Source organism: Gastrolobium bilobum, unplaced genomic scaffold (genome assembly GCF_033153095.1).
Source record: "Gastrolobium bilobum isolate Gb01-03AN ecotype WA unplaced genomic scaffold, APGP_CSIRO_Gbil_v1 utg43050, whole genome shotgun sequence".
Taxonomy (NCBI): Eukaryota; Viridiplantae; Streptophyta; class Magnoliopsida; order Fabales; family Fabaceae; genus Gastrolobium; species Gastrolobium bilobum.
In genome coordinates, this window is record NW_026895216.1 from 1,649 (window position 1) to 73,089 (window position 71,441).

At 35.7% G+C, this 71,441-nt stretch overlaps 6 protein-coding genes across 6 annotated transcripts; 2 read left to right on the forward strand and 4 right to left on the reverse strand.

The window, feature by feature from the left end:
* The first annotated feature begins 8,743 nt into the window (after window positions 1–8,743).
* Window positions 8,744–24,252, forward strand: LOC133300438 (nucleobase-ascorbate transporter 3). The gene is made up of 14 exons (XM_061499985.1): window positions 8,744–8,984; window positions 9,407–9,504; window positions 9,603–9,779; window positions 18,979–19,079; window positions 19,238–19,313; window positions 19,417–19,476; window positions 19,561–19,745; window positions 19,839–19,935; window positions 20,151–20,237; window positions 20,359–20,417; window positions 22,863–22,954; window positions 23,042–23,119; window positions 23,209–23,369; window positions 23,881–24,252. Exons 1-14 carry the CDS (start codon window positions 8,828–8,830, stop codon window positions 24,097–24,099), a joined length of 1,647 nt encoding a protein of 548 aa, XP_061355969.1. The 5' UTR covers window positions 8,744–8,827; the 3' UTR covers window positions 24,100–24,252.
* Window positions 24,253–27,810: 3,558 nt separating this feature from the next.
* Window positions 27,811–30,904, reverse strand: LOC133300419 (probable disease resistance protein At4g33300). The gene is made up of 5 exons (XM_061499965.1): window positions 30,140–30,904; window positions 29,619–30,013; window positions 29,137–29,492; window positions 28,834–29,045; window positions 27,811–28,737 (listed from the first exon to the last, which is right to left on the reverse strand). Exons 1-5 carry the CDS (start codon window positions 30,825–30,827, stop codon window positions 27,911–27,913), a joined length of 2,478 nt encoding a protein of 825 aa, XP_061355949.1. The 5' UTR covers window positions 30,828–30,904; the 3' UTR covers window positions 27,811–27,910.
* A 4,175-nt stretch (window positions 30,905–35,079) lies between these two features.
* Window positions 35,080–38,732, reverse strand: LOC133300414 (probable disease resistance protein At4g33300). Its single transcript, XM_061499952.1, has 5 exons — window positions 38,005–38,732; window positions 37,236–37,630; window positions 36,747–37,102; window positions 36,423–36,628; window positions 35,080–36,332 (listed from the first exon to the last, which is right to left on the reverse strand). Exons 1-5 carry the CDS (start codon window positions 38,693–38,695, stop codon window positions 35,506–35,508), a joined length of 2,475 nt encoding a protein of 824 aa, XP_061355936.1. The 5' UTR covers window positions 38,696–38,732; the 3' UTR covers window positions 35,080–35,505.
* Window positions 38,733–43,089: 4,357 nt separating this feature from the next.
* LOC133300429 (protein OSB1, mitochondrial-like) lies at window positions 43,090–46,403 on the reverse strand. Its single transcript, XM_061499976.1, has 4 exons — window positions 45,996–46,403; window positions 45,766–45,904; window positions 44,454–44,529; window positions 43,090–43,812 (listed from the first exon to the last, which is right to left on the reverse strand). The coding sequence occupies exons 1-4, from the start codon at window positions 46,325–46,327 to the stop codon at window positions 43,544–43,546; spliced, it is 816 nt and encodes a 271-aa protein (XP_061355960.1). The 5' UTR covers window positions 46,328–46,403; the 3' UTR covers window positions 43,090–43,543.
* Window positions 46,404–47,709: 1,306 nt separating this feature from the next.
* Window positions 47,710–53,406, forward strand: LOC133300381 (mitogen-activated protein kinase kinase kinase 5-like). Its single transcript, XM_061499912.1, has 12 exons — window positions 47,710–47,921; window positions 49,000–49,133; window positions 49,222–49,762; window positions 49,863–49,950; window positions 50,997–51,059; window positions 51,178–51,341; window positions 51,598–51,673; window positions 51,817–51,876; window positions 51,957–52,082; window positions 52,533–52,748; window positions 52,933–53,033; window positions 53,160–53,406. Exons 1-12 carry the CDS (start codon window positions 47,722–47,724, stop codon window positions 53,173–53,175), a joined length of 1,785 nt encoding a protein of 594 aa, XP_061355896.1. The 5' UTR covers window positions 47,710–47,721; the 3' UTR covers window positions 53,176–53,406.
* A 14,447-nt stretch (window positions 53,407–67,853) lies between these two features.
* On the reverse strand, window positions 67,854–68,519 carry LOC133300452 (transcription factor MYB73-like). The gene has a single exon (XM_061500006.1). It carries the CDS (start codon window positions 68,517–68,519, stop codon window positions 67,854–67,856), a length of 666 nt encoding a protein of 221 aa, XP_061355990.1.
* Between the last annotated feature and the right edge of the window lie 2,922 nt (window positions 68,520–71,441).

A 71,441-nucleotide genomic window follows, 5' to 3' on the forward strand; every position in this document is an offset into this window, starting at 1 on the left:
GTCGACTTAGATTTGCTCAGCTCTTCTACCTTGACGGAAAGAGATGAGTTAGAAGCATTAGACAAATCGAGGCTCTGATTAAGATCCTGAAAGGTTTGGAGCAATGAGATCGTTTTCAAAGAATCTTCTTCCATTCGCGCTAACATGGCCCTCACAGTGGTGGTCAAGCCCGAACTCCCAATGAGCCCGGAAGGAGGCTTGAGCACGGCCCTAAGGCGGTCCGAAACCCCCGTTCTCCATAATTCCCCAGGCTCGAGGCTGACCAAAGTCCCTGGGAGAGCAGAGGGGGGAACTGAGAGCGGCGACGAAACAGGATTTCGCGCATCAACCATGGTCACCCCGGCGTCGATCGAGCTACCGCCGAGTATGGAATCTATCCGCCTTTTCTTCGGAACTCCGGACTCAAGAGCGGCTGACTCTTTTGATTTTCCCTTTCCGGTTTTCTTAGGCAAAAACTTTTTGTATTCGGCAGAGGTCATGCTGACTGCAAAGGAATGAAGAAAAGTCAAAATGCAGATTATCAATTTGAAAGGCAAGATGAACTATAACAAAAGATAAAAAATAAAATGAGCTACATACCGAGCTCAAAAATGGCATCCTCCCCAAACTTATCTACAATCCGACTTAAGTCAAAAACGCCGAACTGGTCGGTATATTCAATAAGAACTCGGACCGCTAGACGTTCCGAGCTGGAAAGGGCAGTTAAAGGAGTGTCGTAGTCCTTTGGACGCCTTTGATAATGTCTCGGCGTCCAGTATAGTTCAAACCGAGATAAAATGCTGCCATCGTCGAGCCACTCCTCGGCAAACCAGGGAAGAGACTCAGAACGGGATACCACCTTAAAATATGCATCCTTGAAACCCTTACCCATGAATTTGGATGGAGTTGTGAGGGTGCAACCCTAAGACGCCGAAGAACTGACATTTGAAAGTCAGTAAAAGGAAGCCAGATACCTAGTTTGGTAACAAGATCTCGGTAAAAGTAGAAGAAATGAGGCTCATCTAGTATAGGACCTGAACATACAGGAAAGTCGCCAGGCTGAAGAAGATCAACCCCGTTGGGATTTCCCACAGGGAGTTGGGCCACCTCGGAAGGAGACATTGTGGACCGTCTTTGGAGAACTTCAAGAAGGACCCAATCTTGAGCGTCTGAACCGTCCATGACGATATTCCTGGAATATGAAGGACAAAGATCAGTACACATGTCAACCGATTCCGACCTGGGACTACCAGCCTCGGAACGAGACGAAGACGAACTCCAAGAGAGAGGAACAGAGCTATCCGAACTACTGACAAGGTCTATAAATGAAACCCGACTTGATGCAGAGTCTTTTAAGGAGGAAGGGGTGACCGACTTAGGAATTCTAATCTCAGACGAAGAGAGGCTGGATGAGCTAGCGCTCAAGTCAAGAGGAGGAATCCGATCCAGAACGGACCTCGTACCAGAAGCCACCCCAGAAGATGGCAGAATAATGGACAGCGGAACTGGTTCAGGAAGGGAGTTCAGTCTAGGAGCTGAGGGATTCATTGGGGAAGGATTGCTCATGCCAAAGTCAAGCCGTGATTGATGACCCCCTCTAGTTCGGCTTGTTCCCCTCCTACCTCGGCCTCCGCGAGAACCACGAAGGCCCCCACGAGGACCACAGAGAAGCTGTTGAAGCTTCTCCTCCTCGGTGTATTCTCTACCGAAGAACCAGTACTGGACAGAGCGAGGCAAATGGCTCACCGCCTCCTCCTCCCCCACGCCACCTGGCTGGGATGCTGGACCAGAGGAAGAACTAGGGGCACTCATTATGAACCCTCAACACTTTAAAGAGGAAAATACAAACCCAATCCAAAAACGGAGCAACGGGAAAAAGCGAAATAAACAGAAAGGTACCTGAACTTGGGAGCAAAGATGGTGAGAACTAGACTCAATGAACAGAAACCTTCACTGGATGCAAGGGGAGCTCCACGAGAATTTGCCATATGAATAACTGTAAAGTCTGGAACCCGTTGGGAAAATGGTATTTAAGGGGACGACGAGTGACTTGGGCGCGAAGGCGAAGGGTTTTCTCTTCAAACGGTTACGTGAGGAAGGGGGCAAAATTGGGAATTCACCCTGGGAGCATTAAAAGCACCCCATCATAACCTGAGCAAAATTGAAGCAGTACGCACTGCACAAAGCACGAACTACCAATGGGCGCGAAACACGTGGACTGCCATAACCGTCACAGCAGACACGATGTGAAGGGTCAAATGCGAAGGGTCAGGATTAGGTCCAGCCCCAAGTTCCGGGGTCAGGTATCGCCCGGGTGTCACCTTCCGATACGATGACTCGACCAGCGAGACGAAAGACGAGAGCAAAGAATGTGGGCAATATCCGACATAGTCAACTTCGACTTCAAGTGCAAACGTCAGGGAAGTATAGCGAGCGAAATCTTGACGACTTGAACAAACTAAAAGTGTCGACTCCAAAGTCTCAGAGATTCAAATTTGAAGAGTAAACTCAGATTAACCGAGCCTAAGACGACAACCTGTAACCTCGGCATCACGGATCCCGGAATACCGAGCTTGGGGGGCAACTGTTATGGATATGAATATCATATCCCAACTACCTAGTAGAATATCCAGAAGGATATTGAATCAGTTACATCTCAACAACCTCAAACAACTAAGAGGATATGAGATAAGGATCACACCCCAACAGAAAGGGGGAATCCTGCTACAATTGGGGGATTTCAGAGGCACAATCCTAGGAAGGTAATCCTATAAATAAGAGCCTAAGAACCCCAGGTAAAGATCCAAAACTCATTTATTACTTCTGCCCACACTGTGCACACACCCACCCCTTGACTATAAGCCTATTGCTTGTGCGCAGTGATTGGGACCTCGGCTATAAGCCTAGTATACACTTGATATACACTATCTCTGAGCGCATACCTTACGATATAGCAATACGGTCTATCCAGGACTGAACAAGCAGCAATACAAAACAGGTTACCATAATCAGAATCAGAAAAATTCTTTTATTTATTTAATACTTATTCTAATCTTACTTATGAAAATATCAACAAATAAAAATAGATTAAAAAATAATTAATGCTTTCTAATCTTTATAAAATTACAAATAACTTAAAATAATTATATTGCAATAGAATGGAATAATAATGATCTCGAGAAGCTTTAACAGGGGGATCCTGGATTCTATAAAGATTCTTTACGAGGCACGTGGTCGATGCCTTCATGGTAATGACCTACATCTGAGTCACATTGGGTGTGGTTCTTTCGAGACTTGGTTACGGACTTGCCAAAATCAAGGTATAACGCGGTGCTGCAAAGATTTTGTGGGGTTTTGCTTAATGTGAATTTTCATTTCATATTAGAAATCAGTAATAAACAAAAGAGTTTGAGGAGGTTGCGGTACGCATTGGTCGGTTAAGGTCGGTGACAATGGCATTGGCATTACTAATGTGAGAAAATCAAGTACTCTTAAAAACAAAAATAAAAATTGGGCACGTTATTAATAATAATCCCTAGTCCCCACGGATCACATGGCTTCCACATGCTGGCGCGAGATTTTAAATCTTACAGTGATGTCTGAGTCTGCACCTTACAGTGGCATATCACCACTCCCCATTTCCTCTTCAGTCCTCCTCGTGGCCTTCAAATTACCATTAACACCAATGGATGATATTTTAATAAAATAATCAATAATGATTTTATTTCATCAAACAGTTAGTACCAAAAAATTCTTTTGGTTGATTTTGTAAAGAATAAATTATCTCATATTAAAATTTGGTGATATGAAATTTTTATATTTATCTCTTTTCTATGTATATTAAATATGTGGGGTTCAATTATAATTAATAAAGAAAGAGAAACATGTCATTTTAAAAGATGTAAAGTTGTATCATTTTAAGTGAGAGAAAGAGATAGATAAAGGGAGAGAGAGACTAGACCAAAAAAAAGTGTGGGTTCCACCTCTTTATAAGAGTGAAATGACATAAATTATGTCATGTAAAAGAATAAATATTTTTTCCATAAAGAAAATGATAAATACAAAAATTTGGAAGTAGATCCTCTCAAGTTAAATAAAACATGACATGATTATGTAAACGAATTATAACCATATAAAAATAGATCAACGATGATAAGGAGAAAAAAGAAAAAATATTAAAATAGATAATTATAAAATCATTATTATTGATTTACCTTTATATAATTATAATTTTCTGATAAATCAATTTTTCAAAAATTTTATCACGAAAAAATCCACTTCATATTGGAGAGATGTCTTTTAAGGGAAAAAGAAGTATCATTTTGAATAACACAAACTTGTATCTTAGGTGTCTTACACAAATCATACTTTGTGTAAATATGAAAAGTTACTTTTTTTCTCTCCTCAGTTACATCGCTGACGTGTAAAGTGAATTTTTTTTTTCTTCAGATTTACACAAAGTACGACCGGTCATACTTTGTGTAATTCACTAAAAAAACACAACTTATATCTTTTTAAATGACATACACTAAACCCGTCTTCCAAAGTAAAAACTGGATATAATCTTCAAACTCTTTTTTTTTTTTTGAAAATAATATAATTTTCAAACTCTGTTCCAATGTAAAAAGAGTGTTACTAAACATCCACCAGCTATAAAGCCTCCAATTTTATCTGACTTCGCTTCATCAATCCAATTTTATCTCTTACATAATAATTAATTATATTCCTTTACCTTAGTTGAAGATTCAATCTCATTAATTATTCAGCATCCTTCTAAAACGTGGTTGTACGCTAATTAAAACTATTCTTAATTAATTAGCCATTACTTTCGTGTGTAAATTTAATTAATTAGAAACAAATTATATTAGATATGTGAATTATCCTTTAGAGGGCGTTTGGTACAGGAGAAACTTTTATTTGTCCGGGAATCTCGATTTTCAAAAATATGATTTTTACATTCAGTTTACGATAATATCTGAAAATTTAAAATTTAAAAAAATTCAGTTTTCCAGAAATCCGAAAAAAATCCGTGTACCAAACGGTTCAAGAAGTCAACTATTATAGATAGATACCCTTTAAGGGACATTGACCATATTGCCACGTCTGAATTTTTTTTTGCCAAAATGACACGTCACAATCTCGCTGGTCTAACAAGCGAAAATGGATTGGACACGTGTCAGGGTCTGAATGGTCAACTATTCTCGCTGGACTGCCCAGCTAGAATGACAGAATGCTGACACGTGGCAAAAGTACAGACATGCAGAAAATGCCTGTACTTTTGCCACGTGTCAGTATTCTGTCATTCTAGCTGGGCAGCTCAGCAAAAATGGTTGACTATTCAGACGCTGACACGTGTCCAGTCCATTCCCGCTTGTCAGACTAGCAGGATTGTGACGTGGCATTTTGATAAATTTTTCTCAGACGTAACAACCAGGTAAATTTTTGTCTAAAAAGTGACGATATGCTCATTGTCCCTACGCTTCAATCTCGCTATAATTCTTCTTATCAGTTAAGTGGTGATCAAACAACTAAAAACATTAAACCAAAAGTGATCAAACAAATAAACATATCTAAGGTCCATCATGGCCATGGAAAAATTGAATTTAAAGCATATTAGAAGAGAAATAAAACTGGATGAAACTCCAACTAAGGTTAGTTGTGTTCCTTCCAGTTCAAGGGAATGCTTGACCAAACACGTTTTCAGGGGATAATTATAAAATGTGCAAAATAATCAAAAAAACTTAGCTGAATCATGAACTGAACTGAACTACACTTAAAATAATCGATTTTTAAAAAACCATTTCATGAACTGAACCAGTTTAAGAACCAAACTGTTTTCGAACCGAACCAAATTGATTTTTATAACTTTATTTTTAAAATTTTAAAATTTTTCTTTTAAAAATAGGAACGACCCGAACCGGTTCCGAATCGAACCGAACCACTTCCGAACCGAATCGTTTAAATCAATTCGGTTCGATTTTTTAAAAAAATCGATTCAAGTCGGCCCATGCACATCCCTAGATAATTCTCAACCAATTTTTTTTTTTTTGATAATAATTCTCAACCAATTTATATTAACTTCACTTAGACCCAAAACAAAAAAAAAAAGGGTTTTTCTTCTAACGTTTCATGTCTGTGAGCAAAATTTTGTTGTGCTTAACATCGTTTATAAATACTTTACTTGTTTTGGAGGGAAGCAAAATAGGGAGATAATTAATAGGGAAACAAATTTCCTTTACATGTAATAAATAGTTTTATGAGTGAGATAAATATTAATTAAATTGATATTTGAATTAATTTATATATTATTTTTAATTATTAAATATGAATTTAAATATGTCCTCTATAATAAGAGAATTCAAGTTATTAAGATTTTTTTTTGGGTACAAAACTTATTAAGAGTTTCAACTCTATTTCTTTTTTTGTTTCGAGTGAGATTCAAAGACCTAGCAAATGGAGAAAAAATATACTAAAATCCAATTAAAATAAATTGAGTAAGATTTGATTCAATCCAAGATAAACTAGATTAGAAAAAAAATGATGCAACTTCAATATTATAAAAAGGTAACTGAATTATATCATTTGGATTATTAATTCGGGCCTTTAGAGTGGGACACATAATGCATAATATAACTGTATGTAAAGTATCTCTTTATTGATAAGCTCAAACTCTACCATTTCTTTTTTATTTTCCTTTTCTTTTTGTGGGGTTGAGATCATTGATGGTACTGGGGAAACATGAAGATAAGAGAAACGCTTAAAAGTGATACATGTGCTGTATGATGAAACGTTAGTCTGTGGGTGAGAATGTGAACGAGGTACATCAGATAGTGCTTTAATTGATTAGTGTTTTGTTTTATTTACCAAAATATACTTTTTAAAACTTCGGTGTTGAAATCTTTTGAAAAAGTTTGTGGCCAGCTTGTTTGATTTCATCATGTTGTGTTAATTACTTGGCGTAATTTGTTTGATTAGAGAATTGTATGATTGATTTGACAAGTTGATTTGGACCGAAGTGTATTTACCTAATTAAGGTAAATTTAGAATGAATTAATTTTCTTAACATAAACTCAATTTTATTTAAGCAATAGTCTAGCATCATTTTATTTTTAAAAAAATTATTACGAGAAAAAAGATATATAAACTTCTCTCAAGACTCACTCGTAGTTTGCTCTTATGGCGATACTAAATGCTAATGTTTTAATATTCATTTCTGTTTTTATATATTAGTAAGAGTTAAGTGCTCTGTTTAACATATATCCACAACTAAACTAAATTTAATCTCACATGAATTTAACATAACATGGGATCCTGCCGGGGAGTATTTAATATTTATTATTAAATACTTCAAGTTACCATTAAAAAATAATAATTTTTGAATATAAATCTGCTAATGTTTATTTATCTTTTATAATAATTTTCATTTTAAAACTTCTAATCAGTACACTAGAGTGTTCGCCAACAAATTCCTTTACATGAAACAAAATTTGAACGTTATACTAATTCAAAAAAATCAAGATATGTAATCCAAAAAATAAAATAAAAAAAAATCAAGATATTATAATAAGGAATAAGCTATTCTCAGTGTTTTTCTCACCCTTATATTATTTATTAATAACTACAATTACATCTTTTATCCGTTATTGACTAGGTAATTTATTTAATTTTAAAGTTAAAGTTATCATTTTTAATTTATCTCATATTGTAGGAGATAAAGTTATTTTCTATATAAGTTTTTTTCCCTCTCATTTTTTTTATATGATTCAACATATTTTTATGTGTATCTTATCAACCTTTTAAAAGAGAGAGATAATTTTATCTCATAAATATCAAACCCTCACATGGAGTTACAAAATAAAATAAAGTATAAAAATGATTATCACAATAAAATTATAAATAAATATAAAATTAAAACTATAATTTATTTATATTTTTTTTGAAGAATAATAAATTAAGATAAGTAATGATTTAAAATTCAAATTTCAAACTTATTGGTGTAACTCAATTAGCAACACAAATTAAATAGATAAGAAATAAATTTGGATTTAATTTTCATTAAATATATATTTAAGGAGAGAAAAAGAAATTTAAATGTGACTAAATTCTAACTTAAGATTAATCATATAACCGGTGTCCGTATAAAAAAAATAATTCAAAGTTTCAAAATAAAAAATAAATGAGAATGTATAAATACAAACATTAATGGCAAATATATGAGTCAGTAATATAAAAAGATAAGAGTAATTATAACACATGACGTTGTGGTGATGGCATGTTGGGTTGAATCATGAATGTTGGAGCGAAGAACGAAGAAATGAAGAATAATTGAGACTTAGAATGGCATAGTGGTTATTTAAGAGAAGTAGAATGTTAAATTGAATTGGCAAAGACGGTAGATTGTAATGTCAGATGTGTGTGAAGTTAGAGTTTTGAGTACTTCGAGGACTCTGAATAATGAAGATCCACGCGTTCAACCCATATTCTGCTAGCATGTACTTAATCATTAACTCAATCGAATGGACGAAACGCAAAGGAAAATGCTACTCCCATAACACGACAACCATAAAACGCAACCTGAAAACTCGTTTTACGTTATTTTCTCCCACCCCTTTCCTTGTACTTTTCTGGAAAACCACACAACCTATTCTTATAAGAATTTTTTGAAAGAAGGAAAGGACTTTACTCAACGTTGACTAATTTATTTTAATTTGCTTTCTTTTATTTCTAAGTAGCCATTCCTTTCATTCAAGCCTTGTTGCTTTTACTTTATCAGCTTTTCAGTACTCACAAACAAACTCTCTCTTTGGGAAATAAACAAAAAAATAAAATAAAAAAATAGTGGAAGAAAATGGGTGAGACACATAACCACCAGGCACCACCGTCAGCACCGGCACCTCCGCCAGGGCCACCACCGCCTAATCTTGGACTTTCAAGAGGACCCACTTTTCCTCCGGCTGAACAACTCCTTCAGCTTCATTATTGCATCCACTCTAATCCTTCATGGCGTTAGTCTCTCTCTCTGAATGTGTCACTGTGTCTGATTCTGGTCTTTTAGTTTCATTTTTTTAATTGATTTTTAATGCCAAAATCTGGAAAAAGTTATGCTTGATGTTAAAAGCAGTTAGGAATATTAATTATGTCAAGGCTTCAAACTTTAAAGGGTTGTAATTTTATTTTATTTTATTTTATACTTCAATGGTTTATTTGCAGATTGCTTTTTGTTGTTACCTTTATTCCAGTAGGATTCTCTTAAAAAAAAGTTGTTTTGTTTTTTTGTTCTTGTCATTTGTATGAATCTTTTATGTGATTCGGTATATGCATAAATTATATCTTAAAACCCTTTTCTAAGTATTTAATTCTCGGATTCAAGCTTATGATGGTTCCTCTTAACGCTTCACCCTTTTGATTACATCAAAAAATTTGGCAGCGGAATTACTTCTACTGGGTTTTCAGCACTACATTGTGATGCTTGGAACAACTGTTTTGATAGCAACCACCTTGGTGCCTGCAATGGGTGGGAACCATGTAAGTGCGGTTAATAATATAATCTATATGCTAAGATTGAGAAACAGAAGCTTGGTTTTACTCATATTGTACTAAGTGTGTTGCTATTCTCGATTCAGGGCGACAAAGCCCGTGTGATACAGTCATTGTTGTTTATGTCTGGTGTGAACACACTGCTTCAGACTTGGTTTGGTTCAAGGCTTCCAGCTGTGATGGGTGGATCACTTGCTTTCATTCTTCCAGTGATGTCCATCATAAATGATTACACGGACAGGACATTCCCTTCTGAGCACGAGGTTTGCCTATTGCAAACAGCTTGTAATTTTTAATGATATACATTTTTTTAACCTTATTATTATTGCAAGAATTTAATTGCTGTTGGAAGTAATGTTTGCTGAGTTCAAACGTACTAAGTTGCTCAAGATGATCTTCTATTTCTCTATCTATCTATCTTTCCGAACTGTTTGTGTTTGTAGAGCCACTGATGTATCCCTTGGAGGGTAAAGTATGTTCATCTAAGGGTACTCTTAGTAGCAATGGTATGAACCAAGGCTATGTTAGAGTTTCACAGACATTATGACTCAAGGGGGAAGTGTGTAAATGGCTATGGTGGCTCTACATTTTTGTAGAGTAACAACTCATGAATAAGAATAGAATAGATCTGCCCCTTCAATGGGAGGAGGGGGTATTTAGAGAGGAGAGGTCACTCTTCAAGCATGGGAGAGAGAAAATGAGAGGGGGGGGGGGGGACAGAGCTGTAGCCACCTATAGCCAAGGACATGGCACAATGCAGCCATTGTTAGTGCACAAAGGCTGCTGACAATGGCTGCTGTGCAGGGGAAAAGGATATCCTCTGTGGTGAGGCTCTATGGCTCACCATGGAGTATCCTCTAGAAGTTCTAGATGTGGGCTATTAAGATTGTTAGGCCTATAAGTGGGTCAGCCAGAACCCCCTCCCCCTTTTTTTCCCCAGCTTGGTAGCTTGCTAAGTCAGGGTGCCAAGATGCATAGGAACTTAAGTCGGCCGTCCATAGTGTGTAGTGTTAAACAATGATCTGACTGATCAATAACGAGCCTTTATATTGGTCTTCATGTCTGTATATGAGTATGTCACACCTGGTCTGCAAGGTTGAGTGCTTCAAGTCTTCTATTTTTGGCTTGCAATTGTACTGAAGTTCTAATTGGTCGGCAATGAATGATTTTTCAGGCCACTTGAATATGCTTGTCGGTAAGGAGAGGTCTCTTCTGAATGTCGCCCCTAGGTGGGGTCGAACATCTTCGTGTTAACTTGCTGGAGTGTCATGGGAAATTCCATGTTTTACACATATAGACAGTCCAAATATCGATTGGCGTTATAAGTAGAAGTTTATCATTCAGAAAGTAATAAAATGGGGGAGATTTGATCACTAGAACATTATATCCTCATCACTTTTAAATTATTGATTTTACATGTCAACTGCTTGCTTCTTTTTCCCGTGTTAGCATATGAAGTTGTGAGGTGAGACTTTGTAGAACCAAATATGGGCCTCGCAACTACCACTATATATAGGCATTTTGGAGCACTATATTTTGAAGACATTTTTATCCATAAAATGTAGTTTGGTCTACTTTGGAATCTATTGCATTATTCTGTGAGCTGTTTCGAGGAAAAAGTATAGAAACTTGTGTGATATTCAAGAACTTCAATATTCCTCCACACGTCGTCCAACTGACCCAGTTGTTTAGAGTATGGTTTAGAGTTTCAGCTATAGAATCTAATGAAAGCTCAACTCCTCATGATGAACTTGCCTAATTCATGCTTAATTTCTATGATTTTCTCAAGTGTTTGATGTTGGCCATCAATTTCATATCATCCGAAAGTCGTGGAGGGTCATGAACAATATGTCGTAGTCATTATGTTGACCAGATTATTCCTCGCAACCGAATCTTTCTTGCTATAGGAAATCTCGCATTCTCAGCATTCACATCTACCGGGGATAGTCAAAGTTCAGTGGCATTTTTTTCTTCTTCATGGCAATGGCAATAACTTGTTTTTCATACGCTCAGAGTGGAACAGTTGGGAAGCTCTCAAGCAAATAAATGATAAACCATGCTCCCCTTGCGTTGCTTTTTCTATGCCATTATCCAACAGGTCTTGGCCATTGAGGAGGTTGTAACATCCCGGGAGCTGACAAGGGCAGGGAGTGATCACCGGTGCAAAAAGAGATGAGGCACAGTTAAGGAGCGGTTCCTGGCAGGTTTCCAGCTAGAGGGGTACATTAATGAATCGAATCAACACCCGAACGAGAGAGATTCAGAGGTTGTGCAGGTATGGGATTGTACAGTTAAGGATAGCTTAAAGGAAATAATATGTACTACCTATACTAACAAGATGCATCTACTTTTCGGTAGCCAATAACTTAAGAACTGCATAGTTAAGCGTGCTTGACTTGGAGCAATTCTGAGATGAGTGACTTCCTGGGAAGTTTCTCATGAAGTGTGTGAGTGAGGACAAAACATGTTGAGAAGTCTTTCGTGCAATAGTATTGCCTTTCATGAAGCCTACCGAAGTCCGGCAGGAAACTCTGGTTCGCATAGGTGATTCAAAATCTTACAATGAAAGGTAGACGCTTGATATTGTAACTATCTATTGACTAAGAAAATGTTAAAAACATAATAGTAAGTGTAGAAAATATTATTTAATCTACAAGCCAATCATATGAATTTGTTGTGGTCAAGTTGGCCCCAAAATTTTGTGGTAAATGCAAAACTTGTTTTGACCAATATTCTAAACATGTAGTTCACGTTGTACTAGTAATACATATATTCTGGAAATGAAAATAGAGTAAAGGCCTCACGTGTATAGGCTCCTGAGTGTCAAGTAGTGTGCCGATGTAGTTGGATGGTTGACCTCCCTGCTATTATCCGTGAAAGAAATTATATGTCTATCCAAGTTGCGTTATTAACCTGCAACAATTAATATCAACATCATTTAAATAATAATAATGTGCCTAGTCATGCCAGGTATTCATTCTGGGGGCAAGCTGACTGCCCGATCTTCGTTGCCTAGATGGCGCGCTGACTGTCTAGGACTTAATATCCTGAATGGGACAGTGGCCATTCAGGGTTTTCATTCTTGGGGCACGCTGACTGCCCGATCGTTGTTACCTAGATGACACGTTGACCATCTAGGACTTAATCTCCTAAATGGGATATTGGCCATTCAGGGTCTTCATTCTGGGAGCACGCTGACCACTCGGTCTTCGTTGTCTAGATGGCATGTTGACCATCTAGGACTTAATCTGTTGAATGGGACGCTGCCTATTCAGGTCTTCATTTTGGGGGCACACTGACCTTCTAGGACTTAATATCCTGAATGGGACGTTGACCATTCATGGTCTTCATTCTGGGGGCACGCTGACCGCCCAGTCTTCGTTGCCTAGATGGCGCGCTGACCATCTAGGACTTAATCTCCTGAATGGGACGTTGGCCATTCATGGTCTTCATTCCGAGGGCACGTTGATTGCCCTGTCTTCGTTGTCTAGATGGCGCGCTGCCCATCTAGGACTTAATCTCCTGGCGCGCTGACCATCTAGAACTTAATCTTTTGAATGGGACGCTGGCCATTCGGGGTCTTCATTCCGGGGCCATGCTAACTGCCTGGTCTTCGTTGCCTAGATGACGCGTTGACGATCTAGGACTTAACCTCCTCAATGGGACGCTAGCAATTCTGGGTCTTCTATTTGGGGTTGTAGTAGGCACCCTGAAATTATGGAGACGACACACTTGCACGTGGACTTCATTCATTAGTGGTTAGGGTGCTCATAGAAAAATTATAATTAAAGGAGAAGTTATAAAATGTTCAAAGATAAGTATGGTGGTGAACAATTACCCTTGCTGGAGGTCGAAATAAAATATTGACCATTCGACCGTCGATATAAGTTGCTGGTCATCCGGCATGTAAATGTTGGCTAGTTGACTTTGTAGATGCTAGTCATTTGAGCAATGTGAAGGCTGGCCATCTTGCTTTGTATATGCTGATCGCCCAACCAATGCAAATGCTGACCACCATAATTATTGACCCAGTTGTTTAGAGTATGGTTTAGAGTTTCAGCTATAGAATCTAATGAAAGCTCAACTCCTCATGATGAACTTGCCTAATTCATGCTTAATTTCTATGATTTTCTCAAGTGTTTGATGTTGGCTATCAGTTTCATATCATCCGAAAGTTGTGGAGGGTCATGAACGGTATGTCGTTGTCATTATGTTGACCGGATTATTCCTCGCAACCGAATTTTTCTTGCTATAGGAGATCTCGCGTTCTTGGCATTCACATCTACCGGGGATAGTCAAAGTTCAATGGCATTTTTTCCTTCTTCATGGCAGTGGCAATAACTTGTTTTTCATACGCTCAGAGTGGAACAGTTGGGAAGCTCTCAAGCAAATAAATGATAAACCATGCACCCCTTGCGTTGCTTTTTCTATGCCATTATCCAACAAGTCTTGGCCATTGAGGAGGTTGTAACATCCTGGGAGCTGACGAGGGCGGGTAGTGATAGTCGGTGCAAAAAGAGATGAGGCACGGACAAGGAGCGGTTCCTGGCAGGTTTCCAACTAGAGGGGTACATGAATGAATCGAATCAACACCCGAACGAGAGAGATTCAGAGGTTGTGCAGGTATGAGACTGTACAGTTAAGGATAGCTTAAAGGAAATAATATGCGCTACATATACTAACAAGATGCATCTACTTTTCGATAGCTCATAACTTAAGAATTGCATAGTTAAGCGTGCTCGACTTGGAGCAATTCTGGGATGAGTGACTTCCTGGGAAGTTTCTCATGAAGTGTGTGAGTGAGGACAAAACATGCTGAAAAGTCTCGTGTTGGTTTGTGGGGACAGTCATTTGATTCTGTAAGTGGCCAGACATTACAGAGGTCTTAAGCGCAGGGTCATAAATGATTGTTTTATTAATACTTTCTAAAAGATTGTTTCGTTAATACTTCCTGGTAGTGTCATCATCTTCATGACTTGGGTACGGTATAGACTTGTGAATTAATAGATTCGTACAATAGTATTGCCTTTCATGAAGCCTAACGAAGTCCGGCTGGAAACTCTGTTTCGCATAGGTGATTCAAAATCTTGCCATGAAAGGTAGACGCTTGATATTGTAACTATCTACTGACTAAGAAAATGTTAAAAACATAATAGTAAGTGCAGAAAATATTATTTAATCTACAACCCAATCATATGAATTTGTTGTGGTCAAGTTGGCCCTAAAATTTTGTGGTGAATGCAAAACTTGTTTTGACCAATATTCTAAACATGTAGTTCACGTTGTACTAGTAATACATATAATAATATATTCTGGAAATGAAAATAGTGTAAAGGCCTCACGTGTATAGGCTCATGAGTGTCAAGTAGTGTGCCGATGTAGTTGGATGGTTGACCTCCTTGCTATCATCAGTGAAAGAAATTATATGTCTATCCAAGTTGCATTATTAACCTGCAACAATTAATATCAGCAACATTTAAATAATAATAATGTGCCTAGTCATGCCAGGTATTCATTCCGGGGGCACGCTGACTGCCCAATCTTCGTTGCCTAGATGGTGCGCTGACCATCTAGGACTCAATATCCTGAATGGGACACTAGCCATTCAGGGTCTTCATTCTTGGGGCACGCTGACCGCCCGATCTTTGTTACCTAGATGACGCGTTGACCATCTAGGACTTAATCTCCTAAATGGGAAATTGGCCATTCAGGGTCTTCATTCTGGGAGCACGCTGACACTCGATCTTCGTTGTCTAGATGGCGTGCTGACCATCTAGGACTTAATCTGTTGAATGGGACACTGGCTATTCAGGGTCTTCATTTTGGGGGCACGCTGACCTTCTAGGACTTAATCTCCTGAATGGGACGTTGACCATTCATGGTCTTCATTCTAGGGGCACGCTGACCATCTAGAACTTAATCTCCTGATTGGGACGTTGGCCATTCATGGTCTTCATTCCGAGGGCACATTGACTGCCCGGTCTTCGTTGTCTAGATGGCACGCTGCCCATCTAGGACTTAATCTTCTGGCGCGCTGACCATCTAGAACTTAATCTTTTGAATGGGACGCTGGCCATTCGGGGTCTTCATTCCGGGGGCACGCTAACTGCCCGGTCTTCGTTGCCTAGATGACGCGTTGACCATCTAGGACTTAACCTCCTGAATGGGACGCTAGCCATTCAGGGTCTTCTATTTAGGGTTGCAATAGGCACCCTGAAATTATGGAGATGACACAGTTGCACGTGGACTTCATTCATTAGTGGTTAGGATGCTCATAGAAAAACTATAATCAAAGGAGAAGATATAAAATGTTCAAAGAGAATCATAAGTATGGTGGTGAACAATTACCCTTGCTGGAGGTCGAAATAAAATATTGACCATCCGACCGTCGATATAAGTTTCTGGTCATCCGGCATGTAAATGCTGGCTAGTTGACTTTGTAGATGCTGGTCATCTGAGCAATGTGAAGGCTGGCCATCTTGCTTTGTATATGCTAATCGCCCAACCAATGCAAATGCTGACCACCTACTTATGTAAAGGCGGGCTACCAATGTTATTATGCCAATCGCCTCTCCAGTAAGTTCTTGGTTTTTGAGTTGAATCCTGTCTAGGCCCCGCATGTAGTGACTTTTTTTTTCCTTGGTTGAAGAATGAAAGTAATCTTGTCTTTCCAGAAATCACGATCCCGACGTGCAATCGTCGATATAAGTTGTTGCTCTTCTGTTATGGTAAATGTTGGCCATCTGACTTGTGAATGTTGACCTCTTGGCCAATGTAGGGATGTTTGTAATCCATATGCATGCTTTGGTTTGAAGTAGTTCTCCATATCAATGTTTTTTACCATGCCATGACCGAGTGGGCCCTTGGCTGCCTCGGCTTTGTTGTGCAATATATGAATTCATAAATTTTGAAAATGGAGCGATTGCCTTTCTGGATTAAATTATGATAAGGAATGATGTTATAGTTTGCCACCGTTGCAATGATGTGTACAAAGTCAAAACATGCCTTTGAGAAAGATATAAATTGTCTAACAATTTGCAAGTACAAAATGAAGAGTGATTCGAACTCATTGCCAAGACTAGTTTCATCTACTGCAACATCTTAATTGTGATTTGATGAGAACGAGTAGTGAAGAACTGACTGGCCAATGTCCATGTTCTCTTGATTGCCACATGACCAATCGAACGGTACAGAGCTGAAGTGAAATAAGAGCTGAAGGCAGAATAAAGAGCTTCCTCTTTAGATAACATGAGCACTTCCACCAGAGATGAATCACAAAGAGAGGAAATTGTCAAGGCAAAATATCTTGCTACGTGGAGGTTCATTATTGCCACAAGCTTCTTCGTATGACCTGCCTAGCGAATGAAAATTCTTTCTTTATAGCACTTGTAGTCTCGAATTCTGGTAAAACAAATTCTGGTATTACATAATTATCTTTGTGATGAAGGATTATTCCAAAATTGCATAGTATATGACTGATCGGGTTTGCCTATGATTGACACTCCAAGGGAAGTTATCTGCCTATTGTGAATAGTGATCAACTTGAAACATGGATAGCTAATCCGAGCAGTGCCATGCTTAACATTATAAGTAGACTATAACAGAAGAAAAGTTGCAGAGATAATTTAGTCAAAGCCATAAGAAGAAAAAGACGAGTTTGTCTACACTGTTCGGTAGAAGTAACTTTACAATACTAAGCTTAGCAAAGGAATTTAAGTGATAAAGATATAGAAGGATGCCAAGCCCAGATGATAGTCTTGTACAGTTTTCAACCGACTCAAACATCAGAGTAGGGTGGTATGGCAACCTTGGTCTAGAGCCAAGAGGTTACGGGAGTACATGCGGCTGGTAATGATTTGAGCAAGGAAGGTATGGGCATTGTCGACCGGTATGAGCAACTGGCATAGCTCCAAGGCATTGTTAGTCGGGATGATCATCATACCATCCACGGATCTCTGCATCAGCATTTGAAGTCAAATAGTGACCGGTCGTGCCTTCAACTGCTTTGTCTACACATCCAGTACTGACTGGGTCATATCAAGCAACGGCCTTAACCGATCGGTATGTAAGCAAATTTGGCTCAAGTATTTATGATGACCCATATGCAGTGAGCTGCTTGGGAGACATATATGGTTTAAAACCATTTAAAAGGCAAAAATTCGTGGCACGCTAGGTGGCAGCCGATCCAGAATTATATGCACAGCCTTCCTGTAGCGTTTCTGACCTGGCTAGTGCGATGCAAATTGCCATGCTTCAGAAATTTACTAAGCTTCTTACAGCAGCGTTACGATCAAGCTTCACTGGTAGTCACCTTGACCAATCAACAAGAAGTCAAAGATGGTGATCGACTGACCATTTCGCAACAGTCTAGAATACCATAATTGTTGATCTAGAAGGCGAGCAGCTGCATTTATCATTTCCCTTCCCCGTTGCAGACTTTCACGCCATTGCTATTTTAAATTTCTAGATATAGATAAAAAGCAAGACTACAAAGAAATGTCAGAAGAGGGTGCCGATTGGGGTTGTCCCCAATCAATCGAGTTATCGAGAAATCCAAAGGTGGTTAGAAATTTATTAGTAATAATTAGTTACAGAGAAAGAAAATGAATGTCAGGGATGAACTATCCTCAGATAAAAAATCATCCTTGAAGGTTGCAGAAGTATTTTTCGTTAAGAAACTAGAAACAAAAACTTAAGATCTCCACCTCTCACTTACGATTTGAGTAGAACATTCTTACCACATTTAGATGGGAATAGGAATTTACTGATTCCTACAGAAGGCACCAATGAAATGTTTGTGTTTGTAGGGCCACTGATGTATCCCTTGGTGGGTAAAGTATGTTGATCTAGAGGTACTCTTAGTAGTAATGGTATGAACCCAGGATCTGTTAAAGTTTCACAGACATTATGATTGAAGGGGGGAGTGTGTAAATAGCTATGATTTTTGCAAAGTAACAGCTCATGAATAAGAATAGAATAGATATGCCTCTTCAATGGGAGAAAAGGGGTATTTAGAGAGGAGAGGTCACTCTCCAAGCGTGGGAGTGAGAAAATGAGGAGAGGGGATGTAGCTATAGCTACCTATAGCCAAGGATAAGGCACAATGCAGCCATTGTCAGTGCACAAAGGCTGCTGTACAGGGGAAAAGGATATACTCTATGGTGAGAGGCTCTATAGCTCACCATGGGGTGCCCTCTAGAAGGTTCTAGATGTGGGCTATTAAGATAACACTTTCTTTTTTTTGTTTGAATGCATTGTCTTTTCTCTGTTTTGAAATTATGTATTGGTTTTCTTCAAATGTTTGTTGGATAATTTTTGTTGCTTTTTCATGGAACCTACCATATTCTCACTTCAGTTTGTATGGTGCATGCTTGTCTTATTCTTTGTTATTTGAATTGCTTTCTTTAACTCCGAATTATGGTGATCTAAAATGCTAATGAATTGTGACACTGGAACTTGTAGAGGTTTATCTACACAATGAGAACAATTCAAGGATCCCTAATTGTTTCTTCTTTCATCAATATCTTCCTTGGGTATAGTAAGGCATGGGGAAATTTAACAAGGTAAATTGATGTCAATTTTGAACGCAATCTTTTTTCCCTCCCTCTAAATTTTTTTACAGTTCGTGGTGATATATTTCTGAAGCTGCATTAAACTTAGCAGCTTTAGTGTATTATTATTATTGTTTAAAATTTTCTGGTGATTCATCTTTCTTTCTCAGGTTGTTTAGTCCCATAGTCATTGTACCTGTTGTATGTGTGGTGGGTCTTGGTCTGTTCACGAGGGGCTTTCCTCTGGTAAATATTACTAATACACTTCCAAGAATAAATGAGTTATTCTTTATAATAAAAAAATATAAATAAAATGACTTGAATAACTCAATTTTCTTCTTCCATGCAGCTTGCAAATTGCGTGCAGGTTGGACTACCTATGCTCATTCTATTGGTCATAACGCAGCAGGTTTTATATCTCATCTGAAGCAATTCTTAGAGTTTCATCCTCTTCTACTGACAATTCCTTTTTTTTTTTTTTTTGGCCCTGCAGTATTTGAAGCGCTTGCATCCTACAACTCATCATGTACTTGAGAGGTTTGCTTTACTTCTCTGCATTGCTGTCATCTGGGCTTTTGCTGCTATCCTTACGGTGGCTGGTGCATACAATAATGCTAAAGAACAGACCCAGTTGAGTTGTCGCACAGATCGCGCGTACCTTCTGTCTTCTGCTCCTTGGTATGTTCAGAAAATAGTTGCTTATAGAGTTTATTTGAATTTAGATGCTCTTTATGGAACTTTATTATAACAATTATATTGTTTTTATTCCAGGATTAAAGTTCCATACCCATTTCAGTGGGGTACCCCCATATTCAGAGCTAGTCATGTTTTTGGGATGATGGGGGCAGCACTTGTCTCTTCTGCAGAGGTCTAGCAACTATTCCTTAATATTATGAATTCTACAATTTTTCTGGCAATTTATATGCACATTCTCAATTTTGAGGCATTTCAGATCTTGACAATTGCACCCTCTTGAAAATGATCTTAATATTTTTTGGCCTATATTACATTTATTTTCAATCCCATGAGATCAAACTGATGATCTAATCCGGAGCTTTTCTCATGATGAAATTTTGAATGCAGTCAACTGGCACTTTCTTTGCTGCAGCCAGGCTTTCTGGTGCAACACCCCCTCCTGCACATGTGCTCAGCCGAAGCATTGGGCTGCAGGTAAAGTTTTAATCATCTTGCTTCTTAACAATTAATTTAATTGATCTTTCACATTTTTACAAAATCTTGATATGCTTGTAACATTTAATACAAACTCTTGTTTTCACCTTCCTTAATACAGGGTATTGGCATGCTGATTGAAGGCATTTTTGGTTCTGTTGTTGGTACTACTGCATCTGTGTAAGAAAGCAATTCTCTATGAACTTTTTGTTTCGGGCAGTGATTTTCTTAAAGTTTTGGTCTCTTGCTGTCATTTTTTTTTTTTTTGGGGAAGGAGGGGGGGGGTTGTGTGTGTGTGATAGTTATTATGTCCTTGGTGGAAATTTACATAGCTTTTTTACTAAACTTTTATGAAAGCATTAGGGGGTGTATTGGGTTGAGATTTTAATGGATTGTTTTTGGACAAAAAAATCCAATGTTATTCGATTTTGAGCCTGTCCGAATTTGGTGGTATTCAATCAAGATTTTAATCAAAGTAAAAACAATCTTGTAGTATTCAAAAATCTGAAGATTTTAATGGATTTTTTATTAGTGTGGATTTTGTGAGACTTTTTAGTGAAAAATATAAATAGCATGCCTCTCTCAACATCTCACCCTAACCCCCAGATTTTCTTGAGATTTCTCTATTGTAGTGTCTTACAATCTACCCTAGTCTTTTCTCAAAGCCAATGTACTTTTTTGACTCGTATATTTTCTCTGGTTTTTGGCATTCCTCCTTCATGATTAATTGATGATTTATTGTTGTGCTTGTCATCTCTAATGATGTGTTCCATTTTATTTTTTTTTGATTTATTTATCGTAGCACTGGTAATACGTTGATGATAAACATATTTAACAGTATATTGCCGATGCTCAAGACTTTTTATGCACCCTATTAGGCACACAATGGGAGACGAAATTTCAATATTCATTTGTTGAATAACAAGGGGAAAAAAATCGTTGTTGCTATTACATAACTTGCTCTTGTCACTGAGTTAAAAGAGCATCTACTCAACAATGTTAAGCATTCTCATACCATAATGAATGCAAGTTACTGTTTGACAAGACAATGAGTAGAAAAATAATGCTCATTGCACAGTACATATGTCAACTTTGAACAGAAAATAGCCCTTGTGTGATTAGAATAAATCGTGATTGTAAAAAAAAACTTTTAAAAAGTCTTTAAAGTTACTACAACTCTAGATAGTCTTTAAAATCTATAAGATTTTTTATCTCAAAATAGTCTTTTAAAATACTAATCCTATACACCCCTTAATTATTAAAAACTCGATGAAATTAGGTGAACCATTTTTAAATCCTTTATCAATGATTTCCCTTGACAACTAAACTTTTTAAGATTATAAACCTTCATTGAGCATTTCTTTCCTTAGCCCATGTGTATTTAAATTTCAATTTGGATATCTATGGATGGGTGGAATGGAATGGTATGGAATAAATTTACCATATCATTGTTTGGATATTTTATGATGGAATGCATGAAAGTTTTCATTCAATTGTTTGGGAAGTGAACAGAATGTTAAGTAGATCAGTAAATATTAAGTTTGTTTCATCCTATGCTCTCCAAATTTGGGGGTAAGAAAAATATAAATATTGGATGGAATAGACTCCTTCAGATTCCATTCTGTTCTACCCTATTTTAAACAATCCTAACAATTGCAAGTAATATCATTTCATTCACCTTCATTCCATCCCTTTCCATCAATCCAAATATGGCCTACAGGAACTGTGGCCGTTTGAATCTCCAAAATCTTGTGAAAATAAATTAATGGCAGCAGAAATTTATGCTTGATTATTATGTTTGTTATCAGATTTAAACTCATTTATCCATATACGATGCTTTTTTTTCTAGATTGTGAAACCAATGAGTGTTATTGACTTATTTCTGCTTGAGCATATTTTGTCTGTTTGTTTGCTTTCCCTTTTGCTTATTACATCAGAATATTCTATTGGAATGGACTTTTTAAGCAAGCTCAAGCCACCATGCCTAGCTTATAAAATTGGTTAGCATATTAGCAACAACAAATTATAATCCTAGGTCCTGTAATAAAAACAAGGGACCTTCAAATACTATTCCTGCTGTGTGTCCTATCTCAAGTGTTCTTTCTTTGTAGTATTTAATATTCAAATAAAAGCCATACTATATATGTTATTAATGTCGTGTGATTATTTTCTACTGTGTTCCCATTGTTTATTTAAAAATAGATCATCAGATTTTGTTAAGGAGGAGCTTTTAATGAAGGCACATGCACGGCAAATGAAGAGATTATAAAAATACGAAGGGCGTGCTTCATAGAAGTGAAACTGGAAAGAGTGGAAGGGGAGGGAATAAAATTTATAATGTATCTGGAGTCCAGATATAATCTCTTTGTGAAATGTCATTTTTCATTTCTTGCTTCTGTGCTGCTTCTGTACGTCCCCTAAGCTTTGTACGTTTAATATTTATTACAGACATAGATTTGTTGATTATGTTTTCATATTTGAAAACTTCTGTTGTATATTTAAATCTTGGTTTTATAGACTAAGAGCTTTTGCAACAGCCATGTGTGAGAGGAATATTAGTTTACATTTGGGTTTAAGAATTCTCTATCTTAGTAAAAACCTGATTAATCTATTTGATAATTGCAGTGAAAATGTTGGCCTACTTGGTCTAACGCATATAGGGAGCAGAAGAGTAGTGCAAATATCATGTGGTTTCATGATCTTCTTCTCAATTTTTGGTACAATATTCTACCTGAAACCATATGGGGAGATTTTCCTTTCGGTTTTACATTTCTGACGTAATTATTTTACTATGTCTCCTTCAGGGAAATTTGGAGCTTTTTTTGCATCAATTCCCCTGCCAATATTTGCTGCTATAAACTGTGTTTTATTTGGTATTGTGGGTAGGTGATGCTGATTTTACATAAATTATTATAATTTTGAGCAGTAGATGCATGCCTTACACACTCTCTTATCTCTCTCTCTTTTGCAGCTGCTATTGGGATTTCATTTATACAGTTTGCAAATAGCAATTCCATGAGAAATATCTATATTTTGGGTCTTTCCTTGTTTCTTGGGATCTCAATACCTCAATATTTTGTCATGAACACTGCACCAGATGGTCATGGTCCAGTTAGAACAAATGGTGGATGGGTAAGTGACTTATGAACTCTCATATTTCTTCATTCCCTATGGTTGATTAGGCAATGTCATCGTTCATCAAACCATAATTAGGATTATAAATATGGGTTGTAAGTTTGAGCTAAGGCCAATAGAATATTAACATATTACCTTTTAGGAAAAAAAACTCTTCCCACTACACTATTTTGTTAGATCAGTAAACATAAGTTGAAAAATATGCAGTAAAAGTTGAGGCAATATCTAAGGTGCAACTTGCCAGCCTCTAGGGCTATTAAGCACAAATTTGGCTGCATGGTTTGGACAATATGGAGACATATTGTTGATCCCTTTTTCTAGTTAAATTTGAACCGTGAATCTTGTTTAAATTAAGATGTATTTAGAAAGTTTGAAGCTGACTTATTGTTTTCTAATTGATTTTCCTTCTAACACATTATTTTTACTTAATTATTTGTTTGCTTGATTTCCTACCTCTGTAAATGCATTTAATCTGATTAGAGTCTACCTTGTCTTGTGTCACAAACAGTTTAATGACATTTTGAACACCATATTCTCTTCTCCTCCAACTGTGGCTATAATTGTTGGGACCGTTCTTGATAGCACGCTTGATGCCAAACATACAGCTGTTGACAGAGGAGTTCCATGGTGGGTTCCTTTCCAGAATAAGAAGGGAGATGTTAGGAATGATGAGTTTTACCGTTATCCTCTTAGGTTAACTGAATTTATTCCTAGTAGATTTCTCTAAAGGTACTATCCATATATGCTTGTATCTAAGCCCTGCAGTGAAGCATAATTCTTAAATCTTTATGCACAATTACCTTTGTAAAATATGGACCAACAAAATTTTCATCATCGACAAGCAGCTAGATTTTGCCTTTACTTGTATAAAATGGATTCATGTGACATTGTAATTCTTTATATCCCATGTTTTTACATGCAAAATTTTTATCTAACAGTATGCTTGAGTATGTGTTCGAGATGGTAGATTTTGTTCCTTGGCAACGAGTTGGGTGATTTTTATGCCTCTAATCAAACAAGAAGCGTGTGCATATCATAGTCAATACATTGAATATAGGAAATTGTATTAGTAATACAAAGTTAGAGAAATGTCAAGTAATACAACGTCAGAAAACACTTCTAAAATGGAGCGAAGGATGGTGTACGAGGAATAATTATAATTATTTTAAATTAATTATGGATGGATAAATTTTTATTTGCCAAGTCTCTTGTGAATTCAAAATCAAATTTCGTACCTTCGTTCTTTTTTATTTTCTCATATCAGGTCTTAGATTTTTTTCATATATGAAAGAAGAGAAAGTGAGCTATGTTGGAAATTGGATGAAGATTTTCAAGAGTCCTTTTACCCTTAGGTGTGATTTATATTTTTGCAGGTGACTTAAAAAATTAGATTAAGGATAATGTTATATAGATTCTTTTTATAATAATAGTTGCTTAAATAAAATTTAAACACGAATATTATTTAATTGGATCAGAATTACTTTATGTTAGTGTTATTATATTCTCGATCTTAGCATTTATCAAGAATGAGTGTAAGATTTATTATTGTTATATCCATATAAGATTATACTACCCTTATGTAGTTTATTTAAAAGATTATTAGTGGAAATATAGTAAATTTTGTTGGTTAAATCATGTCTTTATTTTTGTCTGTGTATGTTTATTTTATTCTGACCTTTAGGTTGCCCTTTTTTTATTGTTTAGGATGTAAGTCACAAATTTATTTCTTCCGGTCGCATGATATAATTTTTTATGATCATTTTATGTTACTTAATTGAAGGATGCTTTGTATTTATAAATTCATAATTCAATTTTAAATGATGTAAAGTTAACAACTAAACAAAGGTAAATTGTCGAAGATAAACTAAATAAAAATAGAAAGTAACATACACCAGAAAGTAAAAGGCATAGTTTGTCATATAACACCACTCTGATATTAATTGACTGGCACAATGCCGCGTGACTTTTGTGCTGGTGAGTAGTATGGGGATTATTTTATGACCCATTCTACAAGTCTAAACACTTGGGTTTTAGTCTTGAAAGCCCATACATAAAACTTTTTAGAGGACATTCATGATGAGCTTAGGAATTTTCTTTTTTTCCTGCACTGCTGCCCTTGTACAGACACTGTGGGTTCAGCATGCCTAACTTGAAAAAGCTAGGCTGACAAGAAGACAACTCTCCACTTTCTCTTTCCCACGCTTGACAGAGGCATCCCCTCTTTAAGTACTCTCCTCTCACATTGAAGGGGTATCTTCTACTGGATGCAACTCAAGAGCTGTCACTCTGCACAAATATGTAGTCACCTTAACCACTCACACACACTCTCCCTTTGATATGTAGCATCATGGGAAGCCTTTACAGTGCTTTGGTCTCTATCATTGCCACTATGAACACCTCTAAATTGACATATTTCACCCACCATGGGACACATTTACGAACCACCAACGGTTTAAAAACAATAATGTTATCTATATACTATTTTATAAGTTTTTATTATATGGTTAAATTTGATGTCACTTTATTCCCTTATACATTGATGTTCTTATTTTGTTATCCCACTAGAGGGGATATAATTGATATGCCTCAAGCATAATAACCCATATTGTCTAGTAACTCCGGCCCAAAACAAGTTTATTCGGGTTTAGAATTTCAAATTTGGGCCCAATGTATTTTCAGGTCATATACGGTCCACGTTTTAAATTAGTTTTAGTTAGATTGATGTTATTTAGTATTTTTAAATTTATAATTTTAAATATTAATCATAAATTGTAAGAATTTTTTTTACTTAAATTAATAATTTTTGTATAATATAATATGATCACCCAATAATTTGTTTCTTATTTTTATAAGATTTTATAATGTAGTTATACATAACCTCTGAATTTTTTTATCTGAATATTAAGTTGGTCCAATCTTGACTTGATTGTTAATGAGATTATGAACAAGTCCGAGTCTAAAAAATAAAACTATCCTTCTCAATTATGTATTTTATGTCAATTATGTCCCTCTGACTCTGCAGAAATTATGATTTCTTGTAAGTGGTATCATGCATTAGACATAAGCATGATTTAATGCTTCCAAAAAAAAAAAGATAGAAAAATTGTAACATCCGAGCGCTGACGAGGGCGAGGAGTGATCGTCGGTGCAAAAAGGCACAAACAAGGGAGCGGCTCCTGACATGCTTCCAGCGACGGGGTACATGAATGAATTGAATCAATATTCGAGAGAGGAATTCTAGAGAATGTGCTGGTATGAGACGGTACAGTTGGAAATAACTTATAAGAATTAATTGGTACTACCTATACTAACAAGATGTATCTGCTTTTCGGTAACCCGGAACGGAAGAACTCTATAGTTAAGCGTGCTTGACTTGGAGTAATTCTGGGATGGATGACGTCCTGAGAAATTTTTTCAAAAAGTGTGCTAGTGAAGATAAATCAGCTAAAAAGTCCAGTGTTAATATGTGAAGATAATCATTTATTCTTGAAACAGTCAGACGTTATAAAAATAAACAAGTGGAGGTACTTAAAGGAAATTTTTTAAATAAATATTACTTATTGACTCATTGTAACTTGTAAGCACTCAAATCAATATTTGTTATGGGTAAAATTAAAAATGCACCTATCAAAAATGCTTATGATATATACATTAAAAAAACACTCATCAAGTTGACTGGGGGAGGCTTGACTTTCACTATTCATAGATTAAAATAAACAAGGATAAAATAAAGATATTGACCAAAGGTAGATTATTAAATGAAAGATAGATAAGAAATCGACTAAGGAAATTTCTCAGCAAACACATGAAAGTGACTTGTGCGATTCTACTGAACACAAATTTGCTTTCGCTTTTTTCAGCATCTCTTACGCGTTTTCTTAGATTTCAATCAAACAGGCTGTTTTGGTGGAGGTATGTGATTGGAACAGGTCGTACATGTACACTTTACATATACGTATATCATGATATGGTGGCCTAAAGAGTCCAAATTTTTTGTCCTAACTTTTGTCCTAACTTTCCAACTAGTAATGGAAAAACCATTTGCTTTTGGAAATCTGTGGATGCATTTTCTTTTTTTCTAGCCGCCTTACTTTTTATGTCATTATTTTTGCTACTTTACTTAACATATCATTCATAAAATGCACCATTGGAAAATGTGAATCTTGAAAGAAAGTGTTCAATTTTAGCAAACCCTTTACATCACATGCTTTCAGAAATTGACATTCTTACCTACAATCATTGGATGAAGAGATAAGAAGTTTGTTCTTTAGAGAGATTAATGGTATTCGAAGAGTTGAACAGGTCCACAGATTAGTTAGATTTATGATGAATGCTAGAAAACAAAGAAAATAAATTGACAATTTTGTTTGTTGTAATTATTAATAGAATTGGATTGGATTTTATCACTGGCTACTGCTAACTTCAGACATAATTGGAATTTAATTTTTGGAGAAAGATAATTTCCATTTCAAGTAGAGGTTAGGAGCAAGTATTTACAAAGAATTGGAATGTAAACATCACAAGAACATAGATAACAGTCAATCTTTAAGCCAGTCCAGATCAAAGTACTGTTCAGGTACTTGAATATGAACATTTGGCTTGGCCTTCTCAACATGTTTCCACATCCCAGACACCTCCTCATCACAAATTACAAGCTGCAGAGACTGCAATGACACTGCAGACTTTGGTAAATTCCTAATCACGGGGCATTCCCTCATGTCTATCTTTGCCAAGCTTACTAAATTACCAAACTCTTCAGGGAAGCATGCAAGGCTAACACATTGAGAAATGTCAATATACTCCAATCTAATCATGTCACAGATACTAGGAGGAAGTGTTTCCAAATCTGGACAAGCATATAAACGGAGGATCACTAGAGATCTTAGTTTTCCAAATTCAATAGGTAGTTGGGTCAAATTGTGGCAGTTGGTGAGACTCAAGTTCTTGAGTGACTGAATTCCACAAATGCTTGAAGGCAACTCAGTTACATCATCACAGTGATCAAGAGTGAGCTCAGAGAGGTTAGGGAAATTTTGGGCTAGGTCTGCCTCTTTTCCCACCAGACTGTTATTAACCTTGCAGAGGACTATAAATAATTTGCTCAAGTTTTTCAAGACAATGCCTGATAAGTGTGGGGTGGAAACTTTTTCAAGCCAGAGGCTTCTCAAGTTGGACAAATTCTTAAAAACTGAAACATTGTGAAGGCAAGCGTATGAAGCACTGTGGTTTATAACTATTAATGCCCTCAAATTTGGCATTCTATCAATGAAGGGTGGCAAGAAGTATTCACTGGATGTGAAATTAATGATCAGCACTTCAGCCTTAGGAAAATCCAGTTTACACCAGTCCATTTCTGTCATTTCACCTGCAATGTGAAATTCATCACAATGATGAATCACAGAACAAGAAAAAAAAATGATAATATAGAAAGTATTTTAGAGAGGGATTGGTATATATGTACCTGTGTGAATTGAAACAATCTGAGCTTCAAACGGTTTGTCCATGTATCTCAACCACTCTTTAGGGAGTTGTCCATTTTCTTCTCTTTTTGGCATAACTAACCTTCGGCGTTCATTAATGCTCCCACGATTGCTCAAATTAAGAGCAAGATCTCTTAGTATGTCATGTTGAGTAACACAAATCTCAAAGCAACTGCTATACATACCCCCAGCACTGAAAAATTAAAATGTCAAAAGGTTTTTAGAATAATGCTATTATTGTTAAGAGACCAAACAAGACATTTAACTTTTTTTTAGTTGCATACCGTGCCTCTTTCACTAAGGTGAGAAGGTTCTTGTTGGAAAGCTCAACCACAATAGCAAATGCTTCTGTTTCATGAATATCATGGATTTCAACCCACATATTGATTAGAACTTCTAGAGGAATCTTTTTATCCTCAGGAAACGAACACAGGTCCAAGAAGCACTCCTTGATCTTTTCTGGAAGGTAATTAGTACTGATTGCCATTCTATCAATCAGATTGATTTCATAGGATTCCCCAATACTTTGGCCTTGAGATAGCCTGTTTTTAACACTTAACCAAAACATTTCAGTCTGGTCTCGCAAAGAAGCTCCAATAACTTTTAGAGCCAGTGGAAGCCTTCCACACTCAGCCACAACCTGTTAGCCGTTGGATACAAGAAACAACAAAGAAGGTGAGCAAAGAAGCTTGATATAGCACACTGTATTTTAAAGAAACTACTCAATCAATGTAAAGGGAAAAAGTTCACAGCTTCAAGCCATTACCTGATTGACCAAATTCTGATTAGCAGCTAAAGGGATTGATTTCTGTCCAAAAGCATGGTGACAGAACAAGGACAAGGCATCCTCTTCACTCAGCAATTCCACTTCATAAGTGGCATTAAAAATTGTTGGGAATTTAAATCTGGATACCACAACGAATTTGCAACCAGGTATTCTAAAGACAAGCTGCTCAAGCACAGAGAGTGACCATACATCATCAAGAACAATCAGGATTTGACTTTGGCTTCTGCAATCAAATTGTGGCATCCATTGCGGAACCGCACAATTTGCATTCAAGCTTCCGTTGCCCATAATATAACCCCAAATCTTTGTCCTGAGATGCTCCACATTTGGGGATTGTGAGACAGTCAAGAACAAGATTCTCTCCTTGAAATAACCTGCAAAAAACACAGCAATTTGATTACATAAAAACTAACATGATCCATAACCCCACATAGTAAATTAAGTGATCAAAGATTAATAAAAGAAGATGAAAAAGGAAAGTGTTTTTTTTGATTGCTTACTTCGGACTTGATCATCTCTGCAAACCTCTCTTGCAAGAGTAGTCTTACCAGATCCACCAATCCCACAAATCCCAACAATCCAAACATCATCTCTTGCAACAATCATATCCAAAACCTTATTCTTCCCAAAATCCAAACCTACACTGAAATTACCAGAACTACCCTCAACCCAAGTCTCATCATCCTCCATACTCCTCACAGCCTCCTCAACCCACCCTCCACCACCAACCCCAATCTTCATGGCACCTAAGTACTGCTCCATCCTCCGGTTCGAGGCATCAACCCGGTCGAACCGCTCGGCCATCTCGAACCGGGTGTGGTGCACGTCAGCCAATATATGAGCCTGCATGGGAACCTGCAAGAACTTTGAAACCGTTTTCTCAAGTTTCTCCATCTTCTTCGCAAGCTGGAAGTTCCTGTACACGTTCCACCGGCTTGAGGAGAGTGCCTTGTGGGAAAGCTCCACGCCGGAGCGAAGGACCTCCGAGATGCGATCAAGCTGCGACTGCCGCGGCGCCGGAAGTTCAACGCCGGAGTATTTGATTTCTTCTATGGTGGGGAGGAGTTCGCGGACATAGGTTATGAGTTGCTCTGCGCTTGCTCTGCACTGAATAGTCTTACGGCAAATGGTTACCAGAGTCTTCCATATATCGGCGGCGATCTCGCCGGAGAAGTCCAACAGGGCCATTGTCTCCGCCCTCTTCCGCCACCACCTACTACTTATGCTTATGCTTATGCTTATGCTTATGCTTATGCTTGTTTCTCTCTTCACGTCCCCATCTTGTTGTTGTCCTTTTTTTTCTTTCTTATATTATAGCGGTCATACGTTAATTACTATAATACCCTTGCTTGATGCTACAATTTTGCTTACAGGTTACTACTGTGAGTGACTTTTTATTACCTTAACCTCGTTTGTCAGAATTCGTTTTAAATGATGGTAAGATGGGAACTAAGATTCAACCGACAGGTCAAACAGGGTGTTAGCTGGAAGAGTGACCATTTTGTCATATTTGGCAAAAAAATTTATCAGAATGACACGCCAACAGTAAATTTTGCTAAAATGCCACGCTGCACCCTTAGCCGTCGTTGAAGAAGTCTGAAAATAATTAAGAGTTAAGATTAAGATAATGCGAATTTGTTATATTTTCAGACTTCTTCAACGACGGCTAAGGGTGCAGCGTGGCATTTTGGTAAAATTTACTGTTGGCGTGGCAGTCTGGTAAATTTTTTTGCCAAGTGTGACAAAATGGTCACTCTTCCGTGTTAGCGCTCTACCACGTCACAATATAGCAAAAAAGAAAACCGCACAAAAAAAAATATTAAAAATGTTTTATTTACAAATTACACGTGTTGACCGGTAATACACACTTGACAGTATTACTAGTCAAACATAATATAGTTTGTAAGTATGTAAAAAAAAAGTTTATAAATGAATTTATCACCTTTATTTTAGGTTACGATAAATGTTTTTTTTTTTGAATTTGGTTTCTCTATGTTTAAATTTTAAAAATAGTTGTGATCAAATAATATGATCAAATAATTTTAAATGATTATGTGATCATATGGTTTGATCACAATCACTTAATTAAATTTTTTTTTCTCTTATCTCGTCATCAATGAGTAATTGTGATCAAACCATATGATCACTTTTAAACTTGAGAGGATCCAAATCCCTTTTTTTAATGCTACTTGATATTTGTAATTTTGTAGGAAAGTGGGTATATCATAGATTCCTATTATTAAATTGTGGGTTGGTTTTTTTTTTTAATAAATATCGATAAATTATTTATATTAAGCTCAAAATGATGTCATTTTGAGGTAAAAATCAATGTATTTTTATAATTATAACTTATTTTAAGGTTATAATAATCTTTATAATTATATTTTTTTAATCTTTCAATCTAAAACGACGTCGTTTTGAGAATAAATGTATATAACTTATCTATATTCATTGTAGAAGCATTAAAGCCTTAAATTGTAGTACCAAACTATTTTGCCAAATTGTTGTGTGCCCATCATAAGAATTCACCCATTAAATTCCTTTCCTTTTCTTTCAAATGATCTTTTGTCCTACGAATTAAGATGTTGTTAGAAGTGTAAATGGGCTCGTTGTTAGAAGTGTAAATGGGCTCGACAGAGTTGGAATTTACTTTAAATAGGTGAAGTTTGAACAAAGTATTTTAAGTCTGACATATTCAATTAATTGATACAAGTTAACGTATAAATCTGATTTGGCCTCTATTGAGAAAATAAAAGGTGGCGTAGACTTGTTAGCTTGTTTAAGGTTATTACACCTTCAAGAATTAAAAAAATTAAAATTATTTTATTATTCGAAATTATTTAAATAATATTTTTCTTTATTTTATTAAAATAAATGGTTTATTTAAAAAAAAATTACAAGCCAAGACTTGTAAAAGAAATTTTTTAAACGGATTTTTTAAGGTCCAAACCGATTTTATTTTACTAAATATAATAGGTCAAATTTAACTTAAACATGATCATGGATCGCTTAACCTATTTATACTCTTAATTATTAGGCTTTGCTCGTTATAGTTTTAAGGAAAAATTTCAAAAATCCCATCACTTATCTCCTCACAATTTTTTTTGAATCATTTACTCCTTTATTTAATTTTTTTTTTATCATTTACCCCCCTCACTTAGGGGGTAAATGATAAATAAAATTTAAGGCAAGGGGATAAATGATTCAAAATTTTGAGAAGGGGATAAACAATTATTAGGAAAGTTATAGGTTTTTTTTTTTTAAATTTTCTCTAATTTTAAAAACTGTTTTCAATTTTAAAAAATAGAAACAGGCTAGACCTAGGTCCTATTGTAACTTTTGTTTTATATTTTATAAAATTATTTTTTGAAAAAGTTTTATTTTTATTTTAATTCTTGAAAGTGTAAAAATATTTGCAGTAAGGTAGTGTTTGGTTGGGGAGAAATTTTTAAATATTAAGGAAATGTAAATACTAGGGATCTGGAGGAAAAATGAGTTAGATAGGAAAGTTGTAAAAAAGTTGTTTGGTGGGCAAAATTTTATCATAAAAATTGAATTAAATTTCTGAATGGGTTTGGTTGAAGATAAAATATTGATGGAAAAATTTAATGAAATTACAAAAATATCCTCGTAAAAACACCTACGTTTTATTACATCTTTCGAACCACAATAAATAATGTGTCAAACGGCTTTCTCAACAATGCTCTTCTCCAATTTATCCGATTTTGTTCTACAATTTCACATGGTCAAACGGCTTTCTCAACAGTGCCTTTCTCCAATTTTTGGTCATCTTCCTCGTTTGCTAGCCAACACTCTTAGATGGGAAAATCAACTCAAAACCTTCAACCAAACGTGGTTATGATAGATACCCACGTTCAGTTAGTCATCAAAATTTACACTTCTTCCCAATCAAATACTACTTAATAGTAATTTATACACTTTTATTTATACTTAACTTAGTTATCAATCTCCAACATCTCGAGATAAAGAGAAAGAAATAATAAAGATTAGTTAAAATTCTGATCTAACAATACTAAAGAGTGATAAATAAGGTAATTAAAAAAATAGATAGAATAATCTATTCTCTTAAAAAACTAAAAAAAATAAAAATAGAAAATGCTTTACGTCTCTTTCTTCTCCTTATCATGGTAATGGAATGGGGCACTGTCATTAGCATCATTCTCAACCCACTGCAAGTGATGCCAGCAACTTCAAGCTTTTGCTCGTGTTTCCAGTTTAATCAGGTTTTTGGTATCAAATTTTGCTTAGATTAACACTTTCCATGAGTTGTGAAACGCTTATTTGCTAAGGCATGTACATTGTACGAACTACGAAGGCATCCACCACAGGTATTCCCTTAATATTTTGGTTTTTAAAGTGACTAAAAAATTATTTATCCAAACAATATTTTTTATCTATTGTTTTTTCAAACAAGTTCCTGAAACCAGTTTTTATTTTTGTTTTTTTTAATAAAAAAATTAAGAGTTTTTAAATAAAAACAAAAATCATTTCAAACAGGTCCAGAGTCCGCAAATGATTATTTCTTCTAATTTAAAGTAAGTAGCAAATTTCTAACTTTCTACTTATGACGCGTGACATGCAAGAACATATTTGTTCAAGGATAAGATATTTTAGTTGTCTTTTTTTTCATGTTTATCTTATTTATTTTAACATCTTTAGATTATAATTTTAATTAACTTTTATCATTTTTTCCTGTTTATGAAATTTTAATCGAGTGATATTGAAAATAAATAAATATAGGAACATAAAAAGAAAATCATTTCTACATCGACTGGAGAAATTTTTTTGCCACCGCTCTCACATTGTTTTTTGTTTTTAAATAAATTTATGGGTCCATTTTTTTGGTTTGTGGCGCAAACAATTTGTTTTCGGCCACAATTATAGAAAACTTAAGCCCATACGTAAAAGAGTGAAAACTTATTACAATTAAAATGTGAGAATATCATTTCTGTATTTGTGGCAGAGAAAAAAAAGTCTGCCATATAAAATAAATCAAAGAGAAATAAACCCATAAAGAGAGAGAAATAATTAAATGATGGATTCACTCTATTTTTGCTCCATGTGACGGATTTTTTTTCCCGCCACATATGCATATATTTCCTTAAAATATTTATGCTAATATAAAGAACCAATTTAACCAAAAAATTTAAGCTGTTGGGGGAGACTTTTATATATCTCAACAGCTAATTTATTTAAAACAACTCATTACCAGAGCTGATTTATCTAAAGACGTCGCAAGGGGGAAAACTGAAACAAAGCATTTTTATTTATTTTGTTTATTTTTTTAACTTTATCTTTACTTTGGTTACTTTATCTTTTGATCAAATCGAAATTTACTTTCCTGTGAAAAAATGAAAACATTTTTTTTAGGAAGCAAAAGTTTAGAAAAGAGAAGGTATGTGATTCTAAGAGTAGGGTATGTTATTAGTTTCAACAAAGATACAATAATTACTTACAAATAATTTATCAATTAAGCATTATTAGCAAGAGTAATATCTAAAATCTTTTTGTCGACGTTATTCAATCCACCCTTTTTTTATCTAACTAAGCACATACAAATCATTTGCCACTGCAAACCGTGGCATATATAGGCTACAGCTGTAACCCGTAAATGATAGAAAAGAAAGTGCAGCTCTAGCTATGAGCATAGCAGAGACACAGAGATATTCAAGTATTGATGAATGACTAAGGTACAAAATCAGGATTGTGTTTACCATTTGATACTTGCATTCTTTGATGAACTTTAGGAACTTGGCATTTGAAATGACACAAGTTGTGGTATGGTACCTCACACTAGCAAAAAGATTGTGTCATAATTTTCACCCCTTCAAGATAATTTCCATTTTCACTCTTTAAGCCAGTCCAGATCAAAGTATTGCTCTGATACTTGAATATGGACATTTGGCTTGGCCTTCTCAACATCTTTCCAAATCCCAGAAACCTCCTCATCACAAATTACAAGTCGCAGAGACTGCAATGACACTGCAGACTTTGGTACACTCCTAATCATGGAGCATTCCCTCATGTCGATCTTCTCCAAGCTTACTAATTTACCAATCTCTTCAGGGAAGGATGCAAGGTTAACACATTGAGATATGTCAATATACTTCAATCTAACCATGTCACAGATGCTAGGAGGAAGTGTTTTCAGATCTGGACAAGCATATAAACGGAGGATCACTAGAGATCTTAGTTTGCCTAATTCAACAGGAAGTTGGTTCAAATTGTGGCAGTTTGTGAGACTCAAGTTGTGGAGTGACTTTATTCCACAAATGCTTGAGGGCAACTCAGTTACATCATCACAGTGATCAAGAGTGAGCTCAGAGAGGTTAGGGAAATTTTGGGCTAGGTCTGTCTCTTTCCCCTCTAGACTGTTATTAATCTTGCATAGGACTATAAACAATTTGCTCAAGTTTTTCAAGACAATGCCTGATAAGTGAGGGGTGGAAACTTTTTCAAGCCAGAGGCTTCTCAAGTTTGACAGATTCTTAAAAACTGAAACATTGTGAAGGCAAGTGTATGATGCACTATAGTTTATCACTATTAGTGCTCTCAAATTTGGCATTCTATCAATGAAGGGTGGTAAGAAGTATTCACTGGATGTGAAATTAATAATCAGTACTTCAGCCTTAGGAAACTCCAGATTATACCAGTCCACTTCTTTCTTTTCACCTGCAATAGATAATTCATCACAAAGATGAATGGTAGAACAAGGAAGGAAAAAGTTTAAAGGGCATTTTAGAGAGGGATTGGCATATATACCTGTGTGAATTGAAACAATCTGAGCCTCAAATGGTGTGTGCTTGTATCTAAACCACTCTTTAGGGAGTCCATTCTGTCGTTTTGGCATTACCAATCGCCTACGTTCATTAATGCTCGCACGGTTGCTCAAGTTAAGAGCAAGGTCTCTCAGAACATCATGTTGAGTAACAGAAATCTCAAAGCAACTGCTATACATGCCTCCAGCACTGAAAGATAAAAATATAACAAGGGTTTTACAATAATGCTATTGGTTATTGTTGCAACTGGCAAAACAAAGAAAATTAACTATCAAAACCAGTAAAAAAATGCTTCCAAGTTGCATACCGTGCCTCTTTCACCAAGGTGAGGAGATTTTTGTTTGAGAGCTCAACAACAATAGCAAAAGCTTCCGCTTCATCAATATCATGGATTTCAACCCACATATTGATGAGAACGTCTAGAGGGATTTTTTTATCCTCAGGAAATGAACAAAGGTCCAAGAAGCACTCCTGGATCTTCTCTGGTAGGTAATTGATACTAATTGCCATTCTTTCAATCAAATTGATTTCATGGGATTCCCCAATACTTTGGCCTTGAGATAGCCTGTTTTTAACACTTAACCAAAACATTTCAGTTTGGTCTCGCAAAGAAGCTCCAATCACTTTAAGAGCCAAAGGAAGCCTTCCACACTCAGCCACAACCTGTTTGCCATCATTTGATACAAAAAAACAGCAAATAAGGTGTGAGCAAAGAAGCTCCATATAGCACTGTATGTCAGATAAACTACTCAATCAATAATGTGCAGGGACAAAATTCACAACTTCAAATCATTACTTGCTTGACTAAATTCTCATTTGCAGCAAAAGGGATTGATTTCTGTCCAAAAGCATGGTGACAGAACAAAGACAAGGCATCCTCTTCACTCAGCAATTCGACTTCATAAGTTGCAGTTAAAATTGTTGGGAATTTGAATCTGGACACAACAACGAATTTGCAACCAGGTATTCTAAAGACAAGCTGCTCTAGCACGGACAGTGACCATACATCATCAAGAACAATCAGGATTTGAGCTTGGCTTCGGTATTCAAATTGTGGCATCCACTGGGGAACCACATAATTTGCATTCAAGCTTTCGTTCCCCATAATATACCCCCAAATCTTTGCCCTGAGCTGCTCCACATTTGGGGATTGTGAGACAGTCAGGAACAAGATTCTCTCCTTGAAATAACCTGCAAAAACAAACTCTTAAAAATTAAAAACTTTTGAAACGCACCCACCAACAATAATTCTGCAGTTTTGCAATATCAATGCCAAGAATTAAACAATGAAGTGTCATCATCTAATGTGATACTAAGAAACATACATATAAAGATATAATATAAAAATTTAACCTATAACCATTATTATTTCAAGTGGTAAGGAGCTTGTTCCTTTTAATCAGATATCTCGAGTTCGAGTAAAACCGTCTATATATAACAAGCCCAATTATGCTTGAACCGAATTAGTTAAATAATCAATGATATATTTAAAGATATAAATTACTATCTAATACATCAAAGATTAATAAAGAAGATGAAAAAGGAAAGTGTTGTTGATTGCTTACTTCGAACTTGATCATCTCTACAGACCTCTCTTGCAAGAGTGGTCTTACCAGATCCACCAATCCCACAAATCCCAACAACCCAAGCATCATCTCTTCCAATAATCATATCCATAACCTTCTTCTTCCCCAAAGCCAAACCCACACCCAAATTCCCAAAACTACCCTCAACCCAAGTCTCATCCTTCTCCATACTCCTCACAGCCTCCTCAACCCACCCTCCACCACCAACCCCAATCTTCATGGCCCCAAAGTACTGCTCCAACCTCCGGCACGAGGCGTCGACACGGTCGAACCGCTCGGCCATCTCGAACCGGGTGTGGTGCACGTCAGCCAATATATGAGCCTGCATGGGACCCTGCATGAACCTTGACACGTTCTTCTCAAGCTTCTCCATCTTCTTCGCAAGCTGCAAGTTCTTGTACACGTTCCACCGGCTAGAAGAGAGAACCTTGTGGGAAAGCTCCACGCCGGAGCGCAGAATCTCCGAGAGACGATCGAGCTGTGACTGGCGCTGAGCCGGGAGTTCCACGCCGGAGTATTTGATTTCTTCAATGGTTGGGAGTAATTCGCTAATATAAGTTATGAGTTGATCAGCACTTGTTCTACATAGAAGGGACTTGCGAGATATGCTTATAAGCATTTTCAGAAGCTCCGTCGCAATCTCGCCGGCGAAGAAGTCATTCAGGGCCATTGTCTCCGCCCTCTGCCGCCACCCCACTAACTAACTGAGTATGCTTCACGTAGCTTCCTTTTCCTTTCTTAGTCTTATAGTACTAATACCTGTCACTGATGGGTTCGTGATTTGACTATAATACCCTTGCTCTGTTTTTTTATTTTTTTATTTATTTTTATGGTATATTCCTGTCTGTTCCGTGAAAGTTTTTTTTTACCTTAACACTTATCATGTTTGTTAGATACAGAAGATTCATTTGCATGTCTCAGAAAGGAGAAACGACTCAACTAAAATGATAAAGTGTTAGCTTTTTTATTTTTTATTGTTATTCTTTTCGTCATGTGACTCGAATGTCACATATTTATTGTTAATTTGCATCGTATTTAGCAAAAGAAGAGAAGGGAAGGTATTTTCAGCAACGTTGTCATAGCTATAATTTTTCTATCAAATATTTTCAAATAACCATTTTAATAAGTATAAGACAATTATCAACATCTATTCCTATAAAAATGGATTTGAAAAGAATTCATATGTTACATTCTCTTAATCTACAATTTCACAAATTATTTCAGTTTTTGAAACTGAAATTTGAGATTATTATATGAGAATATACTTTTAGCAAACAAAATTACAAATATTTTTAAAAGGAGTTGCACACTTTTTTTAAGACGAGACGATACAATTTTGGTTTTTAGTTTTTTTTTTTTAATAAAATTGCATGACCCTTCGATTTTGATGACTTGATCGGGTCACCAGTTTCGATAAAACCCGATTGGTTTAAATCGGTTTTCATCGGGTTTAATATATGGTTGGTCTACTACTTAACTCGAACCGATCAGATGATCGATTCACCGGGTTTCGGGTTGATAACACTGATTTTTTTAATGCTAGATGGTGTACCTCATATATATATATATATATATATATATATATATATATATATATATAATATATAACAGGACGTTTCGACTTTCTAGTATTAGCTAGCCCTAAAAATATTCCAAAAAAAGGGAATCCTTTAGTAAAAGTTCCACTTTGTAACTCTAATAGAGATTGAATAGAGTGAAAAAAAATTTGAATTTGATTCCGCCAAATATATTTTGTCTGAAGAGTGAAAAGCTTTAACTCTAACTAAATTTCAACTCGGAATAGTTTTATAATCGACTCAAAGAGTTGAAACTTAAAGGAATACCAAAAACAATTCTCCTCTTCAAAAGGTAATTAGGTCGATATAAAAAATAAGAGTAAACACCCTTTTTAGTCCCTGTCAATATCTACGAAGTCCTTTTTAGTCCCTGACAATAAAAAAGGACCAAATTGGTCCCTGAAATTACAAAAAAAGGGTCATGTTAGTCCTTATGTCAACTCCCAAATATGTAGAGTGACCCTTTTCTAGTACTTTTAGGGACCAATTTGGTCCTTTTTTATTGTCAGGGACTGAAAAGGACTTCGTAGATATTGCCAGGTACTAAAAATGGTGTTTACTCAAAAAAATAAAAATAAAAATTCCACCAGATTGCAAATAAAACGAAGTGAGTATATTCCAATAACAATCAAGAAAGGATGTCATTCTTTAGGTTCATAGAACTTATAAGTTGGATCATGTTCCCCATGTACAACGACCGCTCCTGGAAGCTCATTCATTGATAGTTAGAGATAACGTCAACTCCAAAAGAGGCTCGTTGACGCCTACAATGACCACTATGCCCCCCGCCAACCTCAAGATTTACTGAGACAAAAAGACTGAAAACGGATCGTTTTCAAATCTGAAATGTCATTATGAAGGTTGATCATGGGATATACCTAAACACTTGCTGATAAGTTAATTATGTGAGGGTTTGATCATGAGATATACCTAAACATTTTCTGATAAGTTAATTATGTGATGTCCATTCACATTAAACTCCTCACTAATCTTGTTTCCAAAAAAAAAAAATTCCTTACTAATCTGGCAGAGATTTCGGGTCAAAAAGTTAATTATGTGATGTCCATTCACCTTGACTTAATGGTCTTCGTATGCACTCGAAATACATTCAATTCTCAGTGGATTTTGTGACTTTTTTTTTTTTTTTTTAGTAGGTTGGATTTTGTGACTTTAGTTGATGATAAATTGATAATGTCGTTAAGCCCACAGAGCTAACTAAAGTTGAATGCTTTGTGTAAATTGCTTTATGTGGACCCCCCAAAACAGACAAAATAAAGAGGAAAAAGAAAAAAGAAAAAAGAAATAAGCATCACACACCCATCATGATTATCAACGAATTTCTAAGGATTGATGCAAACGGGGTAGCATATAAAATTTTAAATTCTCACACGTAAAATGTCTATTCTCATTTTTATTTTATTTTCCTTGTTACATATTTTTAACTAAGTGTTTTGTATCTTACTAAAATGACAAACTTAAATTTCGTGAGATTCCTAAAATTGAAAAATAAAGTTATTATATTCTCTTACAGTTCTTCCCTTTTTTGTTTATCTTTCGCCTAGTTACTTTTGTTTTACAACAATTGCGAAATTAATTAAGAGTATGATTTAATAACTTTTTGTTTGAATAATTTTTTTAAACAAATAGTTTTATGATGTTTTTAAAATGTTTTGGAAGTCATTTTTATTTTGAGAAGTATACTAAAACTAAGATTTACAGATTTTTTTTATAAAAAAACTTATTAATTATCTTAAAATTTTTAAATATGTTTTATTTTTTAAAACAAAAAGAAAAAACACAAACAAATGGGCACTAAAGTAGGCGCATAAATAATTAATTTTTTTATATTTTAAATATAAATAAACATAAATAATAAATTAAAATATAATAGCATAAAATCCTTGTGAAAGAAGAAAAAGAAATAAATTATCATAGGTTCTATACTTAAAGATACTAAGATGGTATAACTTTTATCATTTTAAAAGTTCAATAAATGATAAATTTATCCAAATAAATAAATAGTGTAAATAAAAATTGAACATCTTTAATTAAAAAAATTACAATATGATCTTAATTACAAATTTCCCATTTGATGGTTTGATTTAAATTACCACCTCTATAAGTGTCGATATACTGGTCTTAACCAATCAGAAGCGAACTTCTCTATTGTACTCCACAGTAGCAAGTAGCAACCAGGTGCTTAGAGGTCTATGGCCTAACTTATTATAAATAGTTAAATAGAACAAGCTTAGCCTTTTAAAAAAATTTATTTAAAAAATAGACCATAGGCTTTTTGTGTACATGTTGGACCTATAAGTCTACAAGTCGGCCTATATTATATTATTTATTTTATTTAAATTAAATAAAATTATTATTTTAATAATTTTAAATAATAAAATAATATTATTTTAATTATTTTTTTAATTATGAAATATTTAATAAGCTTAAACAAGCTAACAGGCCTAAGCCAAAAATTTTTTTTTTTAAATAAAATCAGGTCAAATTTATAATTTGGATATACTTAGGCTAACAGGCTAAGTCAAATCTAAATTTTTTTACAAGTCTAACCTATTTACATCCTATTGATGCTCAGACCGACTGCATGTATGTGGTTTTTGTTTAAATAGAAATGCCCGTTTTAAGTTACCAAATTAGTATTCAAGAGAGAAAGAAAAACCACAACTCCATAATTGTAGATAGCCGTCATTGCAGCTTAATTTATCTCGGCCTTTATTTCACATTCCTTGCAAAAGCAAGTTACTTACCTAACATTTGGCAGGAAGTGTTAAACTATAAAAAGTAATATATGAGTTTTATTTTATGTTTAGTGCATTTTAAAAATAAAACAGAATGAAAGCGATATCTTTAATTATCCTAAAAAATGAAACCAAAAAGAAAGGAAAGGACATTACCAAAAAGCCTCTTATTGCTTTTTCCTCGCATCAAAAAAGCATGTCCTTATTTTCTAAAAGAGAAGCATGTTCTTTCAGAAAACTTAGGTAACAGAAGTAGACTACGTATCAGTCAAATTAACGTGGACGGTTTTTTAGGTAACACTAATTCCAGACCGTATCATACACGAGTGCAAAAGCTCCCTAAACATTGATCCGAGATGGATCGTTCAACCTCACTTAGGAGTTAGGATTTTTAGATAAACGCTCTCTTCAAAGTTCAAACTCAATACACCCATGTCATGGCATGGCACCCTTTAGGATTTCCATAATAGGCTCAGAAGTAATCATCAGAAAAGTAAACGCCAATTTAAAGAGCTCCGCCTTGTGACGCTGTGGCAATCTTGATAGCATAAAACTATTTATTTACCCATGTGGCAATCTTGATAGCATAAAACTTGCCCTTATGACACATAGTACATTAGAGCATTGTGTTGGTGGGTAGGTAGGTTCACATTTTGTCCCTGGCCAAAGGACCATCTACCATAATGTTCGAGGTCAATTTCAAATGCTTTAACATAGCTCAAGCCCAAGAATTCATAATGTGAAAAGTTATATTCAATTTCCGAAAAATGAAAAGAAACACTTTTCACTTCCCTTTCATTTGAAAATCTTCACTGCACCCGTTCAAAACTTCCAAACATAACCAAAGCACCGAGAGCTCAGAGTATATAAACATAACCCTTTGCTTGCGTGTGTCTATACCAATATGATACATGGGGTAGCCGTACAACCAGCTGAATATACAAATTATCAACATTTCTTCTTTCTTTTGGCAATTGAGTAATTATCGAGCTAGCTAAACTTTCTTACAGCTGAGATGCGTTGCCTAGAGAATAGTGACACTATCATAATCATAGTGACTTCCATTCCCTTACATAAATTATAAACAAGTTCACTATGTTGTAAACTTCGTTCTAAATGGTAATCATAAGTACAAAGTAAGCGTCCATTACCATAATCGTCTTTTTTTTTTTTTTTTGCTTTCGGCTACTCATCATAAACCCAATTGGAGACACGAGAACGACGAACAAAAGGTCCTCCTCCTGCAATTTTTGAGTCAAGCAATTGAAGTTGTCTTTTAACCCATGGAGGATCATATTCGCTCAGCCACAGAACTTCACCAGTATCCTTGTGCTTAAAATCAGGCTGTTTTGGATTTAACTTGCGCTTTCTTTGATCCCACCACTCATGTGGATTGGTGAAAAACACTTGCCATAGGTGAAGCCGATTTTGATCTTTTTGAATGCCAACTTCAGCTATATTTGTTTAAGATGAGAAGAATAAGAACATACACAAGCACAGGGGGAAAAAAATGAAAAATTGAGAACAAATGAGTTTAAGATCAATCCAGTAACCACAAAAATTCTAGAACCAACTCTGTCAAGAATGAAAATTAAGCCTGTTCCCTGGTGTAAGCAAATATCTATAAAGGAATATGAAAGCAAGAACAACATAGTAAGGAATATGAAAACGAGAACAACATATTAATTTATCCCAAATTGTAGGTAGCCAGATTTCAATGGCTTGAAGTGCATAATGACAACTCATTTAATAATAATACTTCTTTAAAAATTGATTACTTATATGCATAAAATCACATCAGATTTTGCTGAGATTCCTTTTCCACAGAACTCACTATATGTACTAAATCAATAGTCACCTCCGAAATATCTGTACTTTTTCTCTTTTCTGACTCGAATAAAATTTGTTCTTCTATCAAAAGAAAACAAATATTCATCTCCATTTGTTCATGCTAGAAAAATATTTTGGATGAGAATAATTCGTCTTAACATTACCAACTACTTGAGAAATTTTTTTGAGTACTTCCAAACAAGGAGGATAACCAAAGAAAACAACTGCCCTCAGCCTTTCTATGAATATGAGAAACCAAACATACCTTCAATGGAATCTAACTTCTTGTGCTCTTGATGCCCTAGCCTTTGAGCAACAAAATTTAACTCCTTCACATGTAGCTGTAGAGAAATAAATGCTAAGTTTATACACACACATAAAGAGAGAACGATATCACATGATACAGTAAAAAAAAATGGGAACGAATCCTATCATGTTAAAATTTCAAATGAGAGGGTTATGTGATAGTTTTGTATATCTCTCTCTCTCTCTTCATTAATGTTGACAAAGTGTAATTGGATCTCACCTATTTAAAGCACGTGAAGAGAGAGATAGACGCAAAAAGTTAATGTGATTTTGTAACATAAGAGGATCCACTCTCAAAAAAAAAGTATATAGATAAATGAAAAATTGCGAGAAAATGAATGACATTAATAGATTTTCAAGGATAGGATTTTACACGCTTGGACATAAAATCTAAGACAAACTCTCAACATGATGAAGCAATAGGCAAAAGAGGGACATTTTGACGTGAAATGTTAGCTTAACTATATGATAAAAAAAGAAATCACTCCCCGTTAAACCCGACTAGCGAGTGTGGGGTGAAGGAAATCCTTGTACGCAGCATTATCCCAAAGAGGCTGTTTCTTGGATTCGAACCTATAACTTTTCAGTCATAAAGGAACAGTTTTACCACTGCTCTGATTCGCCCCCTTTAGCTTAACTATATGATAGGGGATAAAAAATCTATCGAGCAAGAGGATATTGACCATCTAATAGCATCTTGGAATTGCTTAAATTATTGGAGAAAATTGTTTTTTATTTTCCTTTTTTTCACAAGGTTTCTTAAAATGATTTTGATTAAAAGTTATTTTTAAGTTTTAGCATAAAATAAGCCAATCCAAACACGCACTAAATATGATAGTTATCCAGAAGACTTATGAAAGTATCATGATAGCTAAACCACGAGTACAAACTTGTAATAATGATATAATCATAATTTGAAACTAGCTTTTAAAAAAACCCAAAAAAGAAAAACTAAAAAGAGAAGAAATGAAAAGCTTCATATCGGAAAGTTCAACATTTAAAGACTCAAACGAAAATGTAGTAATCGTTAGATTTAGTCAAGGAGTTGAGACTCAGAGCAAAAATTATGACGAGTTCAATTTTCATCCTAGTACACAAGAATAATACATTCAGGGCAGAGCACAATTCAAACAAGAAGCTAGAGCATAAATACACATGATACATGGTATACCAATATAACCAAAATTGGAAATTGAAAATTGAAAATTGAAAATTGAAAAGATAATAACCCCAACATAAAAGAGAAGAAAAGAAAAGAAAAAGTGATGCACCTTATAGTTCAATTGGAGGTTTCCACTGGCATCAGGTTTAGTGTAAGACCCCAAACAACCTGAAACATAAATAAAATCATTTGGTTTCAAGTGTTTTGAAGCAAATTCTGCTACACAGTCCGACATCATCAGAAGCACCCTAGTAACAAAGCGCACAGCAAAACATTGCTCAGGTTACAAACTCCCAAAACAAAGCAATTTGAAAAAAAACGAAAGAAAAAGAAACGCACCTGCAGGAGGAGCTATTAGGTTCTTTGGATCTTGAAACCTTCAGCACGGTGTGAACACTAAACTTATTGGATTTTAAGTTAACGCGCTTCGGTTCGCGCGTCACGGTCCCAATGAAGCTAGCGGTGTTCTCCAGTTGTGGGCGCCAGTTAATAGTCATGGGACGCTGGAATTTAAGGGCGTGGCTGTAAACGGCGCTGCTACGAGGAACGACGTCGTCGAAGGAGTGTGATGATCTGGGGTGATTTGGAGTTAAGGACGTGGAGAAGGGAAAACATCTTTGCGGAGAAAAAGAAAATATTGACGAAAGACGACGGAATGGTTTCAGTTTCATAGACTCCGACGAAGCATGCCGATTCCGGCGATCAAGTTTTCCCGCCGGTCATGAATTTCGCGGGCTCCGACCTAAGTTGTGTCTTGACATTGCAATCTTAAAAACAGATAGGGTTTGCGCATTTCTTTCACTTTTGGGCTTCGGTCTGCGGAACTAGTTACGATGGGCCTTTTACTATTGGGCCGAAGTGTGGCCTTGTACATGCCCAAGCAGTGTTATGCAGTGAACTTTTGAATGTGAATGTGAATGTGACTGACATAGTCTTTGACCCCTTTGGAAACGAAGCGGTCTGGGCATTCACTTGTTTCATTTATTTTATTCACATCTTTATCCTTTTATAATTGAGTTTATTGTTTGTCCTCTTTATAAAAAATAAAATTATCTCCTTTAATTCAAAATTATGTTATTTTAAGGGTTTACAGAATTAATAAAAGGTATTTTGATTATTAAAGAGGAAAAAATATCTAATATTACTTTAGACAATTTTATCTAATATTCACCGAAACGATGTCGTTTTGGAATTAAAAAATTAAAACGATAAAGATTATTATAACTCTGAAATAAATTAAAATTACAAATACATTATGATTTCGGCCCCAAAACGAATCGTTTCACTGAACATTAGGTAAAATTGTCTGAAGTAACTTTAGAAAAAGCAAACACAAAAATAAAATTATCAAAACATTTTTCATTAATTTCGTCAATTCTCAAAATAGTATAGTTTTGGATTATAGGAAATAACTTTATCTCCTGTTATAAGAAAAATAATTTTTGCTTTATAATTAATGTTTTATGTTTTATGTTTTATGAGTTGTATTTTTTTTTTTAATTTTCATAAAGGAGTAACTATTACTCAAAATCGGGCACATTGACTATTTTCCCTTTTTTTTGACAAATTATATATTTTATTTCAATCGTGATCAAAGTCACGCTCTCAAACTCAGCGGGACATTTTTTGTCAAGTGATTCCATGCAGAAATCTCAACGATACTTCATGTGTCTATAATTGCGTATTCATTTATTGACACATGTCACGTCACATGTTATATATATTATGACTCCAAATCCTCCCAAGTCTCAATTCAACTTATAATGTGAATTAAGTGGGTTTGAGTTTCAGCCTCAAACTCGCTCCTTCCGAACAATGAAAAATAAATTAAAAACAAAATATTTAACCCAAAGTCAACACCGTTGTTCTTGACATATGCATTATTCCGTACAATCGGCATTTTCTCGTTGGAATTTTATAACAAAACCGAAGTGCTAAGAAATATCGTAGGTGTTTCTGTGCTTTACTATGGCCTACTTAGTCTGAAGCATTAGCATATGCATATCCTTTTTTGCTTTTGCTAGCACTTTCACACGACCACTCCAACAATCACCACACTCTTAAAATGCTTTCTCGCAAACCAGTTTCTTCTTCTTTTCCTTTACCACCTACGCCTCCTCCTACGCCTCCCAAACTTGGAACCAAGCAAAACGACGGCGATGACAAAACCGATAATTTTGTTGAGGTGTGGCGGCTCACTGGGCAAAGGAAGCTCCGGCACCTTCCTCCTTCTCCCTTAGACAATCCAGGTTTTTCTCTTCGAAGGTAAAACTGTTTTATCGTTTAAAATGCTGGGAAAAATATCTATCCTTCTAAAGGATATAAGTTTATATACTAACCGTTGATTTTCGTACATCAATCTATCCTTCTAAAGATATAAGTTTATATCCTTTCAGATCCTAACTGTTGATTTTCGTTCATCAACGATTATAATCTATTGGGCCAAACTTAATGGGCCAAATTTATTATTAATTAATTAATAATTTTAATCCAATAAATTATAACAGTTGATGGACGAAAATCAACGGTTAGGATCTAAAATGATATAAGTTTATATCCTTTAAAAGGATAGATGTTATTCCCATAAAATGATTTATACTGTAGTTAATGAAAACTTTAGTGCAATACAGACTCAAAACTGATATCTCACAAAAGGTTATTTTTTAAGGAAAATTGTTTCTTAAGTACCATTTTTTATACACTACATTTATTGCTTAATGATGGCTCAACCAGCAAACGAGGTATATAAATTATGTTTTGAATATTCTTAATTGAAAAGAGAGAATGGTGTAGAGTGATTAAGTATAAATAAATTCTAGTTGAATCATGTTTTAAGATTGGTTTATGGTGAAGTGTTAGAATGGTGTTCACTATTAAATAACAAGAATGTTTTCTATGGCAGTGGTGTTCAAACAGTTCTAGCATCGTAGAATTTTTGTAGGGAACAAAACTTTGGTAGATGTAGGGTACATCTTTTCCCCAAAAGCAGAAAAAAATTCAATGTGGTGGATTTTTTTTTTTTCAAAAGTGGTAAATTTTTTTCAAAATATGAAAAAAAATTGTCCCAATTGGTCACATCTGATGCACCAAAGTTTCTACTTATTACTTGAATCAACTGTTATTGATGTGTTTTTTTTTTCTTCTTCTTAATTTTGATTTTTGTATGAGATTTGTTCTGTTGAACTTGATTTAATATGAGCATATAAAATATTACTTGTCTATGCAAGCAATGATTTGGATTTGTATTTTAGTTATTGGCTTTCAACAGAATCAGCACTTCGGCTTCATAGTATTCCACATGTTGATTAGTTGCAGTAATTTTTTTCCCTTAAAAAATTGTCAGGAAGACAGTGGATCATGATGGAATGATAAATACAAAACATTCATACAATTTGGATAGATCCTCTTTAGATCCTTCTGTTGCTAAAGCAAAATATAATATGAGAGTGCATATTCCAGCCGCAAAAATCTTGATAGGTTATTTCTTTCTCCATTACTGTGTTATGCCTTGAGAGTTGAAGTATTGGGCATCCTTTACCTTCATATGTATCTGTTGTTAATGCAGGCAATAGTTCATGTAAAACCCTCAGACCCAAAAAAGTCTCTCATGATGATGACTGTGAAAGTATTTCCAACTTGAGCTTGCATGTTGCTGCCAGTGCCAAGAGTGCGACCACAAGTGCAGTTACCAGTCCTTTTACTAGTCCACATAGATCAAGCAATGCAGATTTCTTTGATCCTATCATCAATTTTCCTCTAGAAGTTAATGACAATATGAAAATGTTACCAGCTAAAATCGTTCGTAGTCCAGACCATTCTCCTATTCATTGCCCAATGAGCCTCAGTTGTTACCTCAATCCTAAAATTAAAGAGGGATCTCGGCACCATAAATTTTTGTCTAGGGTGTGGCCTGAAAATAACCATGTTGATGCTCATCCGTTACCCTCTCCTCCTAGAGCTTCAGCATCAGCACAATTATCTATCATGCATCAATCAAGTACCATGCATCACACTACAGAAAATCTGCCTTCAACAAAAGGTCAATGGCAGAAAGGAAAACTTATAGGACGCGGCGCCTTTGGAAGTGTATATCATGCTACCAACCTGTATGCAATTCATTTAATTGTTCTGCTGGTTACTCATTCATCTGCTATTAAGTATGCATTTTTCTATAATTACTCATGTACTATATTGTTTATCTGACAGAGAGACTGGAGCCTCATGTGCAATGAAGGAGGTGGATCTAATTCCTGATGATCCTAAGTCTGCTGAGTGCATAAAGCAACTAGAGCAGGTTCTTCCCCTAAGTTCTTTTTTTTTCTTTGTGAATTTTTATCTTGTCCAAATACAAGGCTAAGGGACAATAATATTGAGTTTTTGGTAAAAATATACCTGAGAGCCAAATCCATGTAGCACTATTTGATTGGCCCTGACTATTGCTCTACCATTGTCATTAGAGTTAAACAACTACCGCTATAAATGGGATTCATAAGCTAATGTCATAAATGTTCAGGAATAGTTGTAAGATTACAACTACTTGAAACATCCTAAGGGATATTATGTTGTGATTGAGAATGGCAAAACCCATTGCATTAAAGAGCCCAACAAAGGGTTCAACACCATATCTTAATCTAAAATCTCAAAACATTATGTGTTCTTGCATTTATATGTTCTTTACTCAGCCCATTTCTAACACATATGGGGCTGAATTATTTATCACTCACACTAGAATTTTCAACACTTTACCTATAATTTCATTGTGAATACATCTATATCGTGTTGATTCCTAATCTTTATAATCATGGCATCAACTTCAACTTTTTCCCATCTTCCCTTCCTTTTAAGGTTTCTTTTATTAGAATATTGTGTTTTCCAATCCATTTTCTGATAACTAGCACAAAAAATTCACTAATTGCTTTCTAGATAGAAAAGCAAAGTATAAACAAAGCCAGGATGACAAATTTGTACTCAATTGATATTGCATAAGGGGTTTACAAGATAAGCCTTGTTAACATGATTTATTTTCTAGATAGTACAAAAAATAATTTTTTTCAATCATTAAGTTTTTACTACAATTCAATCATGATACACATAGAGCACTAAAATTTATTTTCTGACTAATGTAGAAACTAAATTTTTGCAGTCAATTACACTGTTATTGCAGGTTCTGAAGAAACTTTGAATCCCTAGATCTTTATCTTTCCTTTTTCATTGCGATTATGTTTTTCTTTTGGGCATTTGCCAAATGGGTGGTGTTTAGTGCACATTTGCCAAACAACTTTAACAAATTTGTCAAATGGATGGTGTTTAGGCTGTTGGTCTTAAAATTTCTTTTTTCAGGAAATCAGAATTCTGCGTCAACTACACCACCCCAATATTGTGCAGTATTATGGAAGTGAACTAGTGAGTTAATTGTTGGTTCTTGACTTCTTGTCCAAAGTATACTAATGCAGCCTTATGAAATTTTAAGGATATTTGTGATTGTAAATTAGATTTACTTTTGAAACATTTGTGTTTTCAGGTTGGAGATCATATTTATATATATATGGAGTATGTCCATCCTGGATCAATTAATAAATTTATGCGTGAACATTATGGAGCTTTGACAGAATCTGTGATTCGCAATTTTACAAGGCATATTCTCTCTGGATTGGCTTACTTGCATAGTACCAAGACTATCCACAGGTGACAACGATGATTAATGAAACAAACCATTTTATCTTATTTTATTTCTCTGAATGGCCACTTATTATATTTCATGAGAACAATATTTTGACAAGTGATGCACAAGCTGAATCTTGCTATAAAGTAATGTTGTAACACTTTATTGTATATAACCGGTGGTCTACTAAAGAACATTTTTCTGTTGGATTTCTTCCTAGTAAATTTTGATTGGCATTCCCTTATGAAGTTTGGTAAAATGGTTGATTTGGTTTTTCAGAGATATCAAAGGTGCAAACTTGCTGGTTAACGAATCAGGCATTGTCAAGCTTGCAGATTTTGGGGTGGCAAAAATTGTGAGTTTTTAAGTTCTATACATTTTAACCTTCTCACTTGTGTTAATTTTCTTTATAGTTGCAACTTGCCATAATGGTTGAAGCTAACATCTTTTTCTCTTGTTTTTGGTGGTCTTTATATCTGAACAATTTGCTTATTCCAGCTGACAGGGAATTCATATGACCTTTCTTTGAAGGGTAGTCCGTACTGGATGGCTCCAGAGGTATATAGTTGCTCGAATCATCTACTGTGTTTTAGATTGGTAATGACATGCCCCTTTTGACTTTAATTTGTCCATTGAAGGTCATGAAAGCTGCCGTAAAGAATGAATCCAATCCTGACATTGTCACGGCCGTTGATATATGGAGCTTAGGGTGCACCATCATTGAAATGTTGACAGGCAAACCTCCTTGGAGTGAATTTGAAGGGGTGAGCACCTTCTTATGCTTGTTAACTCTTTATGATTTAAGGCTTGTGCATGTAGTTTGGTGGTTCATCTTTTTCACTTCTTTTAGCGTGGCCTCAATTAATAATTCTCCTTCAAAGAAGAATGAGAAAGAGCACTACTTAATGCTATACATTTACATTTTATTGCATGGTTTAGGAATCAGCCCTCAATAAAGTTGAGTTGGATTAAGGTTTAAGCATTTCTTACTTTATAATAAAATCTTTTTTTTCTCCTCTTAGAAGCATTGGGTGGTCTTCCCTTGATTTTACATTACAACCCCATTGATTATATTCTGCTTTGACGTATGTCTAAGCAAGCTATTTGAATATCCTTGCATTTGCATCCCACTGATATACCAAATCTACATTTTAATATGCTTGTTATCTTCTGTACTTGTTAATTTAATAACCTAGTGGTATTTTGTTTATTAGCCTTCAGCAATGTTCAAGGTACTGCACCAGTCCCCGCCTCTACCTGAAATTTTATCTTCAGTGGGAAAGGATTTCCTCCAACAATGTTTACAAAGGGACCCTGCAGATCGACCATCTGCAGCAATGCTTCTTAAGCATCCCTTTGTACAGAATTTGCATGATCAACATGTTCTAGTTCAACCACACTTGTATCCTAGAGGAAGCATAGGACAAGGAGTAAGTGCTAATTATACTTGAACTCCTCTAAGTGGACAATTGACAAGGTCCAAGGAAATCATCATGAATTGTAATTTATAAACCAGCACTTGCTTGGTTTTAAGATGAAAAAATAAAAAGATAAAAAAAAAAAAATGGTATTCGGGTAACTCTAATGTGTTGTTCAATTGTTTGTGCTATGTAGGACAATTCACCTAGTCCCGGAGACATTACCAAAAATAGACATGACATAATGCCAGCCTCCATAAGCGCACGGATTTTTAACAAAATTCAGAAATTAATGGGGTGTTGTTTTCATCACTGTTTGCTGGAGCATTAGCTTTGCACATTATAAATGTTAAACTATATAGATAAATATTATTCTTGGTGTCTGATTGGGATTTATTCTCTTTGTTGTTTTGGTTTTTACAGTGATACTTCCCAATAATCTAATGCTGAGGAATCTAATCATATAATACCGATTCGTCAGTCTCATGTTCCAGAAGTTAACATTCTTCAATCCTCCTTGAAACCCCTCAATGTCACGAGAATGATGAAGCATGTCACTAGCTGAGGTTTCGCTTAAAATTTAGAAGGATGCAGTTGGAAAGGGGCTAGAGAATGAATTTTGCAAACCTTTCATGGAGAATCAACATATCAGGGATTTCAACTCTGGTCTTTCATAATGTTAAAATTTTTAATAAATAAAAGAGAAATTGAGAATGAGAGGTAAAAGATTTGATGAATTCATATTGATTTGTAGTAATTATTATTATTATTATTATTGTTATTATATTAAGGCTGTTACTTGAACTTATTCTCTAGCCAGAAATTCACGCTTAAACATAAGTAAATATGAACTATATTATTTTGCCTAAACCATTATTTTAATCCTGTTTTATATAACGAATATATTTTATTTTATTTTGTTGAATATATGATGATTATTCTAATCCTTATGGTACTTAGTCTGGTGTGGGTTGTGGTAAGAGTGATTCTTAGTTAAGGATAGTTTGAAATGCGTAAGATTGAAAGCTTTATGATAAAAATGCACTTATATTTAAAAGGTTGTTTATGTATTCGAACCTTATTCTATTGAATTATTAATAAAATGGAAAAATTATACATGAAATTAATTAGTTCTATTTATGATATAATAATGAATCAAACTTTAAGCAATTGGGCTATCATTATCTTTATCCTTTTTTAAGGATTTTATCTATTGAAGCCTAAGAGTAGTACAATAAAATCAGTTCTTAGCAGTTTACCAAAAAAATAAAAAAATCAGTTCTTAGGCAAGTATATGAGCCATTAAGTGTAGCAAAGTTGGCTAGTGAGTTGCCACTTGATTTCAGATACGTCGATTATAAAAGCAATCAAAATCATCGAACCATGAAGTATAGTCTTACAAATGTACAAAGATGAAGAAGGATAAACCATTATGTATTTTTTTAATGAATGAAAATGAATTACATCTACTGATATTTATACAACATAACAGATATTGTACTGCTATGTGAGATACAAAAGTAAAGTACAACTAACTAAACTTAACAGTACAAATCTAAACTATTAATTTTTTCTGTTCCAACTAACTTCATAACTGTCACTTCAGAAACTTCATAATGTGTTACATAGCAACAAATGTCATTCAGAATAGAAGCAGTTTTGGCATGTCATTCTAAAATCACTATATTTGCAACCAATTTCCCAGAAGATGAGATCCTCTCGAAGCTGCAAGAAATTCTCCCATTTTGGCGTTCACAGCACACCCACCTTCAAGAAAGTTTAGGCAGCAACAAAACCTCTAACACAGCAACATCCAGAGTCGGGCTATCAGTTAAAAGTAAACAAATTTGGATAAAATACACTTTGACTTTTAGTTTCCTAAAAAATAAATAAATAAAAAGACGAAGAAGCAATTGAGCCAATAAATCAAACTGAATACGCGTTCAGCCAGTATACATCTCCAACTTGTCACATGATGCTATAGCAATATTATATAATTTAGCACATTCAAAACATGTACGACAACTTTGAATACAGAAATCCATAATAAGTAGCGTTATAAAGTGGGACACATCCTTAAGGAACGTGCTTGTCTACAACTTGACTCAAAGAACACGAGGTTCCCTCTCCGTTTTTGTTGAAAGGAAGTTTGTAAATTTAAATTACTGTTACAAAGTTGTTTTAAAATTACTATTACAAAGTTGTTTATATTTTAAAACCACTGTGATCAGATTGAATAGGATAGAGTTGTTAGGATATTTTTCCTATTATTATTCAGAGAGTTGTTTTGTACACTTGTATATATACCTCATTAAAGAGGAAGATGATATATGAATGAAAAAGCATCATTATTCACCTGTATTGCATTCTGACATGGTATCAGCCTTTTGATCTTGGGAATCATTCCCACCTCAATTTTTTTTCCAACACCCGTACACCACACCCTCTTCCTCCTTCTTTTATACAACCCGACCCATTTCCTCCTCTCTTTTTTGTTAACCAACCTGTACCCCACCCGTAACTCATCCGTAACCCAATCGATCTAAATTCCTAATTCCCAAATTCAATGGCCTCCGTCACCCCTCCAAATGACTCCAATGACTCCAACCCTCTCTCAAATCCCCCAGCCACCGTCACTTCCCCTGTACCCTCTAATATTGTTATTCAACAAGACACCTCCTCGTTCCCCATTACTGTTGTCCTTGATGATAACAACTATCCTCTTTGGTCCCAACTAATGGACATGAGGATCGGAGCTCGGAACAAGTCGGGATTTCTCACTGGAACCACAATGAAACCAGCAACCACTGATCCGACGTATGAATCCTGGATCACCGACAACAAGCGGGTGAAAAGTTGGTTGATCGACTCGATGACTCCTCAACTGATGCAACGCTTCATCCGCCTCGACTCCGCTCATGAAATCTGGGATGCGGCTCGCCGGACCTTTTATGATGGTTCAGATGAAACTTGCCTTTTCGAACTCAACCAACGCTCCTTCTCAACCAAGCAAAACGGTCGTCCTCTGTCTACATACTACAATGAACTCCTCTCCATATTTCAAGAAATTGATCACCGAATGACCTCCCCTGCCACCACCGTGAACGAAATACTTCAAACACACTCATCCCTGTCTCGTCTGCGTGTCCACATCTTCCTTAGTGGCCTGGACTCTGATTTCGACCAAGTCCGTGGTGAAATCCTTCGAAAAGATCCCAAATTGGATTTGGAAAACTCGTATGCATATGTTCGGCGAGAATATCAGCAACGTATTACCATGGGTCGTCCTTCACTCACATCAGATTCTTCGGCCCTACTGTCACAGGTTCCTCGACCTTCCCCTGTTCCTCCTAAATTTCGCAAAGAGGGTTCTTCTGGGAAAACCCTTGTTTGTTCACACTGTGGTGAATCTGGACATTCAAAGACTCGTTGCTATGAAATTGTTGGATATCCTGAGTGGTGGGATTTTAACAAGCGTCCTCGCAGAAAGGTACCATCCAAAGCCCTCCAGTCTTCCACCGAAGGTGAATCCTCTCCACACCCTCGTGCTAATGCTGTGTATGAAGGAATTTTAGGTAACTCTCTTACTCTTTCTGCTCACTCTCGGAATTCTTCATGGATAATTGACACTGGGGCGTCAGATCATATGATTCGTGATGCCTCCGCCTTACAAAATTGCTTTCCTTGCCCAACAACCACTATCACCACTGCTAATGGTGGTTCTGCTTCTGTTACTGGTCAGGGTACCGTTGTTCTTACCCCCCACATTACTCTTCACTCTGTGCTTCTTGTTCCCTCTCTAGACTTTAATTTACTCTCAGTCAGTCGTCTTACCTCTCACATTAACTGTAATGTTATTTTTTATCCCACGTTTTGTGTCTTTCAGGACGTCCAGAACCAGGTGATTGGCTATGGTGTTAGACGAGGAAATCTCTACTTCTTGGACCTCTCTGTTGATGAACCAGATCCACATGCAAGAGCCTCTGTGACTACATCTCCAGGTTCTTCCCACTCTACTGCTTGGCTTTGGCATAGAAGACTCGGACATCTCTCCTTCAGTTATCTTAAAAGATTGCTTCCAAATTTATTTTCCAATTTTAATTCTTCTAAATTTCAATGCTCTGTTTGTGAAATGGCTAAAAGCCATCGAATTCCATTTTATCCAAGTATGAATAAAAGTTGCATTCCTTTTCAAGTTGTCCATTCTGATGTTTGGGGACCTGCTAAGGTCCCATCTTTCTCTCAAGCTTATTATTATGTATCTTTCATTGATGAGTGTACCCGTATGGTGTGGATTTCCTTACTCAAACATAAAAATGAAGTCTTCTCTGCCTTTAAAAAATTTCATAGCATGGTTCATACCCAATTCAACAGTACCATTCAAGTTCTTCAATCGGATAATGGCCTAGAATACAAGAATGGTTCCTTCTCTGAGTTCTTAACCTCCTGTGGTATTAAACATCAAACCTCCTGTACGTATACACCTCAACAAAATGGGTTGGCAGAACGGAAAAATAGACAACTCTTAGAAATAGTACGCGCTTCCCTTTTTGATATGAATGTACCTTCTCATTATTGGGGTGAGGCTGTTCTCTCCGCTGCATATTTGGTGAATCGTACTCCTTCTAGTGCCATCAATTTTCTCACCCCCCAACAAAAATTGGAGACTTTTTTCTCTATTCCCCATAAAATGAATCTTGAACCCCGAATATTTGGCTGCATTACATATGTTCACATTCCCAAACCTCTTCGAAATAAACTTGATCCTTGTGCTCGAAAATGCATTTTTGTAGGCTATTCTGATCTACAAAAAGGATACAGATGTTTTGATCCCAAGTCCCATAAAATGTTTGTCACCCTTGAAGTTTCCTTTAGAGAAACCGAACCCTTCTATTCAGGGGGAGCCCCTTCTTCTCCTTCTCAGGGGGAGATTCAGCATATTAGAGAAGGAGAATTTTGGTTATCATCCCATGTGACTCCTATTCCGGCACCCCCTCTTCCTACAAATCAAATTCCTCCTCAAGTTCCAATCTCTGAACCACCTGAAACAATCCATCATAGTACAGACCCTCCTTCACCGCATGAGATTCCACGTTTACCACACATAGCTGAGTCACCTGCAGAGGACAACACTGAAGCACAAGCAGAAACCACTACTGAGGTAAGTCCTATCCGTAATATAGAACTTTCAATTACTACTCCTAGCATCCCATCCCCACAAGTCAGAAGGTCAGATAGACCAACCAAAGGTATACCAAAACCTTTTTATGAAGCAGATCCAAAAGCAAAAGTCAAGTATCCCATAAGCAATTATGTTTCCTCTCACAAGCTATCCGGATCATATGCTCTAACACTCAATCAATTATCCACTGTATCTATTCCTAATAGTGTGCAGGAAGCGTTGGAGGACCCAAAATGGAAACAAGCAATGAACATCGAAATGGAAGCACTCCAAAAGAATGAAACATGGATGTTAACTTCCTTACCTAATGGCAAAAGAAAAATTGGATGCAAGTGGGTGTACACCGTAAAGCTCAAGGCAGATGGAAGTATTGATAGATACAAAGCGAGACTTGTGGCAAAAGGATATACACAAAAGTATGGGGTGGACTATCAAGACACATTTGCTCCCGTGGCTAAACTTAACACAATTCGGATCCTCATATCCATAGCAGCCAACAGAGACTGGCCCCTAAAACAATTTGACGTAAAAAATGCCTTCTTGAATGGTGATTTAGAAGAAGAGGTATACATGGAGGTTCCACCAGGAGTAAAGCTAGCACCTTCAAAAGATAATGTAGTCTGCAAATTGAAGAAGGCTTTGTATGGTCTCAAACAATCACCTAGGGCATGGTTTGGAAGGTTCACTGTGGCAATGAAGAAGTTTGGATATAAACAAAGTAACTCAGATCATACATTGTTCATAAAACATAACAATAGGAAGGTAGCTATACTCATTGTCTATGTGGATGATATGGTACTAACAGGGGATGATGTGAAAGAAATGAAGTTACTTGAAAAAAGATTAGCCTCTGAATTCGAAATGAAGGATCTAGGCCAATTAAAATACTTCCTTGGGATAGAAATTGCAAGATCCAAACAAGGCATATTTTTATCTCAAAGAAAGTACATCTTGGACCTCCTAGCCGAAACAGGAATGATGGCTTGTAAGCCAACTGATACACCAATTGAGATGAACCACTCACTGGCTATATACCCAAATCAGATTAAAGCAGACAAGGACAGATATCAAAGGTTAGTAGGGAAGTTAATTTATCTGTCACACACTAGACCTGATATTGCCTATTCAGTTAGTGTGGTAAGTAGGTTCATGCACTCTCCTAGTGAAGAACACATGAATGCAGTATATCGCATTCTCAGATACCTCAAGGGTTCACCAGGAAAAGGTCTTTTATACTCCAAAAAAGGTAATAAAACCAGCATAGAAGGGTACACTGATTCAGACTGGGCTGGAGATAAAACTACTAGGCAATCAACTTCAGGATACTTTACTTTTGTAGAAGGCAACCTAGTCACTTGGAAAAGCAAGAAACAAAAAGTGGTTGCAAGATCTAGTGCAGAGGCCGAATACAGAGGATGGCTCAAGGTGTTTGTGAACTCCTATGGATTAAAAGCATTCTTATGGATCTGGGAATTATGTATGAAGAACCTATGAACTTATACTGTGACAATAAAGCTGCAATAGACATTGCCCACAACCCTGTACAACATGATAGAACAAAACATGTTGAAATAGATAGGCATTTCATTAAAGAAAAGTTGGATGGAAAGATTATTCAAACTCCCTATTTACGGTCTGAAGAACAGATTGCAGATGTACTAACTAAAGCCGTATCAGGAAGAGCCTTTGAAGAAATGACTAACAAGTTGGGCATGATTGACATACATGCACCAACTTGAGGGGGAGTGTTGAAAGGAAGTTTGTAAATTTAAATTACTGTTACAAAGTTGTTTTAAAATTACTGTTACAAAGTTGTTTATATTTTAAAACCACTGTGATCAGATTGAATAGGATAGAGTTGTTAGGATATTTTTCCTATTATTATTCAGAGAGTTGTTTTGTACACTTGTATATATACCTCATTAAAGAGGAAGATGATATATGAATGAAAAAGCATCATTATTCACCTGTATTGCATTCTGACAGTTTTCATAGTTACTACTAATTAAGAGTTATGGTTAATAACCAAACATTATCAGCACAAGTGGTAATTAAGGAGCTTGTGTCTTTTAATTAGATGTCTCGAGTTTGAGTCTTAAAAATAAAAAAAATGGTCTTAGGAGAGTAGCTCTCTCTTTAAATCCGACAGTACTCGAACCAGATTAGTTCTAAGGATAAACAGGTTGAGGAGACTAAAAAAAAAGTTATGGATAGTTCCATAGGTCTTATATAATTGATTTACTTTCATAAGGTTTTCTTATTTGCTTTAGAAAATTCAAGATTATAATTATCATGCTTGGAGAAAAATAGCTCAACAAAAAAACTTTATCATTACGTTGTAAGCAAGCAACTCTAAAAAAACTTAAAATAGTTATGATGATGTATTATTTTATATTATATTAATTCTTAACATATTTTTCATGCGAGAAATTTTAAAACGTGAATAATGTACAAATTTTTTTATATTTTTTATTACGTTGTGCTTTAATTCATTTTTTTCCTTTTTTATTAAAAGAATGAAGATAATAAGAATCAAATTTTAGACAAATTAATCATAAGCTTTATATCATAAAATACAATCAACTCTTTTAAAATTCTAAGTTATTAGGTAAAGGCGTATCTATTAATTATATTATTTCTTAACATTCATATTATTGATATCTCCAATTAATATTCCGTATTTAATTTGCAATTTATTATTAAAAAAAGATATGTTGTGATTAAAATATGTTCATTCTCGTTAAGATGTTAGCATGGATAACCAAGGCAAATTTTGTGCTGTTACGGTGACCCAAAATGGAAAGTGTCAAATTGAAATAATTCTCTGTTATCTTATTCATTCTCAAATAAGAGTATATATACAAATGAATTCTGATCTGAGATAAGATCAAATAATAACAAACTTCCTAATATTTTTCTATCTAAACAAACGTTCCTATAAAATAAAAACAGTAACAGATTTACAGGATCAAATAAATCTAAACTGAAAATATCTCAATCTAACACTCCCCTTCAAGTTGGTGTGTGAATGTCTATCATACCCAACTTGTTCATTGCTTCAGTAAAGGCTTTGGCAGATACTGCTTTGGTTAACACATCAGCAAGTTGATCTTCGGACTTTACAAATAGTAACTGAATAATCTTCTGGTCTAGCTTCTCTTTAATGAAATGTCTATCAACCTCAACATGTTTAGTCCTATCATGTTGAACAGGATTATGAGCAATCTCTATGGCTGCTTTATTATCACAGTATAATATCATTGGCTCATCATAACTGATTCCAATATCTGTTAGAACACTTCTTACCCACAACAATTCACAAATTCCTTGAGCCATACCTCTAAACTCGGCTTCTGCACTTGATCTAGCTACCACCTTTTGTTTTTTGCTCTTCCAAGTAACCAAGTTACCTCCTACAAAGGTAAAATATCCAGAAGTTGATTGTCTCGTAGTCTTATCTCCAGCCCAATCTGAATCAGTGAAACCTTCAACAGTCAGTTTGTTATGTTTTGAGAAATACAACCCTTTTCCAGGTGTTCCTTTTAGATATCTTAGTATCCGGTAAACAGCATTCATATGATCTTCACTTGGTGAGTGCATAAATCTACTAACTATACTGACAGCATATGCAATGTCAGGTCTAGTGTGTGCTAAGTAGATTAATCTTCCAACTAGTCTTTGGTATTTGTCCTTGTCAGCTAGAGTTTGATTAGGATAAATCCCAAGTGTGTGATTCATTTCAATAGGGGTGTCCACCGGTTTGCAAGCCAGCATCCCTGTCTCCATAAGTAAATCAAGTACATATTTTCTTTGTGATAGACATATTCCTTGATCTGACCTTGCTACTTCAATGCCAAGGAAGTACTTCAAGTGTCCCAAATCTTTCATTTCAAATTCAGTTGCTAGATATTTTTCTAACAGTTTTCTTTCACAGTCATCATCTCCAGTTACTATAATATCATCCACATAAACAATCAAGATAGTTACCTTTCCATCCTTGTGTTTTGTGAACAAGGTATGGTCTGAGTTGCTCTGTTTGTAATTGAACTTCTTCATTGCAAGGGTAAATCTGCCAAACCAAGCCCTTGGGGACTGCTTCAACCCGTAGAGAGCCTTTTTTAATCTGCATACTTGGTTACTTCCTGCTCCCTTAACACCCGGTGGGATATCCATATACACTTCTTCTTCCAAATCACCATTTAGGAACGCATTCTTAACATCAAATTGCTTCAAAACCCAATTTCTTGTTGCTGCAATGGAAATCAGAATTCGAATGGTGTTGAGTTTGGCTACGGGTGCAAACGTTTCTTGATAGTCGATGCCAAATCTTTGTGTATATCCTTTTGCTACAAGTCTGGCCTTATATCTGTCTATACTGCCATCTGCTTTGAGCTTTAAAGTAAATATCCATTTGCAACCGATGGTTTGTTTACCTTTAGGGAGAGGAATTATTTCCCAAGTTGAGTTTCTTTGTAATGCCTCCATTTCCACATTTATGGCTTCCTTCCATTTTGGATTAGCAATTGCATCCTGCATGTTAGTAGGAATATAGATACTAGACAATTGATTAGTAGCAAAAGCATAAGGTTCAGAAAGCCTCTTTGTTGAAACATAATTTCCAATTGGATATTTAATTTTTGCATTAGGATCTGGGTTATATAATTGGCGTGGAATGCCTTTGGTTGGTCTAGTAGACCTTCGGATTTCTGTATGGGGTATACAGTCAGGGATTTCTGTATTGGGAATACATTCAGTGTTTTCATGTGGATTGTGAGAAGATTGTAAAGGATCAGAATGAACCTCAGTAAGTTGTGGAGGTTCTGGGTCTGGATCATCCAAGGGTGATGCATTGGTTGTAGGTGTTAAATTTGTGACTTCAGAAACGGATTGAACAATGTTCTGACTGACTGTTGGTGTAGGAACCTGTGGGATAGGAATCGAAACTAACACTTCTTCTCCACTGGTTATTGCAGTCTCCCCCTGAGAAGAAGAGTGAGATACTCCCCCTGAGTAATATGCTTCTGTTTCCCTGAAAGAGACATCAAGAGTAATATATATTTTTCGAAGAATAGGATCATAACAGCGGTAACCTTTCTGAAGGTCAGAATAACCAACAAAGATACACTTACAAGCACAAGGGTCAAGTTTGTTACGAAGAACCTTAGGTATATGCACAAAAGCAGTGCAACCGAAAACCTTGGGTTGAAGATTAGATGTGTGAGGGGTAGAAAAATATGATTGAAGTTTCTCAAAAGGAGTTTGAAAATTTAGAACACTTGAGGGAGTCCTATTTATAAGATAGGCTGCGGAGGTAACAGCCTCACCCCAATAATAACGAGGAACATTCATTCCAAATAGGGAAGCACGAACAACTTCTAATAAATGTCTATTTTTGCGTTCAGCCAACCCATTTTGTTGGGGTGTATATGCACAAGAAGTTTGGTGTTTGATACCGTTAGAGTCAAGAAATTCATGAAAAGATGTATTTAGATATTCCATGCCATTGTCCGATTGGAGAATTTGGACAGAAGTTTGAAATTGATTTTTTACCATGTTACAGAATTTTTTAAAGGCATCAAACACCTCATTCTTATGTTTTAAAAGAGAGATCCAAATCATACGAGTACATTCATCCACAAAAGAGACATAATAGTAAGCGCGGGAAAGAGATGGCACCTTGGCAGGGCCCCAAACGTCTGAATGTACAACTTGAAAAGGAAAGGTACTTTTATTCAAACTAGGAAAATAAGGGACGCGATGGCTTTTAGCCAACTCACAAATAGAACAATAGAATTCAGAAGGATTCAAAGAGGAAAACAACTTAGGAAACAATTTTTGCAAATACCCAAATGATAAGTGACCTAGTCTACGATGCCATAGCCAAATGTCAGCAGAAGCCTTCGATTTATTTAATGTGGCATACGCCTGAGTTATGGAATTCTGAGGGCGTGGTCCAAGATCCAAATAATAGAGGTCCCCATATTTAACACCACAACCAAGCATCTTCCTCTGGTGGATGTCCTGAAAAGAACAGAAGGTAGGTCCAAAAATAACAGAGCAATTATGATCAGTAGTCAATTGACTAACAGATAAGAGATTAAATGCTAAAGTGGGAACACATAATACAGAAGAAAGGGTGAAATTAGGAGATAGAGTTAGAGATCCTTGACCAGTAATCTGGGAAGTACCCCCATTGGCAGTAGAGATAAAAGATTGGGAACAAGGTTGAAAATCATGCAACAAGGAGGAGTCCTGAACCATATGATTGGAGGCTCCTGTATCAATAATCCAAGTAGAATTCCTACTTTGTGCAGAAAAAACAAATTGCTTACCCAAAATTCCTGCATGTGCAACATTCGCTTGGGGTGGAGAAGGAGCAGGTGCTTTGTTCGGAAGTTTCTTGCGGGGCCGGAGTGTGAAGTCCCACCATTCAGGGTATCCGATTAGTTCATAGCATCGTTGCTTGGAGTGTCCCGAAACACCACAATGAGTGCAAACAAGTGAGGATGATTTCCCAGAAGATTTCTCACTTCGTGGACGGGAAGGAATCCGTGCCTGATGAGAAAGGAGTGCCGTGTTATCAGAAGATGGTTTTGGAGCACCCATGGATTGGCGTTGGTGGGAGTCACGGCGGACATATGCATATGTAGATTCCAGATCAAGCTTGGGATCCTTCCGAAGAATTTCACCACAAATTTGATCAAATTCAGAGTCCAAACCGGCCAAAAAAATGTGAACACGTAGACGAGAGAGGGCCGAATGACCATTGGTGACCCCTTCCACAGTGTTGGAGGAGTAGAGTCGGTGATCAATTTCTTGAAATAGAGCAAGAAGTTCATTATAATAGGTGGAGAGAGGCCTACCCATTTGCTTAGTGGAGAATGACCGCTGGTTCAAATCGAATAAACAAGTTTCATCTGAACCATCATAGAATGTTCGAGAGGTTGCCTCCCAAATTTCGTGGGCAGTTTCCAGCCGAATGAAGCGCTGCATAAGGCTAGGGTTCATAGAATCAATTAACCAGCTTTTGACTCTTTTGTTGTCGGTTACCCAGGTGGCATACGACGGATCAGAGGGTGGAGGCTTCAGAGTTGTGCCGTCAAGAAAGCCAGATTTGTTGCGTGCGCCAATGCGCATATCCATCAATTGAGACCATAATGGGTAATTGGAATCATCCAAGATTATGGTTAAGGGAAGAGAGGAGTTATCCTGATGAATCACAATGTTCGGAGGGTTAGGGTTAGGATTCTGAGGAGCAGGGGTGTCTTGTGGTGAGTCAGAATCAGAATGTGGTGGAGAATCCATTACTGAGATCGAATGGAAAGAGGGAGTTGATGAAATTTGGGATATTTGGGAAGGGGAGAAAGGAAGATTCGGGGAATGGAAGTAGGAGTTTGAATAAATTTGGGAGTTTTAGAAAGAAGGGAAAGAAAAGTTCGGCCGTTCGAGAATGAGACGTTCGAAGAGAGGGTGGGTAACAGAGGGTGGGTGAGGAGGAATGAAAAAATAGTAAGGGAAACGATGTGGGACCAATAATTATTTCCCAGGAACAAGAACACAGCTCGGTGATACCATGTCAAATTGAAATAATTCTCTGTTATCTTATTCATTCTCAAATAAGAGTATATATACAAATGAATTCTGATCTGAGATAAGATCAAATAATAACAAACTTCCTAATATTTTTCTATCTAAACAAACGTTCCTATAAAATAAAAACAGTAACAGATTTACAGGATCAAATAAATCTAAACTGAAAATATCTCAATCTAACAGAAAGGAAAAGAATAATCAAAGTTTATCTATTCAACTATAACATAAATTAATTATTATTACACGAGACAAATTGTATTATGCAAAACACACAAAAATAGATGAGATTCACTTATTTTCTTTCTTTCTCTTTTTTCTCAATGAGTTTCACTTACTTTTTTGTATATTGCATAAAATAATTTGTTCATACAGCATAAGAAACAATATTTCCATTAATCATATTCTATTATCGTTTTACAAAATCAATGATCAAATGTAATTCATTCGATGGATTCAACGTATGATCCAGTCAATTTTCTGAAGTTCAACTAACTTTTGATGAATCTTCAAGTGTAAGTTAAACAAGCATCGCCTACCCCTATCTTGTAGCTAGCATGCTTTGCTTTAAATGCTCTACTAAAGTTTTTCTATTTTGGGTGGACCTGTAGGGTCCATTGTGAAACATTGAACAATGTTCAGATTTCATGAATGTCTGTCACTATGTCCATCTTATACGAAGATTTTTGGCTGCCTATGGTGGGAACACTATTATCAAATATAAATCATGCTCAATATATGTGCAATTTTACCCAATAAGTGAAATGCATGTTATGGTATGATTATAATCACCGCTAGCTCCTTTTCTTTTTTTGTCTGCAAATATATATATATAATTCATTTAAAGAAAATTATTTTAAGGTGTGTTCAGTTATTAATTAAATCACGTTCTCTCAAGGAATCCACCTTATGTAACTTGCTTGGTACAGAAATCAGAACGCATCTCGGACAATTCGACTTCCTCAGAGGATTTTGCAGATACGTACATTTTTCACCCTTTGCTCCAATTGTTATCACAACTCACAAGAAAGCCCCAGCAGATGAATACATATAACTAAATACTTTCTTATTGCAAGGACAGATAGAACTATAAAAACATTAAAAAGTTGTTGTTAAGTTTTACAAATAAAAATATATTTTTATCCTTAAATTTAACGAAATTAATTGGTTGTTTAATATGGTATCAGAGACAACGTAACTGGTCACGAGTTCGATCTCCACCGTTCCTATTTTATTAATAAAAATAATTAAATATTATGAAGTTTCTTAACGCAATTGGGCTAGGCCTAATGCATAATTAATCCTTCAAATTCAATAGTTTTTGTGTGAGAGGACACGTTAGAGAAATATAAAAAATATTAATATAGCATCACTCAACAATAGAGGTGGCAAAATTTGTCCTGTATCGGAGGTCAACCTGCGACAAGACACGTCAAAATACGGATCATGTCAATCGGTGGATTAAAGTGAATCGTGTACAAGTTTGTATAAATGGCAATAATTAGTGTCGTGTCGTGTCATAGGATGATCGGGTCAACCAGCAAAATTCTTTTTGTCCAAAAAAATAAAATAAATAAAATTGAAATTTTGATAATTTTGACATATTCCATTGTAAGTCACGAGTCAACCCGCATATTTTATTCAATTCTTTTTTATAATTTTAATTTTTTTAGAAAAAAAAAATCAAATTTTTATTTTTTGCAAGTGCAGTCGTGTGGCCTGCAAAGAACTGCTTAAGCTATTGGGTGAGAGATTTTTTAATAGTTTATATTATTTTCTAATTTATTCTTTTTCGTAAGAGCTCTTTGAGGGCGAAGCGTGAATATTGCATATGCCCAATTTTTTATTTACTTTTGCTTACATAATTCCATAAATATGGAGATATGAATTTTTGATTTACATTATGCTTGCTTACTTAATTACATAAGTAAGAGGATCGAACTCGTGACTTTATGATCTTAAAGTTTTGATTTATGTAAAGAACCGGTTCACCAATGACAACCCATGACTGATCGTATCGAAATTTTAATTTTCGACCGACAAATAAAAACGTGCAATATTTGGGTTGGAGAGTTTACCTTGACAGGATACGAACCTGACTCGAACAGCTTAAGTGAATTGGTTTCTTAACAACAATATGTTTTAATAATTAATTTGAAGTGGATGAACGAAATTGCTCATAGGAGGAGCTAGATTTTAATTACTTGATGATCCAATTCCGATTCCAAACCCAAGCAATCCCCGAAGTTAAACAGCAGAATTTCCTTGAAAAAATAATATAAAAAAAAAAACATATTTTCGCTAAAAGAAGAAAAAACTACATAAAACGACATATGATTAAGCGTTCAATTAAAACCCAAGTTGTCAGAAAACGTGTGAGACACATATTCTCTCACTTCCCTCGCAATCACATCTCGCATAGCATCCCAAAACCCCGCCGGCACACCCTCCGGCGAAACTCTTCGCTGCTCCGCCACCATCTCCTCCCCGACACCGTTACCGGTCCCCGGAGTCGCCAGTGTCAACTCGGTCAACGGGTCATCCTCCAATGGCACAGATCCCGGAGAAGCATCCCCGACGACGTCTTCCGCAGCAGCAGAAGCAGCAACAACAGAACGACGCCGTTTAAGGGATGAGTTCCAATGATTCTTGATAGCATTATCGGTTCGACCCGGTAATAACCGGGCAATGATGGCCCACCTGTTACCGTATTGGGCATGTGCGGCTAAGATGATGTCATCCTCTTGCTGCGAGAATGGTCGGTGCTCCACCGTGGGGCTAAGCTGGTTACACCACCGAAGCCTGCAGGACTTGCCGGACCTACCCTTTATGTAATGGCTTATCAAGGACCAGTTTCGGGGCCCGTATTTTTCCACGAGTCGGGTCAGGACCCGATCTTCTTCAGCACTCCATGGTCCTTTGATTCTGCCCGGTTTGTTTCGTGGGGTGGACTCTGAAGTGGAGGAATCGGAACAAGAAGTAGAGGAGTAGCCTCTGTTCATTGCTTCCATTCTGATTCACAGTCTTAGTTTTTTTTTTTTTTGAGTGAGACAGAGTGTGGCATAGAAAGCTTATAGGGTGTGGTTGGTTAATTGAGATGAGTGATATATGTTTAGGATTATATATCGAGAGAAGAGCGTTTGTTGAACATTATTTGAATGACAATGAGGTTTGGGGAACTTCCACGAAATTGGGTTTTGTATACTTTGATGTATGTGAGGCTCTCTAACTATAACGGGAGTGGATGTAATAATTATAAGATGTGAGAGTATCTTAATTGTTTATGAGCAAAATAATGATAATGAAATATGAGAGAGAAAATATATTAAGATATAGATTGACAAAATTATTAATGTTGATTTCTCCGTAAATAAATAGAATCTTCTCATATTAATTCGTTGTTATGTATGGGATTAGCCGATCCAGCCGGTTTAACTGAATCATGGACTGGTTCGGTTTATGTAACCAATTGGTTATACATTCAACTCGGTATTAAATTGAGTGACTCCATGGTAGTTAAAATTGAGATTCTACCTAAAATTGAAAGGAGGATAAAAAATCGTAAAATGTAAAATTCTAAAGTGAAAAATATCGTAAAAAATCGTAAAAGCGTAAAAGTGTTTGAAATTTTGATGAAATCGTTTTGATTAAAAAAAATCGTAAAATCGTAGATTTAAATCGGGATTTTAACTACCATGGGTGATTCATTTATAACTGCGCTCCAACTGACATTGAACCGTATCGAATTTTTAAATGAATGAATTTTTGAAATTTCATTGAAAATATTTTAAAATTTGCATTTTCCAAAGATCAAACTAGAGAAAATTTTAGTGGTCCTCGTTTCATGTGCTCCTTTCATTGAGAGATTGACACTTCTATAAAAAAAATTTTACTTTTTCTTTCTTCTCTCTTCTGATTAGTTGTCACATTTTTATTGGCTTGGACCATTTAAATTTTGAAGCTCCTGAATCACCAAAACTCTTCTCGATCAAACTCATGTCCTGACAACTTTTGCCAGCAACCCTTATCACTAGGCTACTTTAATATTAAAAGGCACTTATTATTATATTAGTTATATAATTCTATATAAATGCAGTTTAAATAATAACCTATCAATATTAAAAGGGATAATTTAAGTAATACATATTTAATTATGCTTAAATAAGATTTCGAGTTCAAATTATTATAAATATAAAAAATCTCTATTAAGTGAGCTAGTGTCATTATAATGTGAATGCTCTCGACTCAATTAAAATTACTTTCCGAAAGATACCTATAATTAATATATATATATATATATATATATATATATATATATATAAACCTATAATCCTCTGGCCGAGTTAATGACCAGGTCATATTTAATAATATTGATTAGGTTGGGATTACTTGATCGAAGGAAGATACGAGGGAGTCGCAACTGTAATGGTTTTGTTGATCCGTTAGCGCCAACAAAGCTTTTTGGCTAGCTAACACTCCTGATACGGGTTTCTCTTCCTTGTTTTCTTTGACTATTTTGTCTCTTTGATATTTACTTGAGAGGATGTTTGGTAAGAGGTTTTTTTAGGATTGCTGGGAAAGTGGGTTTGGAAAACTAACTTTCCCACGTTTGGTACAAAGAAAAGTAAAAATTTGCTAGGGTAAATTTTATTCCCAGGATTTGATTTAACACTACCGATTCCTATTTTGAAATACCATCGAAGACATGGTTTTCTTTTTTTCGGGAATATTTGGCACAATTTGTATAACGAAATTGACCCCATTTTCTTCTTTCGTTCTGAACCTCCTCTTTCCATCTAAAGCTCGTGTTGCTTGTAGTCGCAGGGAAAGAAAGAGAAAAGACAGGGAACCAAAGGAAGACATTTATCTACTCAAAGTTTATTCTTAATTTAATAATTTTAATTTTTTATTGGCAAACTATGAGATATTCTTGTTAATTTCTGCATTTTCCCTTCTTCTTGCACCACCCTGCTTACTTCCCTTTCTCACGCTTGTGCAGTTATGGGGGACCCAATAACCAATGCTTGTTTTATCTAATTATTTTTTGTTCATCTTAAACACAACTAAAAAATTTGCACCAGCTTCTGATTTTTTCATAATTTCGTGCTTGGTGTCAGATTCTGAATATCTAGTAACCACTTTCGATAAGGCAACAACACAACACCAACACCAACACCAAGATCCTTCTCTACCTTCCCCACTTCTCCATCCACATACCAATTCCTTGTTTCACCAAAGTAGCGCCTTTGGGTTCGACTCCATTTTTACCCATCTACTTACGATAATCTAGATCCTTCAAATGCATATTTCGTTGTTATTGCAAACGGGTTCACTCTCCTCAAAAATTTTAGTGCTTATGTTACAATGCAAACTCTGACATAAGAACGGAGAAAGAATGAAGAAGGAAAGAAGAAGAACGAAAGAAGATTAGACATTAGGGTTATTTTTGTAAAATCATCCCACATTCCTAGTAATATTTGATTATCAACCAAATATAATATCAAGAAAATTGATCCAACATTTCCAGGAATATTTTAGCCTATCAAACAATTTTTTGGTAATATTTCCGGTAAATTCATTTTCCCATCATATTCCTGAGAATCGTGATTTTCGAATAAAAAAAAAATTCTCTTCTACCAAACGCTCCCTAAAGGATGTTCGGTAGAGGATAAATTTTTTTGTGCCCAAGAATTATGATTTTCAAAATATGGTGGGAAAGTAGTAAATAATAAACAAATAAAGAGCATAAAAATAGACAATTATAAACTAATAAAGCAAATAAAGAGCATGAAAAAGTATACAAAAATAGACAATTATTAACTAAAGGACAAAGTAAGCAGGCTTACCTCAAAGACGATAAAACTAGGTGTACGGAGCCAAGTTGTGGAGAACAACCTCAACTCAACAAGCTTGATGCCTTAAAATTGTACTAT

What these genes read in the sequence shown, in the direction of transcription:
- LOC133300419 (XM_061499965.1), bottom strand. Translation starts at nt 30,827, where the DNA reads ATGGCCCTGTTGGACTTCTCCGGCGAGATCGCCGCCGATATATGGAAG. An exon ending in ATCAGAATTTGGTCAATCAG is followed by an intron (nt 29,493 to 29,618) that starts GTAATGGCTTGA and finishes AACGGCTAACAG; the next exon opens with GTTGTGGCTGAGTGTGGAAG. An exon ending in ACCTTAGTGAAAGAGGCACG is followed by an intron (nt 29,046 to 29,136) that starts GTATGCAACTAA and finishes TTAATTTTTCAG; the next exon opens with TGCTGGGGGTATGTATAGCA.
- LOC133300381 (XM_061499912.1), top strand. Translation starts at nt 47,722, where the DNA reads ATGCTTTCTCGCAAACCAGTTTCTTCTTCTTTTCCTTTACCACCTACG. An exon ending in AGCCGCAAAAATCTTGATAG is followed by an intron (nt 49,134 to 49,221) that starts GTTATTTCTTTC and finishes TTGTTAATGCAG; the next exon opens with GCAATAGTTCATGTAAAACC. An exon ending in CGTACTGGATGGCTCCAGAG is followed by an intron (nt 51,877 to 51,956) that starts GTATATAGTTGC and finishes TGTCCATTGAAG; the next exon opens with GTCATGAAAGCTGCCGTAAA.
- LOC133300452 (XM_061500006.1), bottom strand. Translation starts at nt 68,519, where the DNA reads ATGGAAGCAATGAACAGAGGCTACTCCTCTACTTCTTGTTCCGATTCC.
- LOC133300414 (XM_061499952.1), bottom strand. Translation starts at nt 38,695, where the DNA reads ATGGCCCTGAATGACTTCTTCGCCGGCGAGATTGCGACGGAGCTTCTG. An exon ending in ACCTTGGTGAAAGAGGCACG is followed by an intron (nt 36,629 to 36,746) that starts GTATGCAACTTG and finishes TTTATCTTTCAG; the next exon opens with TGCTGGAGGCATGTATAGCA. An exon ending in GATTGTTTCAATTCACACAG is followed by an intron (nt 36,333 to 36,422) that starts GTATATATGCCA and finishes TATCTATTGCAG; the next exon opens with GTGAAAAGAAAGAAGTGGAC.
- LOC133300438 (XM_061499985.1), top strand. Translation starts at nt 8,828, where the DNA reads ATGGGTGAGACACATAACCACCAGGCACCACCGTCAGCACCGGCACCT. An exon ending in GCCGAAGCATTGGGCTGCAG is followed by an intron (nt 20,238 to 20,358) that starts GTAAAGTTTTAA and finishes TCCTTAATACAG; the next exon opens with GGTATTGGCATGCTGATTGA. An exon ending in GATCTTCTTCTCAATTTTTG is followed by an intron (nt 22,955 to 23,041) that starts GTACAATATTCT and finishes TGTCTCCTTCAG; the next exon opens with GGAAATTTGGAGCTTTTTTT.
- LOC133300429 (XM_061499976.1), bottom strand. Translation starts at nt 46,327, where the DNA reads ATGAAACTGAAACCATTCCGTCGTCTTTCGTCAATATTTTCTTTTTCT. An exon ending in CCTAATAGCTCCTCCTGCAG is followed by an intron (nt 45,905 to 45,995) that starts GTGCGTTTCTTT and finishes CTTTGTTACTAG; the next exon opens with GGTGCTTCTGATGATGTCGG. An exon ending in GAAGTTAGATTCCATTGAAG is followed by an intron (nt 43,813 to 44,453) that starts GTATGTTTGGTT and finishes AAACAAATATAG; the next exon opens with CTGAAGTTGGCATTCAAAAA.